The sequence below is a fragment of the Oncorhynchus kisutch genome, linkage group LG6, assembly GCF_002021735.2.
Source record: "Oncorhynchus kisutch isolate 150728-3 linkage group LG6, Okis_V2, whole genome shotgun sequence".
NCBI classification, from domain to species: Eukaryota; Metazoa; Chordata; class Actinopteri; order Salmoniformes; family Salmonidae; genus Oncorhynchus; species Oncorhynchus kisutch.
In genome coordinates, this window is record NC_034179.2 from 78,636,200 (window position 1) to 78,708,288 (window position 72,089).

A 72,089-nucleotide genomic window follows, 5' to 3' on the forward strand; every position below is an offset into this window, starting at 1 on the left:
ATGATAAGGTCAGGTTGGAGGGGAGAGAGGAGCTGAGTGTATTACTGCAGGTCTGGAACCACCCTTTGGACAGGACTGTCTACAGAGATGCTCACTGAGCTGCTTTCAAAATGGGGATAGGAAACAGTAACCCCGACATAAAAGAGAACAAGGGATGGGGGCTATACCCATATGTGTGCAATGAATGGGTTAATACAGGAAGGCTGGAGAAAGAGAATAGATCTGTTGGTGCTGTGGCTACCTTAATGACATTTCTATAGATATAGAGCTTTATTGTTTACTCAGACTGTCGTCTTTTAGTGATCATTATCCATGTTGACAAGCAACAGCAGTTGTGGGAGTAATAGCAGAAAAATGCGGAAGCATACTTCAAATATTGGCATGGCCAGCCCATCACAGGCTCCAGCTGTGCACTTCAGTGGTGTTTAAAAATAACATTTATGCATTGGTGTTTTATTATACAGTCTGACATTTACCTGGAATTTTCTTTGAAATGACTAGGTCAAAATTATGATTATTATAATTACCTTTTGGTTTCTTTGGGATTCATGGAGAAAATAGCCCTCTGTATTGTTTGGTAAATAACAATGTACAAACTGTTACTGTACCACGTGATTTTTTGACTAAGTACCAGGTCAATAGAGTCTGAAACAGGACTGTGAAATAAATTGTTGCATTTTCCTCTGCTGTCCCAGCTGTTAAGTAACCTCCAGTAATTTATTTTGTGCAGTATGTTGAAGGGAGGTTTGTCAACACACAAACCCAACCAGGATCCTCCTGAAAACCATGGCATATTGCCCCAGTTAGAATATTTGGTTTCTTGGAAGTTGTGTGAACGTACGTTTGAGTTTTTCCATTAGTTCTGGAACAAAGCCATATGGTTCCTGACCAGTAAAACGCAACGTTTTTTTAAAAGTGAATGTACATTTGTTCTGGGAATGTACATTTTTAGGGAGTTTGTGAGAATGTTTTACTGTGGTTCACTGAAAGTTTTTCTGAGAGGTTTTATTCATTTGTGCTGAGAACGGAAATTATAGGTTACTTGAAGGTAATTCAATTTCTTTCTGAGAACATGTTTCAATAAGACTTTTATTAGAACTCCTCTTAGTTTGGATTAACCTCCAAGCACAGATAGAACACATGGAAATTCATTTGCTTAGGCATCAATCATGCAAACAAATTTAGATTTTTTTATTGTAGGTATTCTGTTCTCTATCCGTGGAATTAGTCCACTGCGCCTCCAGGATGAAGCTAGCATGATATGTTTTTTTTTAAACTCGTGCAAAGTTGTTAATTTTAGTCTATTCAAACAGACCTCATTTCAAAGGAATCAAGCACTCATTAGGATCAGGTGTGGCCAATTAGTGGACTCAGCCAACAAACCTGAACCCACTTAACAAGATAAAGGATAGAGTTTTGTTGATGTTGAGAAGAATGGAATGTGTATCTTTTTAAATTACTTTCTTAGAACGTTACAGAAGTTTTGTGTTTTTTATGGAAAGTGTTCTTAACGTTCTAGGAATAATTTGAGAATATGACTTTAAATAGAACCATGAGGAAACGTTATGCTGAAGTACTGAAACTTCCACAGAGGAACGTTATTCCTTAATGTTCTCTGAACTATTTTAGAACATTCCAGTTGGACAAACTTCCTAGACCATTTCCAAATTGAAATGAAATGTAACCATCTTTGAACCTTTAGGAAACGTTCTGTTAAAGTAATGAAATATCAAGAAAATAACCTTTTTTTTTGTCAAGTTCCTTAAATGTGCTGAGAATGTTCCAAAGCTACACAACTTTCCTTCACCATTCCCAGAAAGTTGTGGGAAGATTGTATGCAAAAGAACCATAGGACAAACACGCTCTCACCAAACGCTAAGAAACATATGGTTTTCAGAACGTTATGTGCTAGCTGGGCGAGAAGTAATATTCTGCCTTTGTTTTGGCCATTTGTATTTTAAAGCATTCTTAACTGATACCAAAGATGGCACAATTTCACTCAATTGATCTAAAACCAGGGGCTGTGTTATCAGATAAAAGCCTCTCAATGCCAAAACAGTGTTATGTTATGATGCAGTCTCTTTTTGTCTAGAAGATCTTTGGGAGGGCTTAGTAGCACAAGATGGCATTATACACTTAGACTTGAGCTGACTGGAAGAGAGATTCTAACTGTTTTAACTCCATTCCCCCTTCCTGCACCTGCTCTATGCAAATTATTTTTTTGCTTCTGCCAGAACATCTTTGATCCAGCAGCTTTGAATCCCTCTGCAGATGCTGCCTTTTAAGAGCCATTCTACTGACCAGAACCAGGGCCAGAGCCAGAACCAAGGCCACAGCCAGGCTGAGGCAAAGAATGTCCAGACACACACAGTTAAGACAGCTGCAACCATAGCCATAAAAAACAATGTACATTTTTGGTGAGCTGTCATTTTACAACTGAGTGCAATGTGATGATGAGGACTATTTAAAAAAATGGGTTATATAATTCAAGACATTATTGTGACAAACAACACAAACAACATTTGTTCAATAAAAGGGGTTTATTATTGAAAATCAAGGCAGATTTCAGACACAGTCTGAGTATCCTCCACCTCTATGGCCATCTAGTTCAGTCAGTTGGCACAGACAAAGGCAAACAGGTTGGAACATTTGAGATCATTCCATTGCATTCCACCGGGCCAGTTATGAGAACACAGTCTTCAGTGTCTTGGTCATTATCTAGGCTGCTCTTCGTTCCAGTGGGTCAACCTGGGAGCCGTCAGACCACATCCACCTGCCCTCCTTGTGGATGTTACTCAGTCCGATCCAGGTGAGACTCTCAGCTGGGTCGTAGATCTTGATCAGGTTGTTTATAATGTAGTGTTAATCCAGGTAGTGAACAGAGGCCAGGTTAGCTTTCTGAGACACTCAGTGTGACTCTGAATTGGCCCAATCAACACGCATGGCAATGTACTTGAAGCAACTGCCATTAGAGCTGTACCAGCCCATGGAGCAGGAGCCCTGGAAAAGCTTTCCATCCTGGCCAGACAGAACACCTACAGCAAGGCTGAAGAGACAGAAGAAACAGTGGAGAACTAACATGGTGAAAAGCTGCTGGGATCTGCAGCTCTGCTCTTGTGTACAGGGCTGATAGGGTGAGAGGTTCACTGTGCCAGGCTTTTATTACATTTAGAGAGGATTGGACAAGGTTGGTTGCTAGGCAGGATATCATTGGTAGATAATTTCTGGACATGGAACCCTCATCACCTCAAAATGAATGGTATACAATGAACTATTGACCTATGTCATCTGTGAGGCTGTTTAGTCAGTGTATGTGGCAAAAAAAGACACAGAAATCAGAGGTGTTATTGTATTTCTCTCTACCCTCACTAAGAGATATAAACAAGCTGTAAAAGGCAGCACTACAAGATAAGTGCTATTGCCACATTAACCAGTTCTTATCTCTGCAGCTGTGTTCTTCCCATAATCTATACCAAGTTAAGAAGGAAAGAAAATAAACAGAATTAACGTAACAAAATACAAAATATCACTTTTGGGTTAATCGTCAGTGATATCAACGAAAACTATTGTTACTCTTTAGAGAAGACAGTACAGAGGTCTTCATAGTCTAGGTACATTAACTAAGCATACAGATACAGTAATGGTGCCTCTAGCAGTTCTCAATGAAAGAGGTTCTCAATGGACATAGCCAGTAAGTGAATGTATTGTCTTGAAACAATTGAATTAATAACTGAAGAAAATTGGTTGGTTATGTTTTGATGCATGCCAGCAAAGCCACTACACAACACAGCACTAAACAATACATGAATTGCACTATAATGGTGACAAGCGGTGCCCACAGAGTGTTAGGGCCTACACAAGTCCCAACACCTTACCACTACTACACCTGGCTATCCGCGGAGCCATGTCTGGCAGCGAAACAGTTAATTCAGCCTCATTTACTGCCTTTTTCAAAAACATACAGTGGCAAGAAAAATTATGTGAACCCTTTGGAATTACCTGGATTTCTGCATAAATTGGTCATCAAATTTGATCTGATCTTCATCTAAGTCACAACAATAGACAAACATAGACATAAACTAATAAATTATTAGATTTTATTATTATTTTTCTTGTCTATATTGAATACATCATTTAAACATTCACAGTGTAGGTTGGAATGTGAACCACTAGGCTAATAACATCTCCAAAAGCTAATTGGAGTCACGAGTCGGCTAACCTGGAGTCCAATTCAATGAGACAAGATTGGAGATGTTGGTTAGAGATGCCTTGCCCTATAAGAAAACCACAACATTTGAGTTTGCTATTCACAAGAAGCATTGCCTAATGTGAACCATGCCTTGAACAAAATAGATTTCAGAAGACCTAAGATTAAGAATTTTGACTTACATAAAGCTGGAAAGTACCTCTAAGAGCATTGACGTTCATCAGTCCACGGTAGGACAAATTGTCTATAAATGGAGAAAGTTCAGCACGGTTGCTACTCTCCCTAGGAGTGGCCATCCTGCAAAGATGACTGCAAGAGCACAGCCCAGAATGCTCAATGAGGTTAAGAAGAATCCTAGAGTGTCAGTTAAAGACTTACAGAAATCTCTGGAACATGCTAACATCTCTGTTGATGAGTCTATGACACTAAAACACTAAACAATAATGGTGTTCATGGGAGGACACCACGGAAGAAGCCAATGCTTTCCAAAAAAAAACATTGCTGCATATCTGAAGTTTGCAAAAGTGCACCCGAATGTTCCACAGTGCTACTGGCAAAATATTCTGTGGACAGATGAAACTACAGTTGAGTTGTTTGGAAGGAACAAACAACACTGTGTGTAGAGAAAAAAAAGGCACAGCACATCAACCTCCTCCCAACATCATGGTTTGGGGCTGCTTTGCTGCCCCAGGGCCTGAACAGCTTGCTATTATTGACGGAAAAATGATTTCCCAAGTTTATCAAGACATTTTGCAGGAGAATGTTAGGCTATCTGTCCACCAATTGAAGTTCAACAGAAGTTGGGTGATGCATCAGGACAACAACCCAAAACACAGAGGTAAATCAACAACAGATGGGCTTCAACAGAAGAAAATATGCCTTCTAGAGTGGCACAGTCAGAGTCCTGACCTCAACCCGATTGAGAGGCTGTGGCATGACCTCAAGAGAGCAATTCACACCAGACATCCCAAGAATATTGCTAAACTGAAACAGTTTTGTGAAGAGGAATGGTCAAAATTTCAAAAGTTGTTGTGACCTAGATGAAGATCAGATCAAATTGTATGACCAATTTATGCAGAAATCCAGGTATTTCCAAAGGGTTAACATACTTTTTCTTGCCACTGTAGCTGATATGGCTGACTTGCTTAAACAAATGTGGTTTCTACTGACATTTGAGATGTAAAAACTATGGCATGAATGGATAAGGGGCAATCCGTAATTTCGATTAAGACATGAGCGAGCTAGGACGGACGTAGTCAATAACTATTTGTTCAGCACTTTTGAAATGTACAGCAACAGAATTCAGAACATGGGTCGTTCTTACAGTATTCTCACTGTACACCAAATCAGAACCGTGGGATAAATAAAGGGGGCATATAATCAGACAATGAAAGCTCTTACAATATTCAATGATTATATTTCTCTAAAACAGGCTACATGTGCACCATCAAGTCAGAAAAGCAGGGTAGGTTATGAGGAAGGAAAGGGATCAAATTATTAGGGTGGGGCACATGGGCTACTAACAGCTTACTTCACAACATACACTTAGTATTACTTTCTCCTTGGCATATTTCTTCATTTATGCAGCAGCATAAAATACATTTTGGACTCACCTTGTTGTGCTTTGCTCACCTGAACAGGAAGATGGCGTGGCAGTCATTCTTGTGGGCTCTAGAAAGAGGCAAGAAATTCAGACTTGGAATTCTGAGTTGATTGAACATTCAAAATGATTTGTGTTTAGTGAGTCCGCCAGATCAGAGGCAGTAGGGATGACCAGGGATGTTCTCTTGATAAGTGTGTGAATTGAACCATTTTCTGTCCTTCTAAGCATTCAAAGTGTTATGAGTACCTTAGGGTGTCAGGGAAAATGTATGGAGCAAAAAGTACATTATTTTCTTTAGTAAAGTAAAAGTTGTCAAAAATACAAAAAAACGACTTACGTAGTACTTTATAGTATTTTTACTTAAGTACTTTACACCACTGCCAGTAGATTGCCAACACGATGCATGATGATGACTGCTTGCCTAGCTTGCTAGCTTTTGAAAGTATGATATGATCAACGCAATCAAAGCTACGGTAGATATAACTTGATTTGATGTAATTTTATCTATGGCCAATGACCTTGAGCCTTCTTGGATGGGCACTTCTAATGTAAGTCTATGGCAGCACCCAATGGGCTTGAATTTTCGAGCTCTACCTGTAAATTTTGTGGTGACGTAGTGTCCCCATGAGTGCCAGAACACTGAGGCAATCACTGCGCAACTCCAGAACATTACCAACCCGTACCCTCCATATATTCCGCTGGCTGCCCCTCCACCACAGAAAGCACTGAGCTAGGCTGAAACATCTGCATTTTGGAGATGCCTTACTCAAGAAAGCAAAAAAGAAACCATATTTGTATGCAGCTTTGTAAACTTTTTGTAAAAATTGTTTGCAAACTGATATGTGATGTGTATTAATGCCAAAATAACTGCTCCCATCTGCTCTGAATTACGCAACATCACTGTACATCCTGTACCGCCCTGGGATCTTGTCAGGGTATCTCTGTGCATTGAAATTGCCATCGATAAAGTAAAATTGTGTTTGTTGTCCATAGCTTATTCCTGCCAATACCATAGCCCCACCGCCATCATGTGGCACTGTATTCACAACGTTGACGTCAGCAAACTGCTCGCCCACACAACGCCATACACGTGGTCTGCGGTTGTGAGGCCGGTTGGATGTACTGCCAAATTCTCTAAAACGTTGTTGGAGGTGGATTATGGTATAGAGATGAACATTCAATTCTCTGGCATGGCAACAGCTCTGGTGGACATTCCTGCAGTCTGCATGCAAATTGCACGGCCCCTCAAAACTTGAGACATCTGTGGCAATGTGTTGTGTGCCAAAACTGCATATTTTAGAGTGGCCTTTTATTGTCCCCAGCACAAGGTGCCCCTGTATAATGATCATGCTGTTTAATCAGCTTCTTGATAGGCCACACATGTAAGGTGGATGGATTATGGCAAACGAGAAATGCTCACTAACAGGGATGTAAACACATGTATGCACATATTTTAGTTTGTATGGAACATTTCTGGGATCTTTTATATCAGCTCATGAAACATGTGAAAAACACTTTACACGTTGCTGTTCTTGTTCAGTGTATTCTCAATGCAAACTTTTTATGTTGACAAAAAAATCGCTGGACAAATGATTGGAAACAGCTATACTGTCTTGATGCAGTGTTAACAGTGAATCTCTAGCGCCATCTACAGACCGTTTTCTTAAAATGTAACCAGTTCACACAGTATATTCCCCTTGATCAAGTTACATTTGATCATATTTGAGTCACTTTGTTTTTTACTATTACTGTAACTGTAACTAATTAAAAACAAAATACATCAAAAGCTGAAATTATATTGATTAACTGTATATTTCCAAACAAACACATAAATTTTTTAGGATAGGCTACTAATGATGGTTTCATTAATTCATGACAGCATATACAATGTTACAACCTTTTACTTTTCTGTCAACGGTTTCAACAATATTACCTTAGCTTATTCCCAGTAATGTCTATCCTCACTTGAAAAACACACTGCTCCATGACAATATGTTACACAAGTATGTGACGTAGTCAAAAGAGGCGGCGTTAGCTACGCCGGCCGCTTGCCTTGGATTCAACATCAAACCCGTCTCAGAAAGTCGTTTTATTTACGTATTTGTTGGAGCGTACCATGGATTTAATATAAGTAGATCGTCTACTGACAAACTTCACTTGACTTATCTCCGAAAGTCATCGATCTGGTAAGTTTTAGGTACATTTTTCGCCTTGTAAGGCCTAGTCATTTCGCTAATGTCTGAGGGAGTAGAATTCGTTCTGAAAATGTCGACCATCTAAATTATATTTTTTTTGCCGATTTGACTGTCATCAAAATGAAGTTGTCAAGAGACATAAATAACTTGCCGCTTACCAATCGAGAAACAGTCAAGCTAGTGTTGTGGATTGTAATAGTTATGATCTATAATACAATTATTCATGAACTCAATTAGTGGATATAACGTGCACAAGGGAATTTCCTGAAAGTGTGATTAGTGTAGCTAATGTACTTTTGTAAATATTTTGTTTTTATAACTAGATATCTATGCCATCAAAGCCACTCTTTATTTTGAAGTCCAATTTACAGCTAGTCTACTGTACTGTATCTGTGTCAGCTGTTCACTGTATAAAATGGACTAACGTCATTACAAATAAGAAAATAACACAATGCCACTGTGAGTTTGTAGGCTTAGCCCAGATGATAGATGCCACTTTTCTCAAATCCCAGCTAGGTAAATGATTTTGGTCTGGCTCAGTAGCTGATTGTATCATTATGGTCATCATCCTGTGATTACCGTTGATCTCAGCATGTTAACCGATCAATCAGCTACTACAGTTTATGACCTAAATAATAGTACCTTTGCAATTGAGGACAATCAAGCGTTTTGCATCAGGCCAGCTGTCTAGTTGGTTTTAGAGCTGATGATACAGCATTTCTCTTTGTTGTCTTTACAAATCCCATTCCTCTGACCTTTGCTTCATGATGATGTGAACTTATGATGTACAGAGGATGTTTTGTTAGTTACAGTTCTTTAGTGCTGTGTCAAGTGATCTCTAACTAACACTAGGGTTTGTCTATTGTACATTTCAAGGCAGAGCGCCAGAGGTTGAGCTACAGCCATGGTGCAACAATACCAGTCACCTGTAAGGGTCTATAAACACCCCTTTGAGCTGATAATGGCGGTAAGTTATGTACATTTGTGTGTTTAGGCTCCTGCTTTGTCTATGCGTATATTTGTAGGTGGGTAGTGAGGGATGTTTGTGAGAGGTTGCAGTGCTCATGTGCAAATTGGACCCAGGCAGTCAGACTGCCAGTGTTTTGTGCTGCAGGAACAAAGTGTGGTTTGGCTGCATAGAAACCTATCTCATCTCATACAATATATCTCTATACACTGTATTATGTCATGTTCTAGTGTTTTGTTGGTGAGATCATTGTTTATCCACCTTTTTGTTTTGGAAACAGTCTGCGGTATTTCTGTTCACCCAACCTAATGGCAGTGGCAGCAGATAACACAATATCATATTTATTATTGAGTATGAAACCGTAAGAGTACGATTTAACGCCAATCGCATCCACACTGCCCTAACCCATCTGGACAAGAGGAATACCTATGTGAGGATACTGTTCATCAACTACAGCTCAGCATTTAACACCATAGTGCCCTCCAAACACGTCATCAAGCTCGAGACTTTGGGTCTCGACCCCGCCCTGTGCAACTGGGTACTGGACTTCCTGACGGGCCACCACCAGGTGGTGAGGGTAGGTAACAACATCTCCACCCCGCTGATCCTCAACACTGGGGCCCCACAAGGGTGTGTTATAAGCCCTCTCCTGTACTCCCTGTTTACCCATGACTGCGTGGCCATGCACGCCTCTAACCCAACAACGATGAGTCGGCCTACAGGGAGGAGGTGAGGGCCATCGGAGGATGGTGTCAGGAAAATAACCTCACACTCAACAAAACAAAGGACTTGGACTTCAGGAAACAGCAGAGGGAGCACCCCCCTATCCATATCGACGGGACCGTAGTGGAGAGGGTAGTAAGTTTTAAGTTCCTCGGCGTACACATCGTGGACAAACTGAATTGGTCCACCCACACAGACAGCGTGGTGAAGAAGGCTGAAGAAATTTGGCTTGTCACCAAAAGCACTCACAAACTTTTACAGATGCACAATCGAGAGCATCCTGTCGGGCTGTATCACCCCCTGGTACAGCAACTGCTCCGCCCACAACCGTGAGGTCTGCACAACGCATCACCGGGGGCAAACTACCTGCCCTCCAGGACACCTACACCACCCGATGTCACAGGAAGGCCATAAAGTTCATCAAGGACAACAACCACCCGAGCCACTGCCTGTTCACCCCGCTATCACCCAGAAGGCGAGGTCAGTACAGGTGCATCAAAGCAGGGACCGAGAAGCTGTTTTTCAGTCTCTATCTCAAGGCCATCAGACTGTTAAACTGCCACCACTAACATTGACTGGCTGCTGCCAACATACTGACTCAACTCCAGCCACTTTAATAATGGAAAAATGTATGTAAAAAATTTATCACTAGCCACTTTAAACAATGCCACTTAATATAATGTTTACATACCCTACATTACTCATCTCATATGTATATACTGTACTCTATACCATCTATTGCATCTTGCCTATGCCGTTCTGTACCATCACTCATTCATGTATCGTTATGTACATATTCTTCATCCCTTTACACTTGTGTGTGTATAATTGTTAGCTAGATTACTCGTTGGTTATTACTGCATTGTCGGAACTAGAAGCACAAGCATTTCGCTACACTCGCATTAACATCTGCTAACCATGTGTATGTGACCGATACAATTTGATTTGATTTAATTAGTAACTTTTTGCCTTTAGTATTTTTGCAGGCACCTTGACTAAAGCGATGCTCTCTGTTAAATGCAATACCATATATTAGGTTTTCCACCTGCCCTGCTGTAATATACATCATTCTTGATTTCAGTCACCGATCACCACTGCATAGATGTACTGATACAGTAGTAGTTCTGCAGATAGTTGCAAAAATCATAGGAAATACACCAATCCACAATGTCACATGCATACATACACACACTACCGTTCAAAAGTTTGGGGTCACTTAGAAATGTCCTTGTTTTTGAAAGAGCACTTTTTTTTGTCCATTTAAAATAACATCAAATTGATCAGAAATACGGTGGAGACGTTGTAAATGACTATTGAAGCTGGAAACGGCTGATTTGATTTGTATTTCTTTTAATGGAATATCTACATAGGGGTACGTTGTTAGCTAATCCAAGCTTGTCATTTTAAAAGGCTAATTGACCATTTTGCAATTATGTTAGCACAGCTGAAAACTGTTGTTCTGATTTAAAGAAGCAATACAACCAGCCTTCTTTAGACTAGTTAAGTATCTGAAGCATCAGCATTTGTGGGTTCGATTACAGGCTCAAAATGTCCAGAAACAAATAACTTTCTTCTGAAACTCGTCAGTCTATTCTTGTTCTGAGAAATGAAGGCTATTCCATGTGAGAAATTGCCAAGAAACTGAAGATCTCGTACAACGCTGTGTACTACTCCCTTCACAGAAAAGCGCAAACTGGCTCTAACCAGAATAGAAAGAGGAATGGGAGGCCCCAGGGCACAACTGAGCAAGAGGACAAGTACATTAGTGTCTAGTTTGAGAAACAGACGCCTCACAAGTCCTCAACTGGCAGCTTCATTAAATAGTACTCGCAAAACACCAGTCTCAACGTCAATAGTGAAGAGGTGACTCCGGGATGCTGGCCTTTTAGGCAGAGTTGCAAAGAAAAGGCCATATGTCAGACTGGCCAATAAAAAGAAAGTATTAAGATGGGTAAAAGAACACAGACACTGGACAGAAGAACTCTGCCTAGAAGGCCAGCATTCCGGAGTCGTCTCTTCACTGTTGATGTTGAGACTGGTGTTTTGCGGGTACTATTTAATTTAGAAAAATGTGCTTTTCTTTCAAAAACAAGGACATTTCTAAGTGACCCCAAACGTTTGAACGGTTGTGTGTGTGTGTGTGCGCGTGTGTGTGTGTGTGTGTGTGTGTGTGTGTGTGTGTGTGTGTGTGTGTGTGTGTGTGTGTGTGTGTGTGTGTGTGTGTGTGTGTGTGTGTGTGTATAAATAAATAAACATTTGTATCTTGTGACTTGGCAGGAAGTCAGCAGTCTTCTAATCCCAGTTCAGTGAAGAGATCAGATCGCAGGGCTTCAGACAGAGTGGGGGTGGTTTGGGGCACAGTGTTCTAACAGTCAGATCCTAACTGGAGGGGAAGTCAGGCCCAAAACACAATCTATGTTTAACCATGATATTTATTAAGTATCCCCCACTACTCTTCCTGGGGTCCAGCAACATTAAGGCAGTTATATAGTATTTAAAATATTACATGACATTATATTTCATAACACTTTTCATAACACAAAGTGTGTTCCCTCAGGCCACTACTCTACTACTACATATCTACAACACAAAATCCATGTGTACGTGCGTTTCTTATCATGTGTCTGTGCCTGTGTGTCTCTTCAGTCCACGCTGATCTATAAGGTGTATTTCTATCTGTTTTTTTTATATCTAATTGTACTGCTTGCATCAGTTACCAACAGTTACCTGATGTGGAATAGAGTTCCATGTAGCCATGGCTCTATGCAGTTCTATGAGCCTCCCATAGTCTGCCTCTCTCACCACGCCACCAGCTGTCTGTCTCAGGATCATCTGTCAGAGGCCCCATCATGCTGTATGGGTTTTATGTTTAAGAGCATGCCTTGGTGTGGCTGCCTGGGAAGGTTATCTATTTTGGATGTGCTAGTCTTCTCATTCTGTTATGGGTTGCATTCTGACTTGTGACACAGAACAAGCAGTACTCCAGTCGCCGCTCCTCCTCCCCTATCATTTCTTCTCTCATTTCTTTCTCTCGTCTCTCCCCTGGGCCTAGTTGTACAGTACTGTCTGTGTCTGCTGCTCCCACTGTGACTTCCTGCTTAGCTGTGGTTGACTGGCTGCTCTCTGAACTAGGCCCTGGGTGTCATTAGGCCTCCCCTCGCTGTGCTTGGTCCCGTCTGCTGCCTGGCCTACTGCCACAGCTGGTCTGCCCTGTTCGGGCTGATAAGACTGCTCCATCCGGGGGAAGTTGTGGCTTAGTACAGTTTCCCTCAGACAGAACACGCCGTATGAAGGGTTGTTTATATCATATCAACCCCCACATCTGTTCAGTGCACAGCCTCAGTGTTTTACGGTGAATAGCTTGGCCCAAAGTCCATTAAAATGCAATCTTATGATTCATATCCACTTTTATTTTCTAAACTCTTGAATTTAAGCTCTTGGCTCTGTCTTGGCTCGGCATCTGTTTACCTTGTTTCTGCTCTGTTTGAGACGCTGTGCCACTTCCTGTTCTTTGGGGTTATCTATTAAGCCAGAAGCAAGTTACATTGTATAATAAAAAGGTCAGCGCTGGAAAAGGTCATTACCGAACAAAAGCTTAGCTTGTTAAAAACACTGAAATGGTTTATTTTGTAAGTGTCCTGTGTTACGCAACCTGATTACAGTGGAAGTCAGGTGCTCTGTTCTTTCTCTAACTGCAGCCGTGGCTCTGCTTCACCAAATACCAAAAAACCCAACCTTTGACCCCCAGGAGTTCTAGTCTCGGCAACATCTGTTAAATATCTGGGAATGTTTTTTGTTATACTTCCATTCACACACTGTCAGCGTGATCCAAAGGGACTTCAAAGATAGGCAGCCCCGCAACCTTTAAATCAACTGACAGTCTGTAAAAAGCCTGTTCTAATGACAGCAGTTCACACTAGATAAGAGGGCCTAGCCAGACTAGAGGCTTCCTCTGTCCTCTGACTGACCGTCCCACTGACTGATCCTTGGTTTGGCCCACTGACAGCCATTACAGTATCACTCCTGTCCTGACACCATCATCACACCAAACCTGGCATGTCGGTTTACCGCTTATCACTGACGACAACATTCCTCCGTTCTCGGGAACGTTTATGGATTTGTTTTCCATATTCAAATCAAATTTTATTGGTCACCTTCACATGGTTAGCAGATGTTAATGCCAGCGAAATGCTTGTGCTTCTAGTTCCGGCCATGCAATAATATCTTACAAGTAATCTAACAATTTCACAATAACTACCTTTTACACACAAGTGTAAAGGAATGAATAAGAATAAAACCCCAAATATCAAGCAATGCAGATGTGGCACGGTGGCTAGGAAAAACTCCCAGGAAAGGCTGGAACCTAGGAAGAAACCTAGAGAGGAACCAGGCTCTGAGGGGTTGCCGGTGCTGGAGAGAGAGGATGGAAACAGCAGGTCCGGTTCAAGGCATGACCAGTGAAAAGATCAGGGATCCATAACCGCAGGCAGAGCAGCAGAAACTGGATCAGCAGCACGACAAGGTAGCACGTCTGGTGAACAGGTCAGGGTTCCGTAGATGGGTTAGCTGACAACGTCATGAAAACAATGTGCTTCCATGGGGCAGAAGTCACCGTGTTGTTGTGATTCTGGATGGACAGATTTGTTAACAAGAATGACAAGCTGCCATGTGGGGAATCATAAATGGATCATTTCAGCTTGTTGTTGATACCATGACTTGTTTTGGCTGATTTTGGGGAGGGGGGGGCTTTAGAGGGATCATACCTAAGATCACACAGTACACCAGATAGGACAGACTGACCCTAGCTTCCTGGCATAAAGACTATTGCAGCATAGAAACTGGAGACTGAGACGGGGGGGGGGGGGGACAGGTCCAACCAAGCAGGATATAACCCCACCCACTTTGTCAAAGCACAACCCCCTCACCACCAAAGGTATATCAACAGACCACTAACTTACTACCCTGAGACAAGGCAGAGTATAGCCCACAAAGATCTCCCCCACCGCCCGAGCCTGAGGGGGCGCAAAACCGGACAGGAAGATCACGTTAGTAACTCAACCCATTCAAGTAGGGTAGAGTGGAAAAAAGCCTAGCACAATTGCACCCCATCTAGGGATGACATGGGAGAGAGAGATGAGCAAGCCAGTGACTCAGCCCCCACAATAGAAGCAGAGAATCCCATTGGAGAAAGGGGAGCCAGCCAGGCAGAGACAGCTAGGGTGGTTTGTCACTCCAGTGCCTTGCCGTTCACCTTCTCACCCCTGGGCCAGACTACACTCAATCATAGGGACCTACTGAAGAGATGAGTGTTCAGTAAAGACTTAAAGGTTGAAACCCAGTCTGCGTCTCTCACATGGATCGGTAGACCGTTCCATAAAAATTGAGCTCTATAGGAGAAAGCCCTGCCTCCAGTGGTTTGCTTAGAACTTCTATGAACATTAAGGAGGCCTGTGTCTTGTGACTGTAGCGTACGTCTAGGTATGTACAACAGGACCAAATGGGTAGGAGCAAGTCCATGTAATGCATTGTAGGTTACCAGTAAAACCTTGAAATCAGCCCTAGCCTTAACAGGAAGCCAATATCGTTTGCTAATAACACAAAATCCAGACACAAAATAATGGATATGTTTTATCTATCCTGAATCAAGATTTAGGCCTAAATATTTAGAATATGCATGTAGGCTCAGAACGTCTGAGGCAGTTTGGTTTTCTGAATGCAGGCACTGTTAGAGACGATGGACAATGCACCCAACTATCTAACTGTAGGCTTCTTGGTTTATGCACTGAAGCCTATATACTACTTTAGTGTTTTGGCTTGGTAATGGAGAAGAAGGAAATGGACTCCGTATCTTATGTTCCCAAGCATTGGAAGATAGTAGTTACATGTCTTGGTTGTGTAACTGTAATCAACTGTATATCCTGTCATGTTATTCAATCAATATTCACGGATGATGTCTTCGTGCCTTGTCATTCTATCGATCAGACTGCACACCAGCTTTGTTTGATCCATAAAGACTTGCACTGTTGCACTGTCGTTAACCACGTTGTGATGGAAACAGGAAGTACCGGTCCAATTTTATAAATGCCTTCAGATCATTTGTTCGTTGGGATCTTTTTGTATCTGTAAAATGAATTATGCGAGAAATGCCGTTGGAAATTCCTTTATGCGTAAATATTTATAAAATAACCATCATATTGAAGTCACGCCATGTTATGGTATGTGGTCCTCCCACTACTACTTGGGAAACCATGCAGTTTATTAGGCTACAGATGAAATAAGTTATGAACTTCACAGGGTGGTGAAAGTGCACTGTGATGAGATTGATGCTCCTTTCCAATAAATATTGATGAAATATAGAGGGTTTTATTCTGGTGACATGATGATCGATGCTTGACTGCCATATTCTCGGTCTTATCCATAGTAAACTCATCATGTAGACTACCCTACCCTCACTGTTTCTGTGAGTTGTTGGCTAGAGTACATGTACCAAGACCAGAGTAGACACATTTTCTATTTAATACAACAGTTTTTGTGACAGAAATATTAGTAGAGTTGAAAATGCCACAGAAACACATTGAACTTTACATTTTTATTTGGTACATTAAAACTTAAGCAAAAAAAAATACATGTTTTGTGCACTATGTGATCACAAACTGATTTTTATCCGCAACAAGTCAGTTTGGTGGAAACACCACTGGTGGGAAATGTTCTATTCTAATAATTGCATGAAAATCTGTCGCCAATTGGACGGAAACCTAGATAGTGACTCTGAACAGGGTGGGTGTTTTATGTGTGTGTCAGCAGATTGACCTCCGTGTACTCTGCACCATTGTGCTAATTTGGGGTTTCATCCTATCAGATTCCAGCAAAAATGGTATTTTGGTTTATCTGACTTTCATTGATCTGCATGTCCAGCCCTTATATTTAACCTCGCAGTCAAGTGTTTTACCATTTTCTTTTCAGGACAACCAGGGATACAAGTAGAACACTAAACCATTTTTAATAAACCGTTGCCTTCATGAGTTTTATTGACAAATGTCAATAACAAAGCTACAGTAAACATGTTGTCCCCACGAAAGATGCATTGTAAATTCCGCATCATTCACCCAAGTTTCATCAACATCTGGCCAGTGCTGTCGAGATCGGGTGTGACTAACGTACGGACAGACGGCTGGACAGAGACCGATCCAAAGTCCCCTCCCAAATGTCCTTGTTGGGGACAATAAGGTCCGCCAAATCAAAAAACGGATAAAATGAATTTATACGAATGCTGTACGTACGGGAACTGTTTGCAGACTGAAATAATATCCAACAAGTCACTGACAACTGTGTGGAGTCTGGAGTCTAAGGCACCGCATCTCAGTGCTGGAGCCGTCACTACAGACCCTACAGACCCTGGTTCGATTCTAGGCTGTATCACTGTATCAACGAGCCCAGCATCGTTAGGGTTTGGTCGGTGTAGGCCGTCATTGTAAATAAAAGTTTGTTCTTAACTGACTTGCCTTAAGTAAAGGTTACATGAAATAAATCTAACGACTCGTGCAGCTTGTGAGCGTCATAGGGCAAAACATGTTTGTGAGAGTCTCAGCTTTTCATATATAGCTTTTTATAGTTTGTAGCTCAAACCATTCAGACTCTACAGCCATTTTCTCTACCCCCCCCCCCCCCCCCCGTGGTTATTATCACAGAAAAGAAATTGACCAATCCAATGGTACAACCCAGTAGTCTGTAGCTGAAACACATGTTTTAAAAGGGGTAGAAGTCCAAAATGCGCTAGAGTTACAGTGGGACTCATTGAGTTACGGGTAGAGTTCAGTTGAGAACCATCATGTGTAATCAACATGGGTGCTCTTTGTATTGGTCAGGCCTGGTGTGTGCATGTGTGTGTGTGAGATAACTTTGTCAGCTCTTGACATTGACTCTGGTTGGACTCTGTGATTGTCACATGACCTACTAACTTATCTGGTGACCTTTGTCCAGAGGGAGTCCTCCAGGGGCCTCAGCAGATTTATAAAGATATCACTCAGTCCGGGGGCCAATCTTGACAGAGGAAGCCCGGTAGGTCTGTCTTGGCCTGGTCGTCATATAAGCCATGAAATCAAAGAGAGAGCACACTTTAAAGAGCCAGACGACTGCTGTTAAAGCTGGAATCCTTCATGTTGAAACTGCCACGTCCGTTTGCAATATTACAACAACGAAGCCGTTTCTGCAAACAACACACTGTTTTTCTGTCGGACATCATTGCAGGCGTGATAGAACAGCAGCATGTAATGCCATTTGTTTTACCTTGATGCGCAACTCCCCCCACCTCTGCTTTGCCATGGAAACAAAAACAGTAACAGTGGCCTTAGGGTGGACATTATACACATTTTGATCAAAGTGATTATAACCCAGAAAATACTTTCACTGTATGTCATGGATTGCGTTTTGTTTCCATCATGTGAGTAATATTGCATATTTTCTTCCTCCTTCCCTCTCTCCCATTAGGCCTATGTGCGGAGGTTTCCAAACTGCCCCCTGATCCCCATCTTTGTGGACAGTGAGGTGGTGAAGGAGGAGCACAGTGATGACGGAGCCACTGTGTTCATTGAGAGGCGCTGTAAGGTGGAGGCAGACGCCCCCCGGCTGTTCAAAAGGGTATCTTACCTTTTCACCTTTAACTTTTCTCTTGAGCAGTGAAGCTACTCAAGCTAGCAATGTATAATAGTGTCTGTTTGATTCTCTTATTTTCTAATGTGAATGCTATTAGTGATTATTTCCCCTCAGACCTGAATATCCTGGTAGGGACATTGTCTTGTTGTTGATTGACCGTGGTCTACTGTGTGTGTCTAGATGGCTGGTGTGGACTACCTGTACTTCATCCATAAGAACACTCTGGACCGCAGGGAGAGGGCGCTGCACATCGAGGTCGTCAACGAGACCTTCTCCAACAGAGTCATCGTCCATGAGATCTGCAACTACACGGTGTGCCCCACAACTATAATAATCATCGGTTACATGGGCTGCGTTTTTTTACACTCATTGGTCTTTTGACCAATCACATCAGATCTTTGCACATGAGATATTTTTCAGAGCTGATCTGATTGGTCAAAAGACTAGCAACATATAGTAGTTGTGTGTGTTTGACACTCTTTCTTAAATGTGTGAAGGCTATTAGTGATTATAATATATTAGAATTGAGCTTTCTGTGTAAACACAGACATATTCTCTCCATCACTGCAACAGGGTTTGTAGCCCTTTATACCCGTACCCATATATGGGTTGAAATAGTCAGATTTGAGGACTGATAAGCGCCTATTAATGACGTCGGAGCTCAGGCTCTGAACTTCACAGCTCAGTATGGGTTTTGAACTTGAGCACAGCATGCGACAGGAAGTTGCCCCCATCCCTCCTGATAATTGGACAACTTGTGCAAATGTTTAGTTGTCTGAGTGAGGAAAATGCTGTAATTTAAGAGGACTCAGTGTATTTTTAAGGATGAGATGTTGAAGCTGGTAATAAATACCACTTTGATGTCATACAAGCCAAACACCTGTGAGTCCAAATGTGCACATCACATTTCATCATAAAACTCATGTCATATAGTGTCAGTGTTTATGATCACTATGTTTGATGTACAGTTACCAGATGACATGGCATCATACCCTGGTTGTTCTGAACAGAATGAGACGATGTTTGTTCTATTGTGAAGAAAAATCTCAGTGGACACGTACGTGAATGCATACATGACTCTTTTCTATGTGTACCAAAATTGCCATCTCTTTCTATGAGTTACCCTGTGAAAGCCTAACACTGTAAAATCCTATTTTATAACTTAGCTAGTCATGGTGGCAATGGAACAAGCTTTTAATCGAAGCCCACCTGACCGAGATTGCGATTTATAATGGGACATTTTTGGATTGTGTAAGCAACAACCGTAATTGTGATGGTAGGAATGCAGGGTTGTGTTCCTTACATAACAACTACAAGAGAGCCAAAGTAAAACGCCTCATAGTTGAGGACTGTTATTTGAGTCTTAAGTGCATGGAAGTTACGTAGGGACTGCACACTGTGGAGAGGTGTGTGGCAGCTTGGAGACGTCAGTTAGCCCTCTCACTCAAACCCTTGTCACTTTTTTCCTCTTATGTTGCACCTACCCACATTTTCCAGGAATAATCTCATGTTACTGAATGTATCCAGCGTATTTTCAGATTTGATCAACAAATGTGCTGAAAATATAGTAAATGTAAAATCAACAGCGTAATGGTTGTGGCCTAACAATTTCGCCATAATCTCCAAACTGTTCCCTTTCAATTGCTACCATGCTTATGCATATGCTTCTGTAAGAAACATTTCAATTTAGCCCTGTCCATATAGGCCAATTCCCACCAGTGTAAAGGGTTCCTCCATTTGGCGTCTGTTTTGTGATGAGTTGTGCTTCCTCCACAGGTTCACCCAGAGAATGAGGAGTGGACGTGTTTCGAGCAGACAGCCAGTCTGGACATCAAGTCCTTCTTTGGCTTTGAGAACGCAGCCGAGAAGCTAGCCATGAAGCAATATGCCAACAGTATTAAAAAGGTGTGTTCATGTGTCAGTCTGTGAGCATGTGAGTACAGTATACATGTCAGTGTGGTGGGATGGATGAGGCTATAGGATATACCATCATCATCCAGCATGCTGCTCCCCCATATAGACCCAGTGTTACATGAGCATGCTTGTGCAGTCTATTTCCAGGCCTTCTGTGATCCAGTCTGGCAGATTTGTGTAAACTGAGTGTGTTAACCAGGATCTTCTCACATTTGCCTGTTGGGCCATATATCCTGCTCAGCTTTGTCACGCAATGGGCTGTGCTCTTATGCAGCCAGGCTCGTGTCTAAACAAACCTGCAGTATTTGCCCACAGTGTTTGCTCATTACACTAGCTACCTGTACTGTCCTTATGCAGTCATGTGCTCTGTCCTCCAGGGCAAAGAGATCATAGAGTATTACCTGAAGGAGTTGGAGGACGAGGGGGTGACCCACGTCCCCCGCTGGAGCCCCCCTCAGGCCCCCCCACCCACTGCCAGGCTCCAGCTGCCACTCACCAGTGCTCCTTCCATTGCCATCCCTGTGCCCACTGCCAAAGAGACCCCCACTGCCAGCCCCACAGATCTACCGGCTGGCTCCCCAGATGGTCAGTGTTCCGAGGCAGAATCAACACAATAATAAACACATACAATCTGAAGGATCTGTCATGGCTGAAGTCCCAATCCCATTCCACTGGCTCTGAAAGCCAACATTCTGGCCTTGCCTTGGGCTGGTAGACTGTGGGTATGCATTTGGGTATGTGTGTGAATTGACTGTGTCTGTGTTTCGATTGCAGATAAGTTGGATGCAGACTACATCAGGCGTTACCTAGGAGACCTGACGCCGCTGCAGGAGAGCTGTCTTATAAGACTACGCCAGTGGCTGCAGGAGACCCACAAGGGCAAGGTTGGACACGTGTATGAACACACCTGACACTCAAACTCTGACTCAAATAGCTGCAAACAAGAGCAAAACTTGAATCCAAACAACATAGATGTAAGTAAAACTCACATCCGACTCACACACACCACAACATCTGAATAAACACAATCTCCGCTCCCTCCTCTAGATCCCTAAGGACCAGCATGTGCTGCGTTTCCTGCGGGCCCGGGACTTTAACCTGGAGAAGGCCCGGGAGATCCTGTGTCAGTCGCTCTCCTGGAGGAAGCAGCACCAGGTGGACTTCCTGCTGGACTCCTGGGAGAGACCTCAGCTGCTGCACGACTACTACACCGGTGGCTGGCACCACCACGACAAAGGTAGGTTCCTCTCAGAGCAGGATAGGGTTTTAACGGCAGCGTTATGTTCAACGGGCACAGACAGAAGTAGTGTTCTTATTGCACAAATTCAGGAAGTACTGCACCACCAGTTTCACAGTGTTTTCTTCCACTTGGTTTCTAGTGAATGTAACCCAGCTCTTATATGTATTGGTAATGACTAACTGTAATGTCTGGTTGTTTCTCTGGAAGTGACATCACTAGCTATGTTTCCATGAACTTGTCCAGTGATTATTTGTAGTTCATTTTTTTGGCATTTTGCATAAAAAATAGTTGCAACAATTGCCTGATGCATTTCTGTTGAACTGTTTTGTGTCGATAAAAACAGAAAATTAAAAATACGATATTTTGCAAAAACCTAGTGTTGAACACAAATTTAAGTGATTGAGTTGTTTTCATTATCCATTTTTGCAAATTGTGCATTTAATAATAAGCCTGTATGCCCACTCCCACCGATCCGTTTCATGTCTCAGGTAGCTTGCAAAAGTCAGCATGGATAGAATGCAAGAAATGACTAATATTTCTCATGTGCCAATGTATGTCACGGACTGTGCCACGGTGAAACTTGCACTCCTTTAGCTCAGAGGTAGTTGAATGGTGAAACAACCAGAAAAGCAAGGCAAAGCAATTCAGGCATTCTTGTCCTGCAAAGAAACATTATTTGTATAGTTGAACATTTTGATTTAGCAAGCAGTAGGCATTTAGAGTGAAATGTGGAGTGGAGCTTTATAGTTACATGATGACGTCTCGTGACCCACGTACCGTCAAAATGATTGGGCAATCATTATTTATTTGAAAGCACCGTTTCTATCATTTGTCACAATAAAGAATGTTGGACAAAATAAAAATCCACCCCTGTCCAACAGATGATACAATGTTGCTGATCTTTAGAACGTTTCTCCTACAGCTGCTGTTTCCATTACACTGCCACAAGGTTTTTATATTTGTATAAACCTGGGTCAATGGAAACCTGCCTACTATGTGTCAAGGGAAATCTCCCAGTCTGTGGGCATGAGTCAGACGGGTAGCTGTTGGTCGCGTTCTCCTGCTGTGTCAGCAACTGACAGATTGCTATAGCATATGATGTGGTTAGCAGAGACGTAAAATACCTGTCCAGGCATTGTAAGATCTGGGCAGAGGAAATGACCCATTATCTCCACTTAGCTGATAGCCAATCGGACATCTAGGACCTCAGACCAGGAAGTGGCCCATAGTAACCATAATAACAATAACCCCCACCTAAAAGCAAATACAGCTGGTTGTAAACACCTATATTTACATGAATGACTTTAATGTGAGTTGTAAATGTATATACTGTTGATGTGATTATGGTCAACACAATCTGACTCGGTTCCTCTATTGATTTACCTGAATACTCTCAGCGTCTGTTTAATGTCATGATCATTACTGATCCTCTTGTAGCTTTAACAGTGAGGTCACGTGTTTGTGTCCTCGTCTGTCTATAGATGGATGCCCTCTGTATATTCTGCGACTCGGTCAAATGGATACCAAGGGTTTAGTACGCGCCTTGGGCGAGGAGTCCCTTCTGAGACAAGTGAGTATGACACACACACACACACACACACATCCAGATGCTGGGTATAAGCACACACATAAATACATAAACACATACTATTTGCAAATGCTCTCCCTTCCCCTTCCCCTAACCTCTCACCTCTTCACTCTCCCTCAGGTCCTCTCAATCAACGAGGAAGGTCTGAGGCGTTGTGAAGAGAACACCAGAGTCTTTGGCCGACCCATCAGGTAGCTACCATTTCACACTCACTCCTCTTATGTATCTCATCCCTGAATGTCCTATAACTCTCCTGTGTCTATCTGTCAGCTGCTGGACGTGCCTGGTGGACCTGGAGGGGTTAAACATGCGTCACCTGTGGCGTCCGGGGGTTAAAGCCCTGCTGAGGATCATAGAGGTGGTGGAGGCCAACTACCCAGAGACCCTGGGATGTCTGCTCATACTGAGGGCTCCACGGGTCTTCCCTGTGCTCTGGACCCTGGTGAGAGCCTTTAACATCACACATTGTAGTGTACATTACATTGTACAGTGCTTTCGCTCTCTCTCTCCAACTTGATCACGTTCAGTTGTATTCAATTGCATGTGCAGAGCAAACATATGAGACGACCTTTGACCCCGAGTGTCTGTACACTGTTCTCAGGTCAGTCCATTCATTGACGAGAATACCAGGAAGAAGTTCCTGGTGTATGCTGCGAATGACTACCAGGGGCCTGGAGGTCTGGTGGACTACATCGATAGAGAGGTCATCCCTGACTTCCTGGGAGGAGACTGCCTGGTGAGTCTCTCTGGCAGACCGGAGTCTCATCTGGCTGTTGTAGACAGTACCCTTCTACATGCATATGAATTCATATTGGCCAATGCTGCTAGTACATAATATAGTTAACATTGGGTCATCTTATTAGACATTTTCCTTGCTGTGTGTGCTGATAGAACTGGGGGCTGATTGTGTCTCTTGTATCCTCTCTCATGTCATATTCAGTGTGAGATCCCTGAAGGAGGTATGGTCCCCAAATCTCTGTACAGGACAGCAGAGGCGCTGGAAAGTGAGGAGCTGCGGCTGTGGACAGACACCATCTACAAGACTGCCAGTGTCTTCAAAGGGGCCCCACATGAGGTAACCTGATCTAAACAGTAACTACAGTATGTGTTTTCCAGCTTCTCAGTTGACTGCGCCAAAATAGTCGGTTAGGTTGCTCCCCCTAGTGGAGAAATGCGTTACAGCAAAAAGCTATAAAAACCCATCACAGTGATTTTAATGATCATTTGTCTGTAGTTTTGTCTTACTGTGTTCACTCACTACCGATCCTTTTCCAGCTGCTGATCGAAATCTCCGAGCCCTCGTCTGTGATCACCTGGGACTTTGACGTGTGTAAAGGGGACGTCATCTTCAACATCTACCACTCCCGGAGGGCGCCCCAGCCCCCCAAGAGGGACGTCCAGGGGGCCCACGGCAGCATCGTGTCGCCAGCCACCAACAACATGCAGCTGATTGACAGATCCTGGATTCTGGGGCAAGACTACAGTATGGTGGAGACAGCACTCACCTGCAAGGAGGGAGAGAGTGTTCAGGTAAGAGACTGAAACAGCCACCGTCACATCCACAGCTGGTACAGGTGGGTCTGATGATTGGTAGTACCTCATTTGGATTTGTGTAAGTGGGTCTGTTCAATTGGTTGTGTTTCTGAACGTTTCCGAATATGTGTTCATGATAACATGTACAACTTTATATTTGTATATTTTTTTTTTAACCTTTTATTTAACCAGGCAAGTCGGTTAAAAACACATTCTTATTTTACAATGACGGCCTACCCCGGTCAAACCCAGACAACGCTGGGCCAATTGTATGCCCCTATGGGACTTCCAATCACGGCCGGTTGTGATACAGCCTGGAAATGAACCAGGGTCTGTAGTGACGCCTCTAGCATCACTACAGGTGCAGTGCCTTAGACCGCTGTGCCAATCGGAGGCCCCCAAAAAATATGTTTCCGCCCTGTTTCGAACCGGGGACCTTTCGTGTGTGAGGCGAACATGATAACCACTATTTTATTTTTTTAATAAAATTATTTAACCTTTATTTAACCAGGTAGGCTAGTTGAGAACAAGTTCTCATTTACAACTGCGACCTGGCCAAGATAAAGCAAAGCAGTTTGACACATACAACAACACAGAGTTACACATGGAATAAACAAACAAACATACAGTCAATAATACAGTAGAAAAAGTCTATATACAGTGTAGGCAATAAATAGGCCATGGTGGCGAAGTAATTACAATATACCACTGCGGAAACTAACCACCAACCTCAGATCTGAATCCTAAGACGTGAGTGTAACAGAAACATCCACTGATGTCAATAGGAGTTCTGTGCAGTGCTCATAACTGGTCTCCATCCCTTGGCAGTGTCTCTGACCAGAGTTTCTGTAAGCTGGTAATTGCTGGCTTTTGGACATATACCTAAAAGCCGACAACTAAAAACATTGCAATGCATGGAAGTTGGTTCAGGTTGTCTTTCAATCCCATCACCTGTCTACTCCGGCTGTCTGTCTTCAGTTCACACTCTCACTAGCAAACTTGCAACATTTTATCAACTGGTACCGTCCCGCTAAGTTTCCCGTGCCAGTGAGTCTAACAGACAAAGCTGTGTGAATACAGAGGATAAATATTCAAGTATTTTATTACATTTTGCTAGATGAATCTCTCTAATAGACCATTTACAGAGATGTCATACAAGTCCAGCAAGGAGGAGAATTTAGATGAAGTCATTTAGCTTCCCTCTTCTAATCTAATGCCTGGTCCAGTAGCCAGAGGGAGACATGCAAGGAGCTGACTTTCAATTTGTAGGCTATCATTCCTCCTCCTTGCGTAGCTCAATAATCATTGCAGTCACTTCCATGGGGTGTCATTCGGCAGTGGGCAACGCCTTCAAAAGTATTTGCCTACATGTGAGGGAATTCTAATGGGTTTCTATTACATAAAGTCTGTCATTTCGATATTGAATGTGCTATTAGCTATAGCCTGCGTTTGAATGGAAACGCTGCCTCTGACCCTTGACCTCACCTGTCCCCTCCTCCTCTCCCCAGGGCTCCCATGTGACGCGGTGGCCCGGGTTCTATATCCTCCAATGGCGGTTCCACTGCTCCCCGGCCTGCTCTACCTCCAGCCTGCCCCGGGTGGACGACGTGCTGGCCTCCCTGCAGGTCTCCTCCCACAAGTGTAAGGTCATGTTCTACACCGAGGTGCTGGGCTCCGAAGACTTCAGGTCAGTCACCATTCACTATACTGTATAACACAGTGTATTGTTATGGTGGTGCTTAGTGTGTAGGGCTGCTGCATGTCAGTGAGTAAATGTTTTAGGCCAGCTTGTTTTTTTAGGCAGTGTGTAGTTGTGTGGGGAAAATGTATTTGTGATCATTTATAAGGGTGTTTATAAAGATTCTTAAGGAAACAGTGCTCTATGAAAAAGGTGTTTGATGGATATTTAATCTATTGTCTGTGTGTTTGTCTGCCTGTCTGTCTGTCTGTCCAGGGGCTCTATGACCAGTCTGGAATCCAGTCACAGTGGCTTCTCCCAGCTGAGTGCCGCCACCACCACCTCTAGCCAATCACAGTCCAGCTCCACCGTATCAAGGTAGCATCCAGCCAATAGGAGGTGAAGGAGTTTGAGTTTTGCAACATGGAGATCCCATTTAGGATCTAACTGACTTCTGATACTGTTGACTTCTGCCCTGTTGCCTTAAAGAAAAACCAGTGCTGTCCCAACACCTGCCAATGAGGACTTAACCTTACCCAATGGGATGAGAGAAGTGTTATGAACTGTATGGAACAAGGATCGCCTATCCTTAATGCCATGTGGTGGAGCACTGGAGTTCCTACCTGTGAGCACCTTCTAGTACTTGCATTTAAAGCACTGGAATATATTATTACAATTTACATGTACATTTTTTAATCTGTATCTATAATTAGTGACATTAAGATTGCTCTGGAAGTGGAACATCTGCTATATGAGCATCTGCTGAATGAATAAATGCACATGGAGATGTCTTGCAAACCATCATCATCCTCTTCTTTCTTTCAATACCATTATTCTTTCTTTTTTAAGGGAAGTGACAGAAATGTTTCCCATTTTATTGAAACTGAACAATAAAGCACTTTCTATTTTCAGCATTTATGTAATAACAATGATGACTACTGTTTCAGATGGTACTGTTGAAGTTACCCTTATTCACCATAGGATGTCAGTGTGTTCATGAGGAACGGTGCTACACACAACCATACTACAGTAGCCCTTCTCCAGCCAGTGATTGTCTTACCAGCCACTCTGTCACTCCTTCCTTTGGTACTCAACCTTTTAAAGTTGTGTTGCTGAAATAGAGAACTGATATAACTGATATGGCCGATCAGCGATATATTACTGTGAGAGGTTCCTAAACCTCCGCCATGTCTTTTCTAAAACACTATTTGACCTTGCGTCAACGAGGTGGTACAGGCTACTGGGTTGTTACATGTTTATTATTCCCTGCTCATTTAAATGCAGTATTGCGTTCCTTCGCCCACCTTGTGGTTGTGCGCGAGGCCTTGCAGTCGGCTGTGATTTACATAAAACTTTTAATTTCCATAAACTCATCAGATGCCTCTAGCTAAAGCCGACTAATTTATTTTTCCTTTTGTTGTTCAGTTGCCCTTGACTATATTGTGTTATACAGTAGCTGCTGATACGTACACAATCAAATGGCTGGCGGCCGCAGTGCTTGGTTGAGAGGCGGCCTACTTGACAGTGCTTGGTTGAGAGGCGGCCTGCTTGACAGTGCTTGGTTGAGAGGCGGCCTGCTTGACAGTGCTTGGTTGAGAGGCGGCCTGCTTGACAGTGCTTGGTTGAGAGGCGGCCTGCTTGACAGTGCTTGGTTGAGAGGCGGCCTGCTTGACAGTGCTTGGTTGAGAGGCGGCCTGCTTGACAGTGCTTGGTTGAGAGGCGCCCTGCTTGACAGTGCTTGGTTGTTGGGCTCCCTGCTGGGTTGTCAGTGTTGGTAAAACAGGAAGTTTGCTGTCTGTTGTTACCAGGGAGATGTTAGCTGAATAGTTCATTCCGCTCTAATGACCTCCGGCTCGGGGCCACACTTCCTCAAGTCTCATTGGCCAGTTAATTATTGAACTTTGTGCCCTTTACAGTCTAATTCCGTTCTCTTGATCGGGTAACCAGCCGCATTGAGTTGGGGTCAACCAAATCTCTCATATCCAAGCTGTCGATAAACATTAGTATTCAACTTTATTTTCCAAAGACATTTACATGTACAGGAATTTAACTTGGTGAAATGGTACTGCCAAAATAAACAATATACAGGCAGACAAAATAGCTTCGCCTCAATGTACTAGCTCCGCCTCAATGTAAGAGCACGGTGTATACAATATACAGTTGAAGTCGGAAGTTTACATACACCATAGCCAAATACATTTAAACTCAGGTTTTTCACAATTCCTGACATTTAATGTAAAGGTCAGTTAGGATCACCACTTTATTTGAAGAATGTGAAAAATGGCAGAATAATAGCATTGCCTTTAAATTATTTAACTTGGGTCAAACGTTTTGGGTAGCCTTCCACAAGCTTCCCACAATAAGTTGGGTGAATTTTGACCCATTCCTCCTGACAGAGCTGGTGTAACTGAATCCGGTTTGTAGGTCTCCTTGCTCGCACACAGTTTTTCAGTTCTGCCCACACACTTTCTATGGGATTGAGGTCAGGGCTTTTTGATGGCCACTCCAATACCTTGACATTGTTGTCCTTAAGCCATTTTGCCACAACTTTGGAAGTATGCCTGGGGTCATTGTCCATTTGGAAGACCCATTTGTGATCAAGCTTTAACTTCCTTACTGATGTATTGAGATGTTGCTTCAATAAATCCACATAATTTTCCTGCCTCATGATGCCATCTATTTTGTGAGGTGCACCAGTCCCTCCTGCAGCAAAGCACCCCCACAACATGATGCTGCCACCCCTGTGCTTCACGGTTGGTATGGTGTTCTTCGGCTTGCAAGCCTCCCCTTTTTCCTCCAAACATAACGATGGTCATTATGGCCAAACAGTTCTATTTTTTGTTTCATCAGACCAGAGGACATTTTTCCAAAAAGTACAATCTTTGTCCCCATGTGCAGTTGCAAACCGTAGTCTAGCTTTTTTATGGTGGTTTTGGAACAGTGGCTTCTTCCTTGCTGAGCGTCATTTCAGGTTATGTCGATATAGGACTAGTTCAACTGTAGATATAGATAATTTTGTACCGGTTTCCTCCAGCATCTTCATAATGTCCTTTACTGTTGTTCTGGGATTGATTTGCACTTTTCGCACCAAAGTACGGTCATCTCTAGGAGACAGAACGCATCTCCTTCCTGAGCGTTATGACGGCTGCATCATCCCATGGTGTTTATACTTGCGTACTATTGTTTGTACAGATGAACGCGGTACCTTCAGGCGTTTGGAAATTGCTTCCAAGGATGAACCAGACTTGTGGAGGTCAACAATTCCCTTGATGTCAAGCAAAGAGGCAGTTTGAAGGTAGGCCTTGAAATACATCCACAGGTACACCTCCAATTGACTCAAATAATGTCAATTAGCCTATCAGAAGCTTCTAAAGCCATGACATCATTTTCTGGAATTTTCCAAGCTGTTTAAAGGCACAGTCAACTTAGTGTAAGTAAACGTCTGACTCACTGGAATTGTGATACAGAGAATTATAAGTGAAATAATCTGTAAACAATTGTTGCAAAAATTACTTGTCATGCACAAAGTAGATGTCCTAAACGACTTGCCAAAACTATAGTTTGTTAACAATCAATTTGTGGAGTGGTTGAAAAATGAGTTTTAATGACTCCAACCTAAGTGTATGTAAACGTCCGACTTCAACTGTATATATACAAAATACAAGATATACAGACAAACTAACTCCACCTCAATCTGTAAATGGCCCATCCAACTACCTGCCTCTTCTCCATATTGTTTTATTTACTTTTGCACAACAGTATTTCCAGAATTTCTACTTGCACATCATCATCTACACATCTATCACTCCAGTGTTAATTTGCTAAATTGTAATTACTTCACTACTATGGCCTATTTATTGCCTTACCTCCTTAAGCACACACAGACTTTTCTATTGTGTTATTGACTGTACGTTTGTTTACTCCATGTGTAACTGTGTTGTTGTTTGTGTCACACTGCTTTGCTTTATCTTGGCCAAGTCACAGTTGTAAATGAGAACTTGTTCTCAACTGGCCTACCTGGTTAAATAAATAAATGTAAGAGCACGGAGTATACAATATACAAGATATACAGACAACCTGTAGAAGCAGAGTTTACACAAATCAACATACGGTATGTGCAATCTTATGTAAGCTAAGAACTACAAGCTTCACTAAACACTAAGCTACATTTTAAATTATGTATGAAGAGATCTTTACCTTTTTTCTTTTTTAAATGTACTGAATGATGTGCGGTGGGAAATATCTATGAGTTTGGTGCATATGTGGACGTGTAGAGAGTACAAATACCAATGTGCAGTTCTAGGATGATAGTGCAGGGTACTAGGATGATAGAGCAGGGTACTAGGATGATAGTGCAGGGTACTAGGATGATAGGGCAGGGTGCTAGGTTGATAGGGCAGGGTGCTAGGTTGATAGGGCAGGTTGATAGTGCAGGGTACTAGGATGATAGAGCAGGGTACTAGGATGATAGGGCAGGGTGCTAGGTTGATAGGGCAGGGTGCTAGGTTGATAGGGCAGGGTGCTAGGTTGATAGGGCAGGTTGATAGTGCAGGGTGCTAGGTTGATAGGGCAGGGTGCTAGGTTGATAGGGCAGGGTGCTAGGTTGATAGGGCAGGGTGCTAGGTTGATAGGGCAGGGTGCTAGGTTGATAGGGCAGGGTGCTAGGTTGATAGGGCAGGGTGCTAGGTTGATAGGGCAGGGTGCTAGGTTGATAGGGCAGGGTGCTAGGTTGATAGGGCAGGGTGCTAGGTTGATAGGGCAGGGTGCTAGGTTGATAGGGCAGGGTGCTAGGTTGATAGGGCAGGGTGCTAGGTTGATAGGGCAGGGTGCTAGGTTGATAGGGCAGGGTGCTAGGTTGATAGGGCAGGGTGCTAGGTTGATAGAGCAGGGTGCTAGGTTGATAGGGCAGGGTACTAGGTTGATAGGGCAGGGTACTAGGTTGATAGGGCAGGGTGCTAGGTTGATAGGGCAGGGTGCTAGGTTGATAGGGCAGGGTGCTAGGTTGATAGTGCAGGGTGCTAGGTTGATAGGGCAGGGTGCTAGGTTGATAGGGCAGGGTACTAGGATGATAGGGCAGGGTACTAGGATGATAGGGCAGGGTTCTAGGTTTATAGGGCAGGGTACTAGGATGATAGTGCAGGGTACATAGTCCATGAATGAGAAGATCATCATGAACCAGGTGGTGGGAGGTTTGGGTCATGATTGACCTGAACCTTCCTCTGGTGTGCCTTCTTAGTGATTGCTGTGGTGTTGTCCTCCCACTTGAGGTTGTGGGAGATGATGGACCCCAGGAATTTGAATGTATCAGCCATGCTTACAGATGAGCCATTGATTTTAAAGGGGAGAGATGGTGAAGGTTATTTCCTGAAGTCAATCACCATCTCCACGGTTGCGTATGCATTGGCCATGTTGCAGTGGCATCTCAACCATAGACATGCTGCAGCGGTTAGAGAGGACCTCTGTAGACCGTATGCTGAGGATGCACACACAGTCCAGACTGGGGAGGAGTGCTGCCATCTTGCCAAGATGAGTCACTGATATTGATTTGTTGATCTATTATGAGCATAGTGCTGGGGGGGTGATTCCATACCATGTGCCACTTTCCAGAGTTGGCTGAAATGTACATCTCTTAGGAAGCCATTGATATAGAGTAGAGTGATGCCGTCATGTCACTGCTGCCACTCTGCACTTTGTTTCCTGTATGCTGTGTGTTATTCATGTTGAATAACTAGCTATACCTGATTTACTGTGCCTCATTCTGTTTGATGTCAATAGGGCGTCTCATTGTATGTGTTTGCTTTTCTATGTCCCTCTCTGTCTCTTTCTCTCTTCTCTTTCGGCACCCCAGGCTACATTCTCTCCATCTCTCAGTCCTGTGCTCCATGTGACCATATGAAGACAGTGTAACCAGACAGACGGCTAGAAAGTCATGCTCCAGAGTGTGGCTTCTCATTAAAACCCAGGGATGTGTTTCCTTCGCTTCCATCTGAAAAGCCTGACCTTCCTGTTTATTGAAACAGAGAATTCCGGATGAGTCTGGTAAATAATTTTAGGGAAGAAGAAGTTGAACAGAAACGTTTAAGGTAATGCATGTGCCGTGTTAGTATTCGGTGTCTAAAGTTTCTACAGCTCTGACTCAGTGGCTCAGCGCTTTGATTGAGGTTAGTCTAAAAAGAGAATACTGATCACAGTTTTTAGCCATGTGAACACATATTCTCAGAGAACATTGAGTATCTCAGTTGTTTTAAAAGCTGTCTAATAACCAAACTCATATTCTGTAATACACTATGATGGCCTGATTAATTTGTCCACAACAAGATAGATACAGTCAAGTCAATTTCTCTGTGATTCCTCATCCTATCTTTCATAGCTTACTGCATTGCTTTCCCTGGAACAATAGTGCCATCAATCTATCCTCAATTTAGGACAATTTTCCAAGCATTTGCCCTTGTTTGCAGCTAACTGTCTGTTATGTTTAAGTCACATTTTTTATTGGTTCCTGAAGATCAGTCCTGGTGTTATTTCTCTGGTGTGTTTTCTTGGTCGACCGCCGTCCAGACTTGACATTTCCGTTCCATAACCCCTTAAACCGAGGGCAGGACTGGTGCGTCAGGTATAGGCTGGCCCTTCCTAAATGTTACGAGAACATCCAGCCATCCATTTTCCCTGACGTGGGGCACACATCAATTTCAGCCTGAATGCCAGGCTCCGCTCATTAATATATTGTTTCTTCAATTATTAATGGCTCAGTTTGGTATGTTGTGAAATAGCAATAGAGAAATGTACACTCTTTGAATTACAGTAGGTACTGACTAACTGAAAAACATTCTGAATTTACTACAAGACATGAAAGTCAATATAGCTAGAATATTATTTTGCAGATTATCTGTAAACAGATTAGTGATTTTCTAAAGCAGAACTTAAAGCAGTAGCAAAACAGTGGCTGAAAAGCTATTGGCTACCTGTGTATGAGGACAGTCAGTACGTGGACTGCATGGGTAGACTGAGAGCCCAGCTGTGTAGCTCAGAACAGTCTGCTCTCAGTCTGTGTTCCCTGACCCATTTAGAATGAGCCCAGTCTAGATGGAACCATGGTTGGTGCACAGGAGGGAAAAGTCTGCTATGATTACCTGGACAGATCTGTCTCTGTCAGCGGGGCCAATCAGACTGTGTTCCCTGACCCATTAGAATGAACCCAGTCTAGATGGAACCATGGTTGGTGCACAGGAGGGAAAAGTCTGCTGTGATTACCTGGACAGATCTGTCTCTGCCAGCGGGGCCAATCAGACTGGGGAAGGGAGGAGAGGGTGGTGTCTAAGACATCCTTCTTCCCCCGGCTTACCTGCCAAGCCTCCGTGAACACAGGCTGATTGTATCGGCAGGCTGCGGGCTGCATGGCAGCCTTCAATACTCTGGGACAAGGTGGATGACTGAAATAGAGAAAAAGAAAGGGTTGGAGGTCGGATGATAAAGAGAGAGAGAGATTCAGGACAGCTAGCTTCTGGGCATCCTTGGGGATTGGCAGGTTGACTGTTGGCCCTTTCCTCTCCCGTCTCATGCTGTGGTGAGATATTACTTTGGAGGGTGTATTGCAGGACTCCTGTCAGGGGCTTCTGTTTTGGAGCCTGTGACTACGTCTGTTTTAGTGGCTGGGTGTCTCAACAATGCCACTATTCTGTCCCACTCTCCTTAGCCCTCTGTCTGTTAATCCAGTGAACTCCCCTTCTCAGTCTCTATGGGTAAAAAGTACTCTTCCCCTTCTCAGTCTCTATGGGTAAAAAGTATTCTTCCTCTTCTGTCTCTATGGGTAAAAAGTACTCTTCCTCTTCTGTCTCTATGGGTAAAAAGTACTCTTCCTCTTCTCAGTCTCTATGGGTAAAAAGTACTCTTCCCCTTCTCAGTCTCTATGGGTAAAGAGTACTCTTCCCCTCCTCAGTCTCTATGGGTAAAAAGTATTCTTCCTCTTCTGTCTCTATGGGTAAAAAGTACTCTTCCTCTTCTGTCTCTATGGGTAAAAAGTACTCTTCCTCTTCTCAGTCTCTATGGGTAAAAAGTACTCTTCCTCTTCTCAGTCTCTATGGGTAAAGAGTACTCTTCCCCTTCTCAGTCTCTATGGGTAAAAAGTACTCTTCCTCTTCTCAGTCTCTATGGGTAAAAAGTACTCTTCCCCTCCTCAGTCTCTATGGGTAAAAAGTACTCTTCCCCTCCTCAGTCTCTATGGGTAAAAAGTACTCTTCCCCTCCTCAGTCTCTATGGGTAAAAAGTACTCTTCCCCTCCTCAGTCTCTATGGGTAAAAAGTACTCTTCCCCTCCTCAGTCTCTATGGGTAAAAAGTACTCTTCCCCTCCTCAGTCTCTATGGGTAAAAAGTACTCTTCCTCTCCTCAGTCTCTATGGGTAAAAAGTACTCTTCCCCTCAGTCTCTATGGGTAAAAAGTACTCTTCCCCTCCTCAGTCTCTATGGGTAAAAAGTACTCTTCCTCTCCTCAGTCTCTATGGGTAAAAAGTACTCTTCCTCTCCTCAGTCTCTATGGGTAAAAAGTACTCTTCCCCTCCTCAGTCTCTATGGGTAAAAAGTACTCTTCCTCTCCTCAGTCTCTATGGGTAAAAAGTACTCTTCCCCTCCTCAGTCTCTATGGGTAAAAAGTACTCTTCCCCTCCTCAGTCTCTATGGGTAAAAAGTACTCTTCCTCTCCTCAGTCTCTATGGGTAAAAAGTACTCTTCCTCTCCTCAGTCTCTATGGGTAAAAAGTACTCTTCCCCTCCTCAGTCTCTATGGGTAAAAAGTATTCAACTGTGTTCTGCAACCTCTGGAAGTGTTCTGTACAGGTAACTGCCAAAATAATGGAAACATTTGAGCAATTGAGGGATACAAAGTATATTGAAATTAGGTGCTTCCACACAGGTGTGGTTCCTGAGTTAATTAGGCAATTAACATCCCATCATACTTAGGGTCATGAATAAAAATGCTGGGCAGGCCATTATTTTGGCTACCATGGCTATGCCCCCATAAGATGACAATGCACCCATCCACCGGGCACGAGTGGTCACTGAATAGTTTGATGAGCATGAAAACGTTGTAAACCATATGCCATGGCCGTCTCAGTCACCAGATCTTAACCCAATGTAATACTTATGGAAAATTCTAGAGCAGCGCCTGAGACAGCGTTTTCCACCACCATCAACAAAACACCAAATTATTGAATTTCTCATTGATGAATGGTGTCACATCCGTCCAATAGAGTTCCAGACACTTGTAGAATCTATGTCAAGGTGCATTGACTCTGTTCTGGTGGCCCAACACCCTATTAAGACATTTTATGTTGGTGTTTCCTTTATTTTGGCAGTTACCTGTACTGAGCCCTTAGATGCACTTTCCATGCAGCTGTAATGAAGCAGAGACCCGGGAGGGAGAAGTGAGAGAAGGTAGAAGCAGCACAGCTCTGTGAGGGAAACGCTTTTTGGCAGCGATGATGTCCGTACCCTCTCACTATACTGATGAGGTCGTTACTGTAAGCCAGGCCGTAACCGCTCCCATGATGCATGCTGGCAACCAACTCAATCTGTCTGTGTTTGTGGCCCGCGTGTCTTCCTAGCTCGTATGAACAAACTGCTTCATCATAACTGTTGATTAAGATCATTCATTTCAGGCCGTGGAGGGATGCCTTTCCTCTCTGGTGTTTATGTGGCCCACTGACAGTAAGTACAACATCAGTTTGGGCCTGATTACACATCGTTAAGGCCAGTGGAGGAGACTGATAGGCCCGTTGGCCCAATTTGCTTTCCACTGTGACACTAATTGTCCATTTGGTTGAGGGGCTGTAGCCCAGGGTAGTGGTATGGGTAGACTCTTGTCAGGAAGGGTTATTGGGCTGTATATTCATAGAGACAGGGGGGACATCTTCATTGTCTAAAGTGGCTTCCTCCCCTCGTCTCCTCTCCTTCATCTGAACTAATCTTATAACACAGGTTAACACCTGGTAGGTGTCTGTTGGGAATTTGCTTCACCTGCCCTGCTCATTCTAATCAGTGCAAAGCAAGGAACGGAGATGGACAGAGGAAGCCATTGTAGACAATTGAGATGCACCCAATGTTTCCTCTGCTGTCCAAAAGAGGAACAGTCGTTCTTCCCAGAGATGCAGATGGGGCTGTTATTGTCTGTCCGTGGGGACTGTGAGAAGAGTGGTTCTGACAGCAGACTGACAGTAGATGGAGTCTGACAGGCCCTGCAGTGCTTGAAGGGAAAATGTAATCTGTCTGGCACAGAATTACATTACATTAGATTTCTGCCACCATGTTCTTGCCAGTAATGGCCTGTTTAGGAAATGAACAAGCTCCACACTCAATAACTACCCATATTGGCTGGCTGGGAATTCTTGACAGGGATGAAGGCTTGAGCCCCATCACCATGCAGCCTGAACGGGCTGCTGTAAATAGCCTGTCAAGATAGGATAAGACTGTACATCCAGAGTCTTTGTGCAGTGTTGATCTGCTAAACCTATTATGCACTTATTGTGGAAAGGACAATCCTGTCTGATTGATGATCTGGCGGAGGAGACAGAGAATTACTACACATGCCTATTCAACATGTTTAATCACTGTTTAGCTGGACTCAATGTTATTTTTTCTATATTAGATGTTATTTGTTAACACAATCTGCGTTCAATGGAGAGTTCTTTTCACTCTGAGCTGTACAACTGCAGGTGTCCAGTCTGGTCATCTGGTCATGGTAGTGTGTCCGTATCACCTATCTCCCAACAAGCCAGTTAGAGCCTGAGAGTGAGGGAGGGGCTTACCACTAGATATACATCTCAGACAATTACACATGAGACTTGATCTTGCTGCCAGGTTCTCTTTAAAGCTGATATTAGCGTTAGTCTGGATACTCCATGTTTTCATGCATCCCATCTAAAGAAGTCGTCTAAGTCTGATGGATCATGGGAAATGGCCTTTTGTCAGTGTGTGTACGTAGTATTTACTATTCCCCCAGTCACTCTCAGCAGGCGGGCTAGGAGGAGTGGCTCACCACAGCAGACATGATGGATGCTGTGTGGTTTAGCGGTGAGCATATAGTGGGACTCAATGTTGCAGGTCTGATAGGAGACATGGTGCATCTGTTCGATGGCTCTGGCTGTATGGTTACCCTGATGGTTAACATGCCTGTGTGTCTAGCAGACGAGCACCGAGAGACGTGTTATGGATGGCTGGTCCTCACATGACCAATCTTTAACATATAAAGTTCCCTTGTCATCTTCAATTTGCTCTCTGGATCAGGTGAAATAACTCAACTACCTCTTGCCTGAATTGATCTGAGTGAACACATTGCTACTTCTATTTCGTTGACACCCTGTGTGTGTCCTCACTAGGCTCTGTGGCTGGGCGTATTGAGTGATGAACCTCTGCACCGTCAGCATCTCAAGGCAAATGCTTTCAAGCCTGTTCCATTAAATTGCCATTACACCCTGATGCACTGATAAAACTAAGCAGATCCAAATGGGCTCTCTCAGTCTTCCTCTCTGTCTTCCTCTCTCAGACCTCCTCTCAGACCAACACAACAACGTGTTGAACTGCACTAAACAGGGAGTACATTAATATACCCCAGTATTGCCTCGCTCAACCACATTTTCTGTCTTTTTTATTGGAAGCAATTCTCTATGAAATGTGCAGGTCCCGTCCAGGTTATAGAGAGCAAACGTCTGACTTGACAATTGATTTCTATGATGTCCTGTAAATCCAGGAGTGCTGAGGAATTACAGTAAACGGAGTTAAAAGGCTCGTTAACGTCCGGTGTTGAGGAGGACTAGGTGACCTTGTAAATAGCATAATAAGATCATGCTCTCACCTGTCAAGTTTCAAGTGAATCCCCCTGTTATCAAAGTGGGAAACTGTAGTGATGGAGTGCTCGACAGAGTGATATCTATTGGTAGGATGTAGGACATAGCCTAACTGAGGAAATAATTGATCAGCATTAATCAACGCTTTAATCCAAAACATTTTAAGCCACAATTAGACATACTGGATAGTACAGGAATATAATTCAGATGTGCCAAATATTGATATGCCATCGTTGTGTTAGGGTTTGGGAGCAACTACAGCTCTGTGGTTGAGCAAGCTGCTAAGCTGTTTTTCAGCCACCTGGTTGTGCTGTTTCCCTTCATCAGCAGCTCTGTACTCTGCACTGCAGCAATGTCTGGACCAGATGCCACCTCTCTGCTTTTCTGCACCAGACAGGAGCCCCGTGTACATCACAGCCAACCATACCCCACGTTTGTGTCTGTACAATACTGTATGTCCTCATGATCTCTCTCTCTCTCTCCATCTATCTTTTTCTGTCGTCTCTAAGCCCTCCTTTTCATAAGAAATGTCTTGAGCAGTGAGCCCAACAACCTCATGCATATCCTATTGGTTTCTTATTCCACGTAGTCAAACAAAGCGTTTTATCTCCACTTTATTATCCACATCTTACAGATGCAAACGTTTCTGTCTGGCTGTCAGACCCTTTTCTCTCACTCCTGTCATGTCATCCACTGCATTAATATATTGTTTTGGATCACAAACTGACTGAGTGCCATTGGTGGGCATTTCAATCATTCTGAGCATGACTCAACAAGTTCATGGTTAGAACCATAGAATTAGGAATTAGAATAATAATAGCATTTGAATAGGATCTCTATGGTTAGATCAGTCTGTTGGATCTTCAACTGAGACAATTAGACCATGCCTGGTTAATCACAACAGAGAAAGAGAGAGGGGTGAGGGGGGTCAGTCCTTGAGTAGAGTACCATCACTTTAAATTGATGGAAGTTTGTAACCTATACTTAAGCAGCAGTTTACATTATTCTTAGCAGTACTGTCAGAATTGTATCCCATAACTTGTACTTGTAAAGTGAATAGTATGACAAGATGCCTTGGCGTTCCTCTCCTTTGTTCCAGCATGCTTCAGTGTAATCTGATTGATCCTAGCGTCAGTTAGAATCAAGGGCAGCCGGGTCCGGATTAAAAGCATCTCACACTCTCAGTAGATGAAAGGCAGGGACCGACGTACGGTGTGCTCATGCCAAGGCTGGGGATTTCCCTTACTCAACGTGATTAGAGCTAGAGAGGAAGTCTTCAAAGTGGCGCATGCACAGTGACTGATGTAGTACACTACTGTACAGCACTGCCTGGACTGCGCAAAAATGCAAATACTTTCCGTTTGAGTTATATTAGGTTTACACCTGATATATGAGAGGATTTTGATAAAATGTTTTGGGATTTGGGATATCTTCCTGGTTGACTTGAACTGTGCTGAGCTTAGTGTATTCGTCCCATTGTGTGACAACGGAGATGATTCAAAATGGACCCCCACTGTCCTTTTCCCTCTCTCTGACTGCAGAAATGGAAATGATCCATTGTGGCTTTAAATTCTCACAGTCCTCACTCAATTCTGTACTGATTGCCTGCACAGAACAATAAAAATTCATTATGGTCTTTGCCTCAGGTGAGTGTTGGAAATTTGCAGAATTTCATTGTAATGTTCCTGAGGGCTGCAGTGCTAAAATGTAATTTCAGTTTGAATAGTTTCCCCAGACCTATGAGGCTTGCCTTGTGCAGAGCAATAGAAAGGAACAGTTACCAGTGTTATTATCTAGCCCAGCCCCATTACCCTAAGGTTGTGTCCTGATCTGGGTGCTTCCACCTCAGTTCTTTGTGTTCAAGACATTCAATGACTACATGTTGCTGTGTAACTACGTCAGTTCCCTGCTAACAACCTGTCTCGTTTAAACATTTGATTTGAAGATTCAGATACGAATCCAATCAGTTTGTTGCTCACTGAAAATCAATGGTAGTACTTTGTTTTAAGGGTCCGTAATAAACCATTTATAAGGCATTTACCAACAGTTTGCTCACCATTTATTATTCATTACTCCTGCAAAAAAAGTTAAGGTACTTCACAAATGTATATATATTTCCTTAAATATCCTATGTTGTGTGCTTATTCCTTGACCAGGTGCTGCTGGAATGTCTACCAATAGCATGCCCATCTTTTTGTGAGAAATGGTCACTCAATACATTTATAAAGTATTAATAAAGCATAAACAGAGCTCACGTTAGATTAGGGGCTGCAAAAATACTTTACTAATGATTAGGTAATTGTTTATAAATATGCGAGTAATGATTAATAAATGGTTAACACACACTTTATACATGCCATATAAATGGTTTATTACGGAGCCTTAAAATAAAGTGTCACTAAATCAATGATGTTATTGAGGTGTCTGTTCCGATCTGAACCCTCCAAGCTGGAGCCCCATCTCTCCCCCTGCTGTCATCGCAATTGTCCGAATGACACATGTTCAGTCTGCTTAACAACAAGTGCTCGTATTGCTGGTTTCATGCCATGCACTGTCATCTGTTTGAATTAGTTAAGTAGTTTTTTTTTTTTGCCATTATACCACAGGATCTCATAGCAGCATGTGTGAGTCTAGGTTGCGGTTCCTGCGGTATATTTGATCTGTACATGTGCCAGCACTGGTAACACAAGCCTCCCTCTAATGGACGAGTTAAGTGAGTTTGGAAAAGCTGAACGTTTCTCTCTCTCTCTCTCTCTCTCTCTCTCTCTCCTCTCTCTCTCTCTCTCCTCTCTCCTCTCTCTCTCTCTCTCTCTCTCTCTCCTCTCTCTCTCTCTCTCCTCTCTCCTCTCTCTCTCTCTCTCTCTCTCTCTCTCCTCTCTCCTCTCTCCTCTCTCCTCTCTCCTCTCTCCTCTCTTCTTTCTCTTTCTCTCTCTCTCTCTCTCTTTCTTTCTTTCTTTCTCTCTTTCTTTCTTTCTTTCTTTCTTTTAGAAATAGTTTTCACATTATATGTCCAAAGTCAGAATCAAATAGTATTCCAAAAAATATAATGGTCACTGTGGTAGAATTTTGATTTTAAACAAACTAATATATGAATGTGACTATCCACAATAATTATATTATTGTGTGCATCTAACCGTGCTCAGTGTGTCAAAGGGGAGTGCAGGTACGAGTGTCCAAGGGGAGTGCAGGCACGAGTGTCCAAGGGGAGTGCAGGCACGAGTGTCCAAGGGGAGTGCAGGCACGAGTGTCCAAGGGGAGTGCAGGCACGAGTGTCCAAGGGGAGTGCAGGCACGAGTGTCCAAGGGGAGTGCAGGCACGAGTGTCCAAGGGGAATGCAGGCACGAGTGTCCAAGGGGAGTGCAGGCACGAGTATCCACATATAAATCATACTTAGTCAAGCATATGAGCCATGATTGGCGCCTTATGTGGGAATCATAGGTGCAATCTACTGATAAGATGTGACAGATATTAGAATTGATCAGGCTAGGGTCTGTATTCTCGATACTTACATTAGGCTTCCTATCTATGTTAGCCCTATATTGTTTATTTGTGGCTCCCACCTCACACCTATAGACTGAAGACCATGTGCCAAATGTACAGATGTTTAACAGATACTTTACCAAGGTTTGGATAACAAACAATAGGCATATTGTTTGTGTTGAGGATAGTGAACTGCCTTTTTAATACCTGAATCAATCAAAGCCATGCTCTCTCTGTTGTAAATCCTTTTTCATGAGCTACAATCAATTCACTATTAATAAAACAATCAGTGGTGCCCATGTTTGCTGCCCTCCCTCTGAATCCTGCCAGCCTATCAAGTCTATAACGTGGTAATACCTGCTGGAGTTATTGTTTTCTTCTCCTGTCTTGCTAACCTGCGAGCCAAGTTGTGCTTCCCAGCTGGCGGGGAAGGATTTTTTAGTGACAGACAGAGTGGGGGAAGGTGATTTATGGGTTTTGCTCCTGTGGCCCAAATTAGTCAGACCAGGGTTCAATTGCACAGCAATGCAAGCGGGTACCTGGGCGAGTCTGGGAATGAGGGTCAGTGGGGTGAGGCTGGGACGACAGTTTGAGGGCAGTGCCCAGCTCACTCTTCCTCACACTGGCTGACCGACTGACTACCTGACTGAAAGCCTGACTAATTGGAGGTCTAAGTACCAAACTCTACCTGCCTGCTACTACTGCCGGGGCTGGCTCTGTGGCTGGCTGTGCTGTTTGGTCTCACAGCTACACTCTTAGAAAAACGGGTTCCAGTGTTCTTTGGTTCTAGGAAGAACCCTTTTTGGTATCCAGGTAGAACCCTTTTGGGTTCCGTGTAGAACCCTCTGTAGAAAGGGTTCTACCTGGAACCAAAAGGGGTTCTTCAAAGTGTTCTATAGGGACAGCTGAAAGAACCCTTTAAGGTTCTAGATAGCACCTTTTTTTCTAAGAGTGTACTATTAAGGTTACAACTGGCCTTGCAGATATGTTACTTTGACCTCTCCAACTATTGGTCCAGGGCTGACCAATGCATGTGAGGGGTGGAGACCGCTTTATATCAATGGATGAAGGGGGACTTGATATTAATGACTTGTCAAGGGTGTAGAGTCTGGGTTTGAACTCTATCTAACCTGTCCTAGCATTGTTAATACACCATCTGTGTTTGAACTGAGCTCCATCATAGCAGTTGCTATTTGTTTGGTATAGATTATTACAGAATATTATTCCTGCTGTTCTCACTTTTGTTGATATCAAAAACAAGACTAATGGAAGAAAATGTATGACTGCTCTCATACAGTATATGCTTGTTCATCATGACTATTTATAAGCTGTGCTTGCTGTTTGATTAGTTGTTGTTCAAACCCGTGATGAACTCAGCATTTTCATTACATTAGGGCTTTCCCAGAAACACTTTCAGCATTTCAATGTGGGTCAGTTGAATGTGTTTTCATTTCACCCATTGAGGGCTGAGGCATAGCCTATAAAACACATCACCCTCTCTATGAGGTGTGGAACCAGGTGTCTTTCAGCACCATTACACAGTAAATAGCCTTGTGAGGAGAAGGTGGTGCTTTATTGACTTGGGAGCCATCTCATGTTTTCCTACACAGTATCCCCGTATTATCCCATGGATCAATATTGCACCTCCAACCAGCCAGGCAAAGAAAGCATCACTCTGCTCAGCACAGTGTGTGGAAACAAACACATATCTAGCTCTACTCCTCTATATGCAAGTAATTGGCCAGATGTCTTCTTTGTATGGGCAGATCCTACTGGGTGGACTGTGTGGAGTAGTGTTAAGGCTGCGTGGTGTTGGGAGGAAGAGGACAGGGAGAAGATAGACATCCTGGGTTGACTCCTGCCTGGGTTGTTTTTGATTGTTCTACTGATCCAGCGTTGCTACGTCCTCAACTATAATGGTATTAAGAGTGGGAACAGGATGGATGGATGGTGGAGTGTAAATGGGATGGTTGATTAAAATACCCAGGCCAGCAGTGAGAGAAGTACAGGGTAGCTGAGGACAATGGTAGAAGGTCGGGAAGGATTCACGGAGTAGGGTTGTAAATAGGAGGGAATATTACCAGAATTTATCTGAACATTTACTGGAAACGATCTATTTAAGCAATAATACATGAGAGGCCATGTGTTATGACATTTTACCATGATAAAAATGTCATAACACATGGACTCGAGTATATTATTGCTTTTATACAACGAGTTACCAGCATTAAAATCAACATTATTTCCCAAACTATCCATTTTTCAACAAAAGGTGATGCTACATTTACTAACTCTTCTTCTTGTTTCATTTCTTTAATATCCTCCTCCTCCTCCTCTTCTTGTTTGCACCATTCATTAAACGTTAGTGGATAATAAAACATTTTAAAAGTAACTTTAAAATCATCCATGATGAGTTACAGATGCTAAGACTAGTAGTTGTAAAAGTAGTAGCGTAGTGCGTTGCTAGGTAACGATGCCACTATGAATGCGGCCATGTGTATGTTGTCTCATATATCATGGGCAGGAGAGGCTCTAACAATGGGAATTCCAAGCCAGCAGTTGTATAAGCATTTATACATTTCTCATAGAAAAATATTAGAATTCAAAATGGTTGGGAATTTTCAATCGCATAAAGATACTGTAAATGACACATGGTTGATACACAAAAAAAACATCAGATGGGTAAACCAGATAGAAATACACCAACTAACATGTTTTTCTTTGTGTGTTTGTGCGCGTTTGTGTGCATGCATGCATGTGTGCGTACGAGCGTGTATCGTATGTTTGCATTTGAAAGAGACGGACGTGAGGGCGTTGTTTACAGAAGACCAAAGCATAAATGAAATGTACATTTTGCTTTTGGACATGTTTGATGTTTATCACAAACCAGAGATGGAAGCATTGATGTTTTCAGCACTTGTAAGTATGAGGGACTGGGCTTTTGAGTAGTTTACAGATGAAGGCTGCTGTCGCCGCCCCCTCCCTCCCCCTCGGCTGTACTGTTGGAGCCTTTGTGAATAGCATTGCGTCAGAATCTTCAGTGACAAAAAGAACAACGGCAAAGATCTGAAGTACATGAGATGGAATACCAATATGAGACGAGGAGGGGGAGGACAGGGCTGCACACTGAGAGGTGAAGAGATAGAGATCCAAGGCCTCTAAAGGCATTAGAATATCATATGCATATCTGTAACTAAATTGGCACAATAGCAGCAGATATGTTATTACAATGGCGCGACAATGTTCAGCCATTCTATTAATGAATGTGGAGCTAAAATCCATCATGCGATGGTTCCCGTTGTCTATTATGAGAGTGCTTCCATTACATCCGAAAAGATTGTGATTTGTGTATCGTCAAAGGGAAAACTGTGTGTGTGTGAATGGGAGGGATCTTTGTTCATTTCCATTCATGTACTGTATGTGTGAACGTGTATATTGTATATACAGGGTCCATGAGGAGCAATCTGTGTTATTTTGTTTCCAGGCGCAGTACCTTCTGGTAGAGATTAGGCTGTACTCTGCTCTGGGACTCTGGGATCTCTATCAAACCTCTCTCTGTGCTGAGGACCAGATGCTTTGTGTGTGGTCTGCTCCACCCAGATGACATCACATGATTGTAGCAGAACTTTCTACCCTCTGTGGACACACTCGCACACACCACACCTCCCTCTCTACATGTCTGGAGCCACCTGTCTCATCCACCTGACACAAACAGATGCGTCTGCGATGTAAACAGAATGCTTTGGATTACCTTTGCTGTCTTCCAGGTATATAAGAGAGACAAACCTCCCTTTCAGAACACTGTGCTGGCAGCTGACACCTGCTGTTGTGCAAATGATGTAGATAACACCAGCATATGTGATTTATGATAAACAGGTAAATACTCAGTTCTTGACTTGGGCATGAGCTCACCGGAGCTGAGTACCAGCACCTCTTTCAGTCAAAGTAAATAGTCCTTATCTATTTGCGTTTTGAAAAATATTATATCATCGGACAGGATCTCCCTTACCTGTGTCTTACATTTTACTCTCACCAGGGTTGCTGCAGTATGTATTTGCCTTGCTTTTCAAACCAAGAAACACCACCAATTCTAATGTTTTGTAAATGGGTTAATGACTGGATAGAAAGTCAGTGGGCATTAGAAATATTAGCGATTGGAACTGATAGTTACCCTGACTTTGCTGAGGAGTCCAGTGACATTAAGTTAAAATCCCTCCCATTAGAGGAACAATCCTCTGTGGTTATTAATGGTTACCGTCTGAGGTATGGCAGGGTTAATGCTGAGCTGTTGTATTGCCTCTAGTTACTAATGATTGTGGAAGTATGGTCATTGAATGTAGTGAACATACACCAGTGTTTTGATTTGTTATCCTTCAATCTATAATAGTCTGAAGAAATAGCAGGTTGTTATGTGGCAAAGAAAGGTTCTTAATTCATTGGTGTTGTATGATAACATGTTTTACAAAGTATGTGGACTGGTGAACTCTCAAGGGTTCTCTTTGACATGTTAGTAACACTTGACTGGTTCAGATGCCTTACAGGTCAGTGCATAAATAATAATTTACAAAACAATAATTTACAAAACAACTCAGTAGATTTCATACGTTCCCTACCCTAGGCTTGCCCACATCTTTGGCCAGGCCAGGCCAGGCCATGGGTTGTGAAGCCAGCTCTGATCTTTAAATATCCCCCACTTTGGGAAGAATCATCACTTCACTCTTCTTCCAGTCAGTGAAGCTGGCCACAAATGGCACCCAGACAGGCTTTGTCACCCAGGCCATTACTCAGAGTCTGAATGGCAGAACAGAGAGAGGGGCTGACTGATACCAGAGTCACACAGACATAACGATGAAAAACACCATGACGAGGCACCAGGAACACACTCACGCTCTGCAATCCTCTTTATGTATCAGTAACCAGCCTCCACTCAGAAGGCCTCCCACATGTTCCAATTACCCACAGCTAGTTTACCCTACACAACACAGTAGCCTGGTTCAAGGGAAAAAATAACACCATCTATTACATTTGTAAGGAAAATAGCATGTGTACCCTTTCTTTCCTACAAGGTACAGTATGAGTCACCCGTGAGTTAAAGGCACTGGACTCATGCTATTCCTCTACCAATGACATACGTGGTGTAACATACATGTATCTAGGTGTGTGTGTGCGTGTCTGCGTCTGCATGTGTCTGAGTGTGATTGCATCACATCAAGTAACATCTAGTGGGCGTCGGTATGATTCATTATTTTACAGCACACCTTCCTCTGCAGCCTGGATTCATTTGTTAGAGCACTACTCCCATTTGTTTTGTGAAGAGAAGAAAAACATGAGTGAATACACGGTAGAATGGCTTTGATTGATGAGGAGCGCCATGAAGTGTTTATCAAGCAAGGATATGTTACCTTGGACAGTACTCTCATATTGTCCCACTTCTGAAAACAAGAGCCCAGCAGAGAGGACTACAATGACTATTGCATCTGACAGTGTGTCATGTTTAACATACAGTACTGCTGTCCGTCTCTGGATCCCGCAGTCTTTCCTCGTTAACTTTGCCTGCCATCACATGCCAGCAAAGTTACTTCACCTCAACTTGTAAGAGTTGTCTTGAATTAAGGGTTTGGAGAAAATGGCAGAGAGAAAGTATGAACATTTTGCAAGTACAGTCTAACTTAGAGGTGTTACTGATTCATGCAATTCCTCACATACTTTTATTTTACTGTAGCTCAAGCTGTCTGCCCTCCATGTCCTCTCAGTGACAGATGTCTGTTTTCTAGACGAGCTAGAAGCTAACCCTAAACAACTCCCTGTCAGGCTGGCATAGAGTGGTGAGGTGGAGGAGCTCCGTGGACCCTTTGTGTCCAAAAGTAATTCAGCCATTCATTATAGCCATTGGCACTCTATAGAGTTGCTATTTTCTCTAGTTCTCGTGTCAATGAACTCATGACATTCCTGGATTGCTCATTATATTAATAAAGTCAGATTTAATCAACAAATCAGGTAATCAGGGTAAAAAAAGTTAAGGGTACAAGACTGTATAGATATCTGGCTGTGTTGGCAAAATCACTTCACATCCCATGTAGCCAAGTGGGGAGAGGGATGCTTGTATCTCAGTATGTATCTCATTCAGCTAACCCTACGCCAATGATGCCGGTGGATCGCAAAACTGTACTTGGATTCACGTTAAGAAACAATGATATCCTTCCCCACCATTGTCTTACGACACAACAGATAGTCTCGAACCAGTCATGACTATTCCACAAATCAATAAATCAAGTCTCTTTCTAGCGAATTTCTTAGTTACATGATCCTATAACTAGCAAATGAGTTAAGTGGAAGGTGCAGTATTTATGAAGTTTGGCAATGAAAACTACCGTAAGTTCAGCTAGTTTAGCCAGGGAAAACAAACTTGGGACAGGATATAGCTGGGTGCACATGCACACCCAGGCTAATTCAGGACACAGATTGTAGTTTTTATTCACTGATATTCAGAGCAGGCTGCGAAAAGTTTGATTTAAAACAATTCAGAGACTGAAACATATACTTCAGATGGCAAATATTTAAGGAGAACAAATTGATATACACATCAGCTGTAACTGTCAATAGTAAAACAAAGCTTAAAATGATGTTTGAGTGAACCTGAATCCAGAAAATGTATGGTGAAGTCTCTTCCAGACATGGTAGACTCCTCACCACTCCAGTCAGGAGTGAGAGGTCAGGTTCTGGAAATAGTTCTCTGTTGTCCAAACTAAGTGAGGGGAGAAGCTCTTTTAATTACCAGGCCTGCCGTATTCCATTTCAAGGTCAAACACTCTCCTCCAAACAGGCACCTGGGGAGCACAGTCCCACCTCCATCTCTGCAAAATGAGTTTTCCCCTCAGCAGAGCAGTATCAATATTAAAGCAGCAGAGGCCCTCTAAAGGCTAGATATGTCAGGTATACTGCAGCAGGAAAACATGTCAGGTAAATGTTTATGTGGGGTCATGATATTTTTGTGCCTTCCTTCAAAATTGGTTTTCTAGGATTTGGAGGGCAAATGTTTGCTCTTCTTCGACTGCATTTGCTGATGTCATGCCATTTGTGAGTGCTTTGTCTGTTTGTGAGCCAGTGAAGTCCAGTTTAAAGTAATTCACTGAGTTTGATCCTATGTCTTTGCAACTTGCTCTACTAGAGCATATAATACAAATAGATTCAAATGGAACCATTTCTTCAAAATAATTATTTAGTTTTGTGTGAAATGCAGATGCAGATGGTAGCCTCTTCTCTAACTGAAGTATATATTTCAGTCTCTGGATTGAAAGCTGACCTTGGTAGTCAAGGTTGGAGGAGCATGTCAGGCTTTTCCCACGGGGAAATAATTATGAAAGAATCAAATAACGTTAACAATAATCCCTGTGTTAGTGTTAAACTGTGGCATCGCAGGCACCACGAGACAATAACATAACTACAGAGTGAGTCACGCCATCAGGGATTAAATGGGCCTCTGACCCAGCCCATAAGGCTCGCCTTTTGTGGAATAGAGCGCTGCATTGGTCTTACTGGGCCTGTATCAAAGCCTGGTTATCTGTCATAAGACCACCGGCTAAAGCAGTCTGTATCTCTGTAAACCCACTAGTTAAAAGCTTCAAACGGTTTTCACTGTTCACAGTTTACTTTGTAAAGCCTGTAAGGATACACTTTCCATGATAACAGACTCATTCGAGGTCTTTCATATACGTGTATATGTCATTATACGTCATTTCGATATCAAATTATTGTAGCCATTGTGGGATTATCAAAACAGCTACGTCCATAGAAGTTGGAACGGCCATTGCTGACCTGTTTTTTCATTAATATTTGATTTATGAGCTGGAGATTAGATCAGTCACGACACAATTTAGCACTGAGCTGTGGAGGGGCTGGGGTTAGGACACTTGTTAGTGTGTTGCACACATCTAAGAAAGTGAATTGCAATGGATTGTCCTCATTTACAGTTGGTGTGGGTTGAAAATATTTTTCTCTGTGAGACAGGGAAGAATGATATTTACCACAATGAGAGAGAGATTGGTTTCATACCAGGCCTTTGTTTGATCTTACTGAAATTGAATAACAGCTCTCTGAATTTCCGTCTCGATACAGTAAACACGCTGCATGACAGCATAAAAAAAGAGTTGTTTAAATTTGTATTATTTTCTCCATCAAATCTGATAAAAGTGTTGATATTATGCATTAAAGTGGGATCAAGATAGGAGGGTGTTCAGAACTTTGACCTTGAATAAACAACACACCGAGTCACTCAAAACAAAACATTTAATTATGATTATGGGACCACAGAGACTCATCTTAGAGCTGTCCTTTCAGCACCTCCACAGGACCATGGACAGCAATGAGTGTCAAGGCTGTCCTTCAGCACCACCCTGCCTAGGCAGGGCTATGGACAGATCCTCAGTACTTGTGGTGCCTATTATTTCTTCACAGGTCTTGCTGGATGGAGCTGGTTTACTTACTTATTCAGAATCTACATTATAAATGCAATGAAGCAAAACTAGTTCTCCTCAAAAGGACTGAACTTTTCAACGAGTGATAGATGTAATTTTATATCAAGTAGTAAGTTCTATGAAATTCTAAAGTAGAGTATGTTTTGAAAACAAAAGTCTCAAATACTGCACCTGTCCTTACATCTACTATACATAACTTGGTAAAAGGCCACAGGGATGTCAGTTCTGTAACATCAATAAGGAATTAATTCACTCTGTCCAAAATGAAATAATCTGGTTTGTTTTGCTTCTTCTCTACAATTACCTTGGATTTGCATTTTTATGGCACTGTCTCTCACTTTCAAGTCCAGTATTTCTTCACAGTTTGACTCTCACAATAAATCTGTGGGGGAATGTGTTCTTGTCTTGCTGTAAATGGATTTAGCCTATCATAAATTGTTTGTAGTGTATGTAGCCTGATATTGTAAACAAACTCTACAATCCAAGATAGCAGTTTAATGGAACATTTTCCTATGTATTCAGTTATTGTCCTGTTGTAACATAGTTATGTTATGTTTTGACCAGACTGGTTGGTTGAGAAAGTGACCTTGGATTAGGAGCCGGTCCTTATGGTGACCTGGGGTGAGAGCCACGTCCTGGGATTATTGCTGTGTCACACCACTCCTCTGCCTGTGTCGTACCAGGGATTATTCAATATCACTGTGCCAGGTTTTAGGACCTGCGCAGGGTTGATGTCAAATGTGTTTTGAATGTGCTCTAGTTCAATGATCATATGTAATCATTTCAGACGTAACACAAATGGGTCACTCATTCATTGTAAAAGCCTCTTTAATAAAGATACTAAATTGTATTATTACATTTATTTAACATTACATTTAGAGGCTTAATAGACAACCAGTTTTCAGTGCCAGCCTTCGTGCCACTCTCCCCGTCTTCCACAGCAGCCATGTGAGCATCTCTAAACTGTGTTTACTAGTTTGGGTCTCTGACACCCTCAGCATCTGTCTCATCAGCAGCTCAGTTCTCAGTAGCCTTCATCAGCTTTGTCACTATTCCTCTGGTGGGCTGAGACTGACAGTCAAGTCCCTCTCAGAACCAAGAGGCTGTCCAAGAGCCTGGCTTCTGTAGAGCAGGAGTAGTGCTGACTGAGATCAGACAGAGAACAATCTGTCTTAGGCCACATGCTTTTGACTGCAATGAGTATCTTCAATGGAGATTTTGTGTTGTCACTGCAAACACACTCTTTGTGCATTACGTGAACACTGTTTACTCCCAGGTTCCTACTGGGCACCATCCCTAGAAAGGCTGTTCATATGTATTCATCTCACTTTTTGACTTGAAAGGCACATCTTTCGAATATGACTCACCTTGACCTGCCGTAGCCTACTGAACTTTGATTCTACTGGAGTTTGTTTTCCCCGTTTAAACATAGTACACGCTTCCTGCACTCTTGACCTGATCTTGTCTGTTAACACTTATAAGATCTGATAACAATCAGATCACAATGCGTCTTAATTATCAACACCTGTCTAAAAATGTTGGTACAATCAGAATGTGGACAAGATCAGAACATAGGACGCATGTTAGAACCAGGTATAAACAGGGCTTACGTATCTTAGTCAGGAGCCAAATGTTTTGTTACATGATGTGTCTGTGATGACTCACACCACCAGGACTGTGGGGCAGAACTGGTACTTATACTCTGCTGAGGTCATCCCTGTGCTGGTATGCATTGTTTAGCAACGTACAGTATGACTGCTCCATATTTCTGTAATGGAGTTGCTGTGGAGTCTCTCAGTTGGATTTGGCCCGGTGGCTCCAGACCCGGCCTCCAGATGATTGATGTCTCTCTTGGTTGGTGGGAAGCTCTGGTTCTGGCCCCGGAGATATTTAATATGTTCTGTGTCTATCCAGGGTATTGCTGTCAGAGCAGGGTGGTGTTTGGATAGATTGAGTCACCTACACACACGCACGTACACACACATACAGTAATTTACTAAAGGCCATTTTCCTGGATCATTAGTCCAGAGTGTGTTCTCTCCATCCACCTGTGTCAGAGACTATGCCTAATTGCACTGATCTTTTTCTCCATGCAGTACTGCAGAGAAACACACAGGGGCTTCGGTCTGTACTCAATAGAAACCTAACTTTATTGACATTTCCTTGACAATGACAATTGCTCTAGAAAGATGGCCCTATGAGAGTCACTGATGAACAGGGCATGTAATTGTTCAAGTCTCCTATTTCCCATGTCCCACAGGGAGGCTGTTAAGTTTGAATGGGGATGAAGAGTAGTACATTATTATTCTGTGGTCCAACAACCCAAGCCTGTTTCATTCTTTACCAACTCATGTCACAGTCCTCTCTCTCATCTGTCCTGTATGCTCTTAAGAGAGGCACAGTTAGCCGCTGCCATCCTTCTTCCTCTCCTCTCCCTCTATCCTTGTCACAGGTCCCCCAGCGCTGCTCTGCGATGACGTCTACAGGCTTCACGATCAGTTATCCTGTCTTTATTGCTTAAGTGGCTGTGACACAGATAGTGTCTCACGCTCTAGCCCAGTCCCAGTGTCTAACCACCAAAGTAATTAAGTCTTCTAATGAATCATCCACTGGACTCACACACCAATCATCTGCACTCTGACACCACACACACCAATCATCTGCACTCTGACACACTAGATACCACACACACACCATTCATCTCACATATTTGTGCAGATTAAATGTGTGTTCATTCACTTACAAGATGGTTTTCAATGTGTTTTTGTATATTTGAGTGAATGTTAGAAAAATCAGTAATGTATAGAAAATCAGTAATGGGGTTTTGTTTAGAGACAACGAACGTCTGGATGATGTTTCTTTGCTGACCAAAAATACATATCCCAAGGACAATGACTGTGGAGTGTACTGTACTCACACAGAATCACACAGACGTTATTTGAGTGACACTTACAATAGGAAGGACAGACAATGACACTTCTCCTTGTCTGACTCCTCCAGTAGCCAAACATACCATCACTCAATGACATTTCCTCCAAGGACCCCGGGACTAAACACCTCCCTCTGCAACTGGATCCTGGACTTCCTGACGGGACGCCCCCAGGTGGTAAGGGTAGGCAACAACACGTCTGCCACGCAGATCCTCAACACTGGGGCCCCTCAGGAGACTGAAAAGATTTGGCATGGGTCCCTAGATCCTCAAAGCTGCAGCATTGAGAGCATTCTGAACGGTTGCATCACGGCGTGGTATGGCAACTGCTCAGCATCTGACCCACTACTCACTGTTTATTATCAGCCCTACCTACATGTACAAATGACCTGGACTAACCTGTACCCCCAGACATTGACTCAGTACCCCCTGTATATAGTCTCATTATTGTCATTTTATAGTTTTACTTTTTTATTATTTTAGTTTATTTGTTAAATATTTTCTTCTTGAACTGCACTGTTGGTTAAGGGCTTGTAAGCATTTCACGGTAGGGTCTACACCTGTTATATTCAGCGCATGTGACAAATAAAGTTTGATTTGATGTTACCCAGTATTCTTCCCCAATGAGTTGACCTGGGGTCATTTCTAGTGGTGCCAGTCCTTCTTCATTAGAGGCATTAATTGGCAGCTGATTATCTCTGTGGTGTCTTAATGGCTGTAGCAGCACATTAGTAAAATGATCATCCTGGCTCCCACTGAACTGCCAATTAGATGGACATGTTACACTCTAATGGATCACTTCACCCAGGCTCTCAATAGCTACCCACACACAGTAAATGGTCTAAGTTAAGAAATGGGACCAGGCAGTCACCATGTCCTCAAGCCTAAAGACCGATCAAGACACCCCTGTCCAGTGTGTCCACATTGTCTTGGAATGCATATAGCATCATCACTGTATACATTCCTGTCCACATTGTCTTGGAATGCATATAGCATCATCACTATACATTCCTGTCCAGTGTGTCCACATTGTCTTGGAATGCATATAGCATCACCACTGTATACATCCCTGCCCAGTGTGTCCACATTGTCTTGGAATGCATATAGTATAATCACTGTAAACATCATGTCAGTGCTGTAGGCTCACCTGCTGTATCTGTGAAGCTGGCTGGTGTTCCATGTGTCCATGCTGCCAGAGACTCTCTACCATTGCAATCCCATAATGAGCAGCCATGTTGTTCTATTGACTGTAGTAAGAGGAGGCAGAATGACAGTGGAGGAAAGGAGCAGTGTGTGAGGGAATGCAGCCAGGAGATGTAGAGGGTGGGAGGGGGGGATTGACAAGGGGAGATGGAATCAATGTGTCTGTGAGGAGCTGCAGGTAGGTACACTCACATTCACTCTCTTTCTGACACACACTTTCTTTCTAACACACACACACACACACACACACACAACTCTCATTAGCTGTGTTACAGTGAGTCAGTGTGTGTGCCTGTCCAGACCTGCAGAGACTGTTCAGGGACGGAGGGGACATTGTTAAAATAATTTTCCATTCCAGCAGAAGCACACCATTGGATGTCGTATAATGGTCTCCACATAGCGTGACAAAAAAGGTTTGCTGACTTGGGAAGTTAGTAATGAGACTTTGCAGAGCCATCTAGTGTCCCAAGGCTAGGATCATAAGTGGCCTAAATTAACTCTGGTGGTGACAGTCTTGCCCCCTGACCCTTTAGAGCAGTGGGATCACTGAGGTCTGTGACTGCAGGGGCCAGCTCTGGGTCTGGGACTGCAGCGGCCTGCTGTGGGCCAGCTCTGGGTCTGTGACTGCAGGGGCCAGCTCTGGGTCTGTGACTGCAGGGGCCAGCTCTGGGTCTGTGACTACATGGGCCAGCTCTGGGTCTGTGACTGCAGGGGCCAGCTCTGGGTCTGTGACTGCAGGGGCCAGCTCTGGGTCTGTGACTGCAGGTGCCAGCTCTGGGTCTGTGACTGCAGGGGCCGGCTCTGGGTTTGTGACTGCAGGGGCCTGCTCTGTGCCAGCTCTGGGTCTGTGACTACAGGGGCCTGCTCTGGGTCTGTGACTGCAGGGGCCAGCTCTGTGTCTGTGACTGCAGGGGCCTGCTGTGGGCCAGCACTGGGTCTGTGACTGCAGGGTCCAGCTCTGGGCCTGTGACTGCAGGGGCCAGCTTTGGGTCTGTGACTACAGGGGCCAGCTCTGGGCCGGCTCTGGGTCTGTGACTACAGGGGCCAGCTCTGGGCCAGCTCTGGGTCTGTGACTACAGGGGCCTGCTCTGGGCCAGCTCTGGGTCTGTGGGAGTCAGTGTTGATCACTGTGTTCTGCTAATTCCCATCAGAAGACAGAGATGTCACCAGGCCAGGAGCCAAGTGCTAAGCAGGGCCACCGTCTCTGTCTCATAAGGCCAGGTGTCCTTGACCCTGATATGGCCTGTGGCGTGCTGCTGGGTCACACTGTGTGCATAGGGTTAGGGGAAAAGGGAAACACAATTATTCAGTCACTTCTACTCTTATCTTCCTATTGACGTAGATAACTTCAGGGCTGCCGTAAACTCAAGGGGGGGGGGGGTATGGTTCTCTGAGGACATGGATTATTCATAGAGGAGAGACGGTAATGACGCAGTCTGTGTGTGTCTCAGACTCCCAATGATGATGCCGGTTGCATCAAGTCACCCGAAAAGGCAGTTGTGCGCACAGAGTTCAGAGAAGTGAAGTATCACTTGGGTGGATGTTTGTGGTGCATATGAATATTTTGGAAACATCAGTCTGCTTCTTGGAACTTTGTAATCTCTCAATGATTGCATTACTCTCACCGTTCAAAAATAAGCACCAGGCTTTCAGCAGAAGATGAAGAAACTCATCTAAAAATAATTACATGATGAAACTCATCGAAAATATATCCCTGTGTTATTAAGATTTACAATTATATCCTTTAGACAGTCATGGTTACCCAACAGTACATATGCTGCAATCTCCTGTGGTTTGTGATTCAGAATGGTTATACATTACTCTTTCACTTTACAGATAAGAATGTCTCAAGGTAGGTTATCAATTCTGGTCGATCATTGACTGGCACTCTCGATAGTCTTACATTCTATAAAACACACCACTACTACAATACAGAAATTGTTATAAGTCTCCTGAATATTGAAAATCTGAAGTGTGAGTAAGGAAGAATGCTTCTGCGCTTTGATGAGGTTAGGAGTGAATACTGTCTCCTTCACTTCTTTCTTCAAAATATTGAATTTATCTATAAAAAAAAAAATTCTCTGAATGATTTTGTCCTATCCCTTTCTATCCATCTCACAATTCTTACCCCCAATGAATGTCTATTTAGCATACCCTCATAATACCTGCATTCTACATGAATGTCTATTTAGCATACCCTCATAATACCTGCATTCTATATGAATGTCTATTTAGCATACCCTCATAATACCTGCATTCTACATGAATGTCTATTTAGCATACCCTCATAATACCTGCATTCTATATGAATGTCTATTTTGCATACCCTCATAATACCTGCATTCTACATGAATGTCGTTTGAGAGTTAACCTTAACTTTAATTTCTGTCTGCCTGAAAAATACTAAAGTCTGACCCAGGAGGACCAGCTAGAACTGGGCACTAGTAGAGCTATAGCTGCCAGTTGATAAGGTTCAGCCACTGGTCTGTCCGGCAAGAACAAGTCAGATGCCTTCAGAACAGGTTTATTGCAGATATTGGGTTCAACACACCACACTCCTCTGTAATGATGGCTCACAGTAAAAGTAAGAGTGTATAAGAGTGGTTCTATGAAGAAATTAAGATAGATTCCAGTAATGACCATACAGAGCATTGGCAGTAGCGCAGTTGGACAATATCATACACAGATACATAAGGCCTCTAATAAACTAGCTTAGCATATACTATGGCCTGTCCTGTCGTATCATAGTAGTATGGCCTGTATACAACCAATAGACTGGCTTAGCGTAGTATGCACATCAATACACACATCTATGCACTACAATGTTCAATTACTGATTACTAATACAGAAACAATCATGGAATGCAGTTACAGCATAAAGATTCAAATACTGGTAAGCATATAACTGAAAACATGACCGTAATGCAACCAGATTCTGCATGAGCACGAGACCACTGTGGAATAGTAACTGCACACGAGGAAGGCTTGATGAGGCTACTTGTTAGACCAGTGCACAGGAGAACTACATAAAGGCTCTACATGTCAATAAATATGACTACAAGTACACAGACAATATGAACATAATAATATGAATAGGCTATCCTAAACAAGGCATGAGGAGCGTAGACGAGCTAGCATGACTAGGCTAGCTGGCTAGGAATAGCATGACACACATGGAAAAGGAATAACTGGTAAATATCTTGACTGCCTTTGCCACACCCAACTAAAATACCAATGACATGTCAACAGTACTTACTCTTGGTGAGGAACAGTCCAAGACATCCATCCTCGTCTGACCACGATCTCACTCTGATGGCAGCAGCAGAGGTCAGTGAGCTGCATGGGAATGGTGAACTATGACTGGCTGATACAAGTGGGGTGACTTGTAGGTACCACTAATAAGAAAATAAGGGGTGTTGGGAGAGTACAGCTAACTAATAGTTCAGGGGTGCTGAAACTACAGGCTGGTCTTTTTAACACTGCCTGCCCTGTACTTCCATTTATGTGTCTGTCCTCCATTGTGTAGAAGTGGTACTGTATGTGGTTCTGGCCAACATCTTCTCCTGGCCACTATTTAATCCAAGTTATCAACACTGTCTGGGCTGGGTTGATTGTGACTCAGCCCTATGACATCTTTAAAATCTCTAAATTCTTTCAAAGAGTTCCATCCAGTACAGAAGAGACTGTGGTACATACATCCCTTGTGTTCTAGAGACTAGAGTACTTCTTTCTCTCTTTTTTGGCTTTGCAGCTAGCTTTCGTCATACTTTAGAAAACATTTCCCAACAGAATCTGTTTTCATTTGAAGTTGTAATCCTTTGGAGCGAGATCCCAATTTTCAGTCCTAGAAAAATGATTAAGGTTGCAGCTTTTGTTCTTATCTTCATATTTTATTTTTGTTGGGGTTCTTATGAAAAGGACCAATGTGCCCAACGTAGCAGATGTTGAACTTTGTTCACATTCTGCCTGCTGCCACTAATTTATAGTTTCTGTTTTATTTGTATGCATGAGAGTTGCTGTTGATTTCCTGTTTTTCAGACACATAGAATTGTCAGTATAGCTCACCTGTTTCTGTTTCTGTCTGGTTAGGTGTGAAGCTCCCCCTCCTTCCCCCCTCTTCCCCCCTTCTGGCACCAGCCCTGTCACACCTTCTCTGTATGTTCACACACATAGCAGGGCACCAGTAGGCTGTGCTCTGTGCCCAAACCCAGGAATGGTGAGGAGGTGCAGGGTGGTGTGCTAGGTGGGGGTGAGAGATGGTGGGAAGGTGTTCTGTCTCTGATTGACCTGATTATGGAACACAGCCCCTGGCATCGTTCCCAGAGGGTGCAGAGATTGTGGCAACGTCTTGAAAAATATTCCTGTGGTGTCGGCTTCTGTCATACACCTCCCGTGGCTAAGGCCTCTCAGTGGCAGGCAGGCAGCCAGAGGGTCGGGGTGGGGGACACAAGATTTATCCCAGTAGACCCTTTTACTCCTACTGGGGGGGATGGTGGGGGACACACAACATAACATGTGTTCCCCTCCCCTCTCCCTTGTGGCAACAACACTCTGCTACCCCCTCTAGGGAGCTGTGGCCTCCCAGCAGGCACTGAGCTGCAGTGTGGCACAGTGCCAGGGGAGGAAGAGCCAACAGGAAGTGGGCTGGATTGGCCAATTAATCTGCACTGTCATCCTTTAGACAAGACAAACTGTATGGGCCCCCAGAGACGCCACGACCCAAAACCCACTGAACTGCTCAAATGGTGTCTTCTGAGGGTGCTGCAGTTTTATACTTACCATCTATATACTCCCCACATTTTATTTGTGCTGATGATTTCATACAACCTGCAGTGACATTCATCCCTGGTGCTAAGAGCAGGTAATTTGTATGTAAAGCATGCTGAACTAGCTTTTAAAGGCACTAGTCCAAAATGACTTTACCTCTAGAGAAGATATCAGATACCTGCCTATCTGGGATAGCTCGGGGAGGGTTCTTCAAAGGAATCTGCCCAGCCTAATGTTTGTGTTTGTATTTCCCCAGAGAGGAAAAGCGTCGACTGCGGCGGTGGAAGAAGTAGTGAATCTGAGTGGCTGGCTGGTGCACTGGCAGAAGAGAAATCTGGAGGAGAATTTCATTTGCTTCCCGGGATGAAATAAATTATTCATTCAGTGACATGGAGTGTTGAGCATGAGTCTGACAGCCATAGAGAAGGCTGTGAGATTATGGGCGAATATGGATGTGTCTCATGTATATTCTGTTTCAGTTTGCCTTACAAATGCCTCTTGTCTTGTCTCTCTGCCAGTCTACCACAGGGCTCTGTTGGCCTCTGTTATGGACAGTCAGTGGGGATCCACTGTAGCTCTGCCTGCTGTAATCCAACATGAAATAATTACCAGAGAGATGAATGGGAATGGTTTGCTAATGCTGTGCAATTATGAATAGGGTACATATTTAATAAGGCTGACCAGAAATGCTTAGCATAATAAGATTTGATTGAAACAGTGATCTACTGCTTGTGCTTGCTCAAATGAGCTGGGAAGGAGTTTTAAACTAACTACAAAGGAGTTTCACAAGGCCTTTAATGGTAGGGTGTACATCAATGGTAATTGGTGATATTGGACTTCTCAGGGTCACCCTTCATTCAGCCTCTCTAGGAAACTCTCCCATTGGTCTAAGGCCACTCCCACCCACATGGGGTATTGATACTTTGACTAATGACAGAGAGTCATACTGGATGTAGTGCTTCTATGACCTCTTTCTGATGATGTCATGTTTTTCCAAGCTCTGCAGCTGACCTATCAGAAGCTCTGTTACTCTAACCACTTGTACTGTCACGGAGCAACATTCTTATCAACAATCCAATACGCACCTCCCAAGGTTTTTCTAAATATCACAAGAAGTGAGGATCATATTCAACATCAATATGACCTTTGCATAATTTCCTCCTTTCTTCTCTGCTGACCCACATTGAGGAGCTGCTTACCCACCCTGGTCATGCATTTTTCATCCGGCTCTGATCACTGGTTCGACAGTGCCTGGCATTTTCTCAATATGTATTCAAAGCAGGTGGAAGATGGCAGGAGAGAGAGATCTTGTTAGCTGCCACCTCCATACAGTCATAGCTAGCTGGATGCAGACGGCAAGGTCACACAGGCAAACCGGCCAAGCTGGTCAAGCGGACCAGGCATCTGTGAGAATAACATAGTGGTACAAACACAAATACAATTCATAATTTAGGGCAGATCATTCTGAGTGGGCCAAGTGTATGCAGTACTCGTCCTCACACATCACCTGTCAAATGCTTTATTAGCTGTGAATGTGAGTGTGAGTCAAAGGGTCAGGGACAGGGTATATTTAAGCAATAAGGCACGAGGGGGTGTGGTATATAGCCAATATACCACAGCTAAGGGCTGTTCTTAGACACGACGCAACACCTGGCCCCTTAGCAATGGTATATTGGCCATATATCACAAACCCTTGAGGTGCCTTATTGCTATTATACACTGGTTACCATATTATAAACTGGTTACGAACGTAACTAGAGCAGTAAAAATAAATGTTTTGTCATACCCGTGGTATACGGTCTGATATACCACAGCTGTCAGCCAATCAGCATTCAGGGCTCGAACCACCCAGTATATAATGTACAATATAGTTGAATATGTAGTACTGTTGTGTGGAGCATGGTAGATATTACTTGTTTGTTGACTGTCTGTTGAGAGCCAGTTACCTTCGAGTTGTGGATTGAAGTTCAAGCAATGAGATGCTAAAGTACACTTGTAGTAAGATATTGGGTTCCCAGTGCAGCACTGTGAGCTTGTTATCCAGGAGCCTCCAGCTACCAGCCTTTACCTGTTCATTACCGTCCAGTGTTATTCGTACTGCTCCTACTGCATCACGCCAAGGGAGAGAGAATAGGTGTCTCTGAATATGGTGAAAGACTGGAGTTGGTTGTTACATTCCATGATATAATAAGGACAAACAGACGTGGAGGAGATGACCCTGATAGGAACCTTACATCAGAATGTAGTGCTATTGGCCACGTAGTACTGACCAGAGTCCCTCCTGTCCAGCTAGGATAAAAATACACCTCAAAACATCTGGGCCAGGATTTGGGTCAGACCAAAAAAAGCCTGATCTGGACCAGACAAACATGGTCCAGAGGTGAAGACAAGGTTGACCTATTATATCTCTGGTCTATTTCTGGCCTGTGCTCCAGGGGCCACGCAGAGGCTGAGGTCACTCAGGCGGTAATGGCTATGGGATATGTATAGGCTACAGCAGGATGGCACCTGGGGAAAAGACTTCAGATGTGTTCCATGTCCCAGAGGTGGATCATGGGAAACCCACCACTCAACTGAGGTGGTTTAACCATGAATTATCGACCTGGCCTCATTACTGAGTTTGTGAACCCTACTAGCTATAGGTCAAGCCCTGCCAATGGAACCATATACTAGCGGTTTTACATGTTATTTCTGTGATTGTATATGGGATACAGGATGCATTGCAATGGGGCGGCAGGTAGCCTAGTGGTTAGAGCGTTGGGCCAGTAACCGAAAGGTTGCTAGATCTAATTCCCGACTTGACGAGGTAAAAAAAATTGGTTGTTCTGCCCCTGAACAAGGCAGTTAACCCACTGTTCCTAGGCCGTCATTGTAAATAAGAATTTGTTCTTAACTGACTTGCCTAGTTAAAAAAATATACTGTATATTGTGACATGGGCCCTTGTTTTTTTTGATATATCAGTTTTTAAATGCTTTGCCTGTAATTTTTCACTCCCTCTTATGCAAAGTGTAACAACCAAGTGCTATTTTGATGGAGTGGACCCCTTTATTCTACACTTTGGTATGTTGCTGAACACCTGCTGTCATGCTTTACAATAATTGGACGTTATTCTCATGTCAGTCAAGTGTTTGTATGTAAGGAATGTATGTAGGGAAATGGGCATGTCGTCTGCGTATCTCAGTTACACTCCTCTCTACCTGTCGTCGACTCAAAGCTATTGCTAATAGACATCAAGCTTCAGGAATACTGGTATGTGTGTGTGTATTTTTATGTCAGGAGGACAGAATATTTCCCAGGTAGCCCTTCACCTTGGTGGCAATGGAATGCACCTTTCGATGATGTCTGGGTCGCGGTGGCCGGGAGATTTATCCAGTGGTAATGAGGACTAGCTTTTCTTTAAAGGAGGAGGCAGATAGTGTTGACCTTCTCTATCCTCTCCGGGTCCTGGCCACAACGTTTAGGGTTCAACTTTTAGGCTTCTGTTAGGGTGCTGTTACACCACCGACCCGGTTCATCCTCTGATGCCACACACTGAAACCCAGGCCTCTCAATGCCTCTCAGTCTGTGCATACAGTATCTAGTATGAGGAAATGAAAGGGAGTTGTGTACAGAGGTCTCTGAACCTACCATTGATTCTTGACAATAGGTTTCACAATGTTAATTGAGACTATAGAGAAATGTAAGAGGACTCTCATATGCTTTCAAAAACATTTGTAGTCCTGTGACATGCATGGGTTACTCTGTGACAGGAATGTCACACTCACACAGGGGTAGATTCAGGTATCACAATTTTATTTAAAAAATTAGAACTTTTTCATATTTCAGTGTTGCCATGCTTTGAGCATATAACAATACAGTATAAAATCTCAACCCAAAAGGAGGATAGTAAAAGCAGATTTTGTTGATGCTGCTGCAGCAATTAGTTAAGTCATGCTGTTACTGTACAGATAACATTCCAATTAAAGTACAAACACCTCAATGAATTGCTTTTAAGTACAATAATCATCTTATTATCCAACGCAATGTGTTATGATAATAAACATCTCTTTTGGAAATAAATCTCGTTGTAGGCCTACAGGAAAATAAATACGACACAAAATACTTTGCAAATCATAATGAATGTGAGTTATTTCAACATCCCAAGGCACCCAGGCTTGTATGTTGGCAAAAAAAGATGTCATTCTTTACACAAAATTGCGTCAAGCAGGTGGTGATCGAGAAACGATAGCGATAGAGCAGAAAGCTGTGCCTGTTTCATAACCGTGTAAGTATACATTCCTTTTCAAGTCTACCCGTCGTTCACAGTGAAAATCCCAGGCACTGGGAATATAAACAAAATCGCATGATTGGTTGAAATGCGTGTCCCCAGTCCAATAAAAACAAGGCAACAGTAAGCATGTTGTCCCCCACAAATGATGCAGCACCCCCCTTGGGCCAATCAGTATAATTTTGCAAATGACTGATTTCTATGGCAAGACGCATCATTCACCCAAGTTTCGTTAAAATCGGGCCAGTGGTGTCTGAGATATCGTGTGTGACTAACTTACATACAGTTGATTACTATAGCATCCCCCCTTGGACCAATCAGTGTAATTTTGTGAATGTTAGATCTCTATTGCAAGAGGCATCTTTTACCCAAAATCGGGCCAGTGGTGTCTGAGATATCTTGTGGGTTAGCTAGACTCATCACTCTGAGTCATATGTTGAGTCTTGACAGTGTTTGTTACAATACAAATATCCTTGACTAATTTTTGCCAGACCATGCCCAAGTGAATATTTATTGGTCAATAGTGGCCATGTTGTTTTAGGTATTAGTCTGGAAAATATTGTCATGGATGCCACATATCAAGTTTCATGCAGATCGTTCATTCGGTGCTAGAAGAGTAGCTTTTCAGTGTTTTTCACAAAATTCTAAATAATGGAAATCCAGAATGGTGAAGCTTATTGGTCCCTGAGGCAAATTTGTTTCTTTTGAGGAGAGGGACATATGTACCGAATTTCATGACTATAGGTCAAACAGGGTAATGGGCGTGACCTTTCAAAGTTTGCATTTGAAACATTTCTTGTTATAGCGCCATCATCTGGCCAATCAGTGTAATTTTGTAAATGCCAAATATCTAACGCAAGACGCATCATTCAAGTTTTGTCACAACCAGGCCAGCGCTGTCTGAGATGTCACGCGTGACTAATGTACAAACGCACTAATGTACTAACGGACGGAGACAGATCCCCAGTCCCCTCCCTGATTTCCTCGTTGGGGACAACTACATGGTCACCAATTCTATTGATGGTGGACGTTCTAAGTGGTCCTTTGTCGGGGAGTGCTGTCTGCATCTGCACTGCGTTGTGGTGATATGCTGGCCTGTATGTGTCAATTGCGCTGAAGACCATGAGATAACAAACCGGCCAGTTGAACGAAGCGCTTTGAAGCATCCAACCAGATGCCAAAACTATCTAACTGAAATATCCAAGATGAACAAGGTCAGATTCTTATTTTAGACAGGTAGAAATCTAGTAAGTGTCCACACATAAAGAATTCAATATCTATAACAAATCCAGATGTCATTTACTGAAATAAATGCTTATTTTTCTATCAAATCAGACGCATTATCAACAGAGGCTTTAACAGACACATTTCTCATTGGCTTTTCACTTTTCCCTGCAGTTCAGTTCAGTTGACGACAAGCCTCAAATGTCCACTTGGAGGCTCCTCCGTAAATATCAATGCTGCTCTCCAACCACGAAAACACGTTGCCTATCTGCGCTTTGCTGCTGCAAGTTGCCAGGTTGTATATCTCTCCAATAGACAACTTCCGGTCCCAGATATGAAAATTCGCCAGGTCTCCAACAAAAGCTTGTGTAGCATCAAAGCCCCCTCCAAGCGTATCCTGTGGAAAATAATATTGAATTCATGAAGATGGATATTGTGCTAACACAAAGGAAAACAATATTTCAAGTTAACCTTTGGAGTTAATTTGTGCATTAAATAATTTATCCATGCGTCCATCCATGTGGCTTGTTAGAAGAAACCAACGATAGCTCATATATCAAATTAGTAGACTTTTTCATTTATCCAGATTACTGTTTTGACTAATGAATCACGTTACCATGCAAACGTCTTTTCATTTTGCCATTGCAGTGTGAGCTGATAAATCAGAATTGGGGTTGCCCTGTTTCGTCAGCCTTGCCTCATACTTTACGCATTTCTGAGCACCTCCAAGACATATGATACCTAGTAATGGTGTAGTTACTTTAGCTAGAAAGGGAGATTGGTTGGTGAGGATGGATGGGAGTAATCTGCAACTGTCTAGCAATCCAAAGGTTGTGTGATCAAGTCGCGTTGGGGACAACTGTAGCATTTTAACTTACTCTTCCCCTAACTCTTTTTTGAAACTTAACCAATTTCACCTAACCTGCTACGTAAATTCCACTAACCAGTGTCATTTTAGTTCTCCTAACCTTTTACAAAAGTTATCCTAACCTTTGTTGTTAGTTCCCCTAACCACCAACATAAATTCTCCCCATAATTCTCCTTTGTTGTTATGGCGCAATAAGCAACCTGGTCCCAGAGAAAGACGTATAATACTATACGTCCCCCAAAGTGTCGTATAAAATACTTCATTCAGTTCATATGCTATTGTACGGCAGGGTAAGACGTACAATATACATCCTATAATTCGTATGATATTGTACGATCGCTATTCCATTCATAATGTAACGTACATAATGTAATATATCATACTAAATGGAGTGTCACAGATTTACCGACAGAATAATACGAATTGCCCCGAGACTATGTTGGTTTCATGAGTAAAAAGGATCATTTCCCACACTCCCAATGGCTAGAGCTGCCACTTTTTGGGAACAGAACACTATTCTGGACACATAAGAAATCCCGCTATGCCCTCCGACGAACCATCAAACAGGCAAAGCACCGGCTCTGACGCTCGTCAGATATGGCAGGGCTTGCAAACTATCACGGATTACAAAGGGAAACCCAGCCGCGAGCTGTCCAGTAATGCGAGCCTACAAGACAAGCTAAATACCTTCTATGCTTGCTTCAAGCCTTGTAACACTGAACCATGCATGAGAGCACGTGCTGTTCCAGACGACTGTGTGTTCACGCTCTCCGTAGCCGATGTGGGTAAGACCTTTAAACAGGTTAAAATTCAAAAGGCAGCAGGGCCAGACTAATTACCAGGGTGTGTACTCAGAGCATGCACGGACCAGCTGGCAAGTGTCTTCACTGACATGTTCAACCAATCCCTGACCCAGTCTGTCATACCTACATGTTTCAAGCAGACCACCATAGTGCCTGTGCCCAAGAATGCGAAAGTAGCCTGTCTAAATTCAGTTCATATGCTATTGTACGGCAGGGTAAGACGTACAATATACATCCTATAATTCGTATGATATTGCCCCGTAGCACTCACATCTGTAGCCATGAAATGCTTTGAAAGGCTGGTCATGGCTCACATCAACACCATCATCCCAGACACACTGGACCCACTCCAATTGGTATACCGCCCCAACAGATCCACAGATTATGCAATCTTATTGCACTCCACACTGCCCTTTCCTGTCTGGACAAAAATAACACCTATGTGAGAATGCTGTTCATTGACTACAGCTCAGCGTTCAACACCAAAGTGCCTTCCAATCACTAAGCTAAGGACCCTGGGACTAAACACCTCTCTATGCAACTGGATCCTGGACTTCCTGACGGGCCGCCCCCAGGTGGTAAGGGTAGGGAACAACAGATCCACCACTCTGACCCTCAACATTGCACCTTAGGGGTAATGCGGTGCCAGGACAACAACCTCTCTCTCAACATCAGCAAGACAAAGGAGCTGATTGTGGGTACAGGAAACGGAGGGCTGAGCATGCCTCCATCCACATAAACAGGGCTGTAGTGGATCAGCTTGAGAGCTTCAAGTTCCTCGGTGTCCACATCACTATGGAATTATCATGGTCCACACACACCAACACCGTCGTGAAGAGGGCACAACAATTCCTCTTCCCCTCAGGAGGTTGAAAAGATTTGCATGGGCCCTCAGATCCTCAAAAAGTTCTACAGCTGCACCACTGAGAGCATCTTGACTGGCTGCATCACCGGTATGGCAACTGCTTGGCATCTGACCACAAGGCGCTACAGAGAGTAGTGCGTACGGCCCAGTACATCACTGGGGCTGAGCTCCCTGCCATCCAGGACCTCTATACCAGGCTGTGTCTGTCAGAGAAAGGCCCTAAAAATTGTCAAAGACTCCAGCCACCCAAGTCATAGACTGTTCTCTCTGGTACCGCATGGAAGGCGCTACCAATGCACCAAGTCTGTAACCATCATGACCCTGAACAGCTTACTACAAGCCATTAGACTGCTAAATAGTTAGTCCGGGGAGTTATTGGTTCACTAAATAGTTAGTCCGGGGAGCTATTGGTTCACTAAATAGTTAATCTGGGGAGCTAGTGGTTCACTATTTAACTATCTGCATTGACCCTTTTTGCACTAACTCTTTTGGCTCATCACATATGCTGCTGCTACTGTTTATTATCCATCTTGTTGCCTGGTCACTTTATCCCTACCTACTGTATATGTACATACAATGAATTCGAAAAGCATTCAGACCCCTTGACTTTATCCATATTTTGTTGCGTTATAGCCTTGTTCTAAAATTGATTAAATTATAGATTTTCTGTCAATCTACACACAATGACCTATAATGACAAAGCGAAAACAAGTTTTTAGAAATGTTTGCCAATGTATTAAAATATAAAACAGAAAGGTTGAAGGAATTGTCTGTAGAGCTCCGAGACAGGTTTGTGTCGAAGCACAGATCTGGGGAAGGGTACCAAAACATTTCTGCAGCATTGAAGGTCCCCAAGAACACAGTGGCCTCCATCATTCTTAAATGGAAGAAGCATGGAATCACCAAGACTCTTCCTAGAGCTGGCCACCTGGCCAAACTGAGAAATCGTGGGACAAGGGCCTTGGTCAGGGAGGTAACCAAGAACCCAATGGTCACTCTGACAGAGCTCCAGAGTTCCTCTGTGGAGATGGGAGAACCTTCCAGAAGGACAGCCATCTCTGTAGCACTCCACCAATCAGGCCTTTATGGTAGAGTGGCCAGACGGAAGCCATTCCTCAGTAAAAGGCACATGACAGCCCGATTGGAGTTTGCCAAAAGGCACCTAAAGGAATCTCAGACCATAAGAAACAAGATTCTCTGGTCTGATGAAACCAAGGTTTAACTCTTTGGCCTGAATGCCAAGCATCATGTCTGGAGGAAACCTGGCACCATCCCTATGGTGAAGCATGGTGGTGGCAGCATCGTGCTGTGGGGATGTTTTTCAGTGGCAGGGACTGGGAGACTAGTCAGGATCGAAGGAAAGAAGAATGTGAGAAACTCCCCAAATGCAGGTGTGCCAAGCTTGTAGCATCATACCCAAGAATACTAAAGCCTGTAATTGCTGCCAGAGGTGCGGAAGTACTGCATAAAGGGTCTGAATACTTATGTAAATGTATATTTCTGTTGTTTTTTTAAATACATTTTCTAAAATTTCTAAAAACCTGTTTTTAGTTTGTCATTATGGGGTACTGTGTGTAGATGAGGAAAGTTTTTTTCTTAATCCATTTTATAATAAGGCTGTAATGTAACAAAATATGGAAAAAGCAGAAGGGGTCTGAATACTTTCTGAACGCACTGTATCTCCCTCAATGACCTCGTACCCCTGCACATCGACTCAGTACTGGTACCCTGTGTATATAGCCAAGTTATTGTTACTCATTGTGTATTTATTCCTTGTGTTATTATTTGTTTATTTTTCTATTATTTCTCTTTTTTCTCTCTGCATTGATTGGAAGGGCCTGGAGGTAAGCATTTCACTGTTAGTCTACACCTGTTGTTTACGAAGCATGTGACAAATATTATTTAATTTGATTGATTTCATTTGATAATTGATCCAAATTCATGCCTAAATGGGGTAATTCCTCCATCTTATTATGGAACCTGAGAGTCAGCGGCTCAGGTTTTTAATTGATACATAAGCCTGTTCCTCTCTCAAGGTCTGACTGATGTTTATGCTATAGGCCATGTCCCTTTTGATATTATGACCTAAGGTACCAAAGTTTATTGATTAAAAACGGACCATTAAAATTGTAATGGACATACCTGTTCTTGTCCCAATATCAGAACACCTTGTGGTTTGATTGGATGGTATGGAGCAAGGTTTTCTCCACTGCCCCTCATGACTCCATCTTGGAAAGCCTCCCATACTCCATCTCGAGTTGTCCATGTGACACAGATGTGATGCCACTTCCCGTCGTTGATAATGAATGGTAATTTAGCTACCTGGAATGGATTTCAGTATTTTATTTTAGTATATGCATGGGTGGAGTTTTTTACATTTTTATCACTGCAGCAAACTAAAATAAATTACCTTTGCATACTTATTAAAAAGCTTGAGGCTTTTTAGGCAGTGTGGTCTAATTCAAAAATGACATTTCTTTGTATTTTGCAGTGCAGGCATTCATGCTACAATCAGCATGTTCATATATTAAGAATAATTTTGATGCAATACTCTGCTTTCAAATAATATTTTGTATACTGTTGGTGATATATGCATCATGTAAAATAACATGTGAGTATACCTTGTCATTGATGAGTATCTCCATAGGATTATTCCCCCACTCAATCAGCACCAGCTCGTTGGCCTGCCCTGGCACTGCGTAGGAGAACGGCGTGCCCACCCCTGGGGATGCATTGGATTTGAGCCACATGCAGACAGTGAATGCGTACATCTCAGGGAGACTCTTCTTCACTTTGGCATACATGTAGTTGGTCCTCAACGGGAATGTCAACTGGAATTTATCCAGCGGCCTGTTTTCTTTCTGACCTGAAAACAAAACAGAGGACAAGGTTAAAGATGTCACCTGTCACAATAATTATTGTGGGCTAGCCTAGGCCTATAGATGCAGTGCTTGACTTGGGCAGGAGCTCATCGGTACTGAGTACTGGCACCTCAAATGTTCTACTGCTTGAGCTCCTGTTCTTCTTATAGAATATTAGCTAAGACATATTGTGGCGCTCCTGAACCTAAATATAAACAGTACCAGCACCCAAAATTAGTACAGAAACATATTTCACACCAAGTCAAGCACTGTATAGAAGTTAGAGCCTTTTATATCGGCTATGTGAGTGACACCAATTTGTTGGACATCAATGGTGGAACATTTGTCCAGTCTTTAACAACCAACTGTGATTGTCAGGTCAAGATGAACGTGAGGATTTGAGTTTTACTTTTTTGAAGGTTGTCAAATATGTTGCTGAGCATCACGTAATGTGCAGGGGAGGGTTCCAACAGATTGCTGCTGAAGGTTGACTGATCAATGTAGTTATACAACAGAATTCTGTTTCTTGTAGTTCCACGTTTTTTTCTGCGGCATGATAGGCATCACATGAGCAAAGGGGTTGGAATAGCGGTCCTGGTCTCTCCTCACCCCTCCCTCCGCGGAACTTTACAACAGTGTTTGTTGCCCGCTATAAGTAGCTGGAGCATTACGCCATAGGGTCCTGGCGAACTTTGCTCTGCTCAAACGGCTAGTGGTGCAAGTGGAGACGGCTGTTACAATAGAATTTAACCATTTTGATTAAGGGAAAAGTGCTGAATACAGAAGGTTGCACCATCCTTTTTTTTTTTTACGGATGCCTTAAACAGTAAATCACCTTAAGCCACACATCTTTGTGGAATTGGATATGCAAAGCAATGCAGCTATTCGCTGGATCCCATCCCCCCCTGCCATGCAATGGACACCAGCCATATTACCAATTGATTTCGTATATTGACATGGATCTATTCATTAGTAATAAACACCACTTCAGTTGGATTTGAAAGGTATTTCAGAATAGCTCGTTTTTGTTTTTTAAACGGCGATACTAATTAGTTAAACTATGCTGGCCAAGTATTTGGCGCGTTTTTGAGCTCGCACCTTTCTCGAGGTCGGTGATTCTCTGGTGCAGGGATGTGAGAGTCGACTCCACTCTACCGCGCTGCTCCGTCTCGTTCCGCAGCCCAGGCTTGTCATCTTCTATACTGTTCACGCGGGATAACACCTGCTTCTCCAAATCGTCTATTTTACTCTGTAGCAGGTCTTTCAGACTGTTCGCCTGGACCGAGTTGTTGTTCCGACTGAATTGCTGTGGAATGAAATAATGATTAGTTAAAAATAAAAAAACGTTACAATAATACTGAGAAACATTACAACCCATATGCTGAGGGACATCGTAAAGCTAATGCCAGATTAACTTCTTTAAGGTTTATTGCCCTGTGGAGTTAGCAACATGGTAGCCTACATCAAGCAACTAAATTCGTCTCCGGCAAGGTGTCTGTTCTCAGCATGACTTGTTAAATTTCACGATTAGTGCAGAGTATTAACCTACATGGTGGAGGGCTGTTCACCCCTGGAAGTAAATGTGATAAACAAAGTACTAGGGCGGCAGTGCGAGTTGGACAAGACAGTGCAACGTGATTTAGGCCATATTGTAAACATGTCGTTTTTCACCCCAAATGATTGGTGAAATGTATAAAGGCTATTATTTCGTTAAGATTAGGGTTCTCCACATACCTCGAGATTTTCTAATCTCTGCTTTAGAGACTGTAAAGTCTGCGATAGTTGCGCCAATGTGTCCGAGGGACCCCTTGATACATCCCCCATAGTATTTTTGGTCCCAGTCTCTTTTCTCCTTCCCCCAGGTCCGGGCTCGGGCGCACTCTGGCCCTCACAGCGAGTTAACTTGGAAGTCAGTTCTCTGATAGTCTCTTTTTGGTTCATAATGGTCTCCTTCTGCTGTAGGACGGTCTCCCGGAGCTGCATCACAGTGGTCTTCAAATCCTCTCCAGGCATACTGTTTTGTAAGGTAGCGGCGCATATGTCCATATCCTTGGGCACCGACGTGCAAATAAATTGAGTCGGACCAACACCAAAGTCTTGGCACGAACCCTCCACGAATAAGTAAGAAAGTATTAAAAGTTTCCAAGAGATTGCCTTCTTAATGGTCTGCATTTCGCCGTGTGTGTTGTGCTTGCATTTGGTTTAGGAGCAGCG

At 43.2% G+C, this 72,089-nt stretch overlaps 2 protein-coding genes across 3 annotated transcripts in view; one reads left to right on the forward strand and one right to left on the reverse strand.

Annotated features, from left to right (window-relative positions):
- Nucleotides 1–7,812: 7,812 nt before the first annotated feature.
- Nucleotides 7,813–27,214, forward strand: LOC109883071 (SEC14-like protein 1). 2 transcript variants are annotated; one of them, XM_031827756.1, is made up of 17 exons: nt 7,813–7,996; nt 8,882–8,972; nt 18,183–18,332; nt 18,528–18,659; nt 20,124–20,252; nt 20,639–20,846; nt 21,036–21,145; nt 21,309–21,498; nt 22,983–23,071; nt 23,210–23,280; nt 23,360–23,531; nt 23,691–23,825; nt 24,030–24,164; nt 24,365–24,619; nt 26,131–26,309; nt 26,577–26,678; nt 26,790–27,214. In XM_031827756.1, exons 2-17 carry the CDS (start codon nt 8,910–8,912, stop codon nt 26,860–26,862), a joined length of 2,193 nt encoding a protein of 730 aa, XP_031683616.1. In that variant the 5' UTR covers nt 7,813–7,996; nt 8,882–8,909; the 3' UTR covers nt 26,863–27,214. The 2 variants fall into 2 exon arrangements, with proteins under 2 accessions (XP_031683616.1, XP_031683617.1); XM_031827757.1 differs by having other exon boundaries at nt 7,848–7,996; nt 26,577–26,699.
- Nucleotides 27,215–62,758: 35,544 nt separating this feature from the next.
- Nucleotides 62,759–72,089, reverse strand: part of LOC109883068 (neuronal pentraxin-1-like) — a 9,458-nt gene continuing 127 nt past the window's right edge. The window contains exons 1-5 of the mRNA XM_020475117.2: nt 71,610–72,089; nt 70,974–71,181; nt 69,636–69,880; nt 69,157–69,336; nt 62,759–64,875 (exon numbers count right to left, since the gene is read on the reverse strand). The exon at nt 71,610–72,089 is cut by the window's right edge and continues 127 nt beyond it. Of these exons, the coding sequence (XP_020330706.1) occupies nt 64,654–64,875; nt 69,157–69,336; nt 69,636–69,880; nt 70,974–71,181; nt 71,610–72,047 (1,293 nt within the window). The 5' untranslated portion in view covers nt 72,048–72,089 and the 3' untranslated portion in view covers nt 62,759–64,653. The remainder of the gene's footprint in view (nt 64,876–69,156; nt 69,337–69,635; nt 69,881–70,973; nt 71,182–71,609) is intronic.

What these genes read in the sequence shown, in the direction of transcription:
- LOC109883071 (XM_031827756.1), top strand. Translation starts at nt 8,910, where the DNA reads ATGGTGCAACAATACCAGTCACCTGTAAGGGTCTATAAACACCCCTTT. An exon ending in ACCGGCTGGCTCCCCAGATG is followed by an intron (nt 20,847 to 21,035) that starts GTCAGTGTTCCG and finishes TTTCGATTGCAG; the next exon opens with ATAAGTTGGATGCAGACTAC. An exon ending in TCCCTGTGCTCTGGACCCTG is followed by an intron (nt 23,532 to 23,690) that starts GTGAGAGCCTTT and finishes CACTGTTCTCAG; the next exon opens with GTCAGTCCATTCATTGACGA.